General features: G+C 34.0%; 1 protein-coding gene across 1 annotated transcript; it reads left to right on the top strand.

Moving 5' to 3' along the window:
• Nucleotides 1–882: 882 nt before the first annotated feature.
• LOC149532857 (uncharacterized) lies at nucleotides 883–48,045 on the top strand. The gene is made up of 5 exons (XM_089805775.1): nucleotides 883–1,331; nucleotides 1,437–1,623; nucleotides 1,707–1,840; nucleotides 1,917–1,986; nucleotides 47,867–48,045. Exons 1-5 carry the CDS (start codon nucleotides 912–914, stop codon nucleotides 48,043–48,045), a joined length of 990 nt encoding a protein of 329 aa, XP_089661901.1. The 5' UTR covers nucleotides 883–911.
• The last annotated feature ends 12,903 nt before the right edge of the window (nucleotides 48,046–60,948 follow it).

Raw genomic sequence — 60,948 nt, 5'->3', positions numbered from 1 at the left:
TAAATACAGTCAAAACTACATGGGTCAATGAGCTTGACTGAAAATCACACAGTTAAATCCTAATAGCAATATCTCTATATAAATACATAAATATAGTCAAAACTACATGGGTTGTCAACGGGCCCTTGGTCTATTGGTGAAGTTGAATGGCTCACAAAGAGCCCACTAGGGATCAAGTCTTGTTGAGTGCAAGGCCCATAGACATCATAAGGGATGAGGCCGGGATCGTGCCCCGGGCGAATTTGGCAGCATGGATGCTCCTCAGTCCTTGGCTCTTAGCCAAAGAGGTGTTCAGTATTCAGGCACGTGTGGGCCCGTATCAAGTACCTAAAACTATTAATGGTGGCCTTCGCTGGTTGGTAGCTCGCAGACTTGTACCTCGCTGGGCTGCCTCACAGGTCTGAACCCTCCATCAAAAAAAAAAAAAAACTACATGGATCAATAAGTTCAACTCAAAATCACAGAATTAAATCCTGATAACAATATCTCTATATAAATACATAAATATAGTCAAAACTACATTCTAGATGCTGCATAGATGTAACCGTCGGTAGGACCACGAATTTTCAAGGCCGCCCATGAATGGCCGAGAGGGACAACCACTAAAGCACAAGTTCATGATAGCCCTTCCATTTGACAATTCATGGCAGAAAACTCCTTCTCGATTCCGTGCCAAAAGAGGAGTCAATTTTGTTGACATCAATAAGGCCAAAGAATAGAGTGCCACTCACTATATGAGGTTCAAACCGGCCCTATGACTATCAACAGTCAGGTAGTTTGATCTATTCCAATATTGAATTCGCTATACATTCGAGCGAATTGCTGAGGAATAAATAGTCAGTATGAATTAGTGAGAAATAAATATAACTTTCCAACCAAACTTGGAAATCTTGGCACAGAATAGTGTCGAAATGGAATTCCATCCATTGAGTTTGAGATTGCTGTGTACAATTCTTGTAGCGATCTCTTCCTTTCTGGAAGGAGGCTGCGCTTTGGGAGTTCGTGGGCACGCGGCAAATAGACTGCGCGGTGGTTTTCTGGAGAAGTTAAAGAGCTCTACAACAACAACTAAATATTATGTTTCAAGCCTGGGCAAAACTTCCTTCGCTTCCTACAATTATACCCAAGTTCTAGACCACTTTGCTTTCACCTCACAGAGCTACCAAACCTTTCCCCAACGTTATTTCATTGACAATTCGAGTTGGGGTGGCGCTCAAAACAATTCTCCCATATTTGTATTGTTGAGAGCCGAAGAAGACGTCACAAATGAGATCGGGGGCTTCATGATGGAACAGCTTGCTGACTTCAAAGCGCTTGCGGTGTACATAGAGGTAGTTTTACAATTCATGTTGTGTTACAAGACTTGTTTAATAAGTTCAGTTGAGTTTCTCTGGCCTCCTGTTATTAGCGCTAGTTATGGCAAGGTATGTATGTAGCACCGTTATTACGGGAAGTCAATGCCATTCGGGGGAGAAAATGAAGCCTATGCAAATACGAGCACGATGGGTTACTTCACATCCACGCAGGCCTTGGCTGATTATGCCACCGTTATTGTCGATTTGAAGAAATTATTAAACGCTGACAATTGTCCAGTCGTTGCATTTGGTGCATCCTATGGTGGAAGTAAGTGAGATTTCTTATATTATCTATAGAAACTCATGTGAGTAACGTTGTAGGATTTCATGATTGAAATTGTATTGTTGCAGTGCTGCCTGCGTGGTTTCGGCTCAAGTATCCGCACATAACAATCGGCGCTCTCGCATCATCCGCGCCTATTCTTTACCTTGACGGCATTGCTCCAACTCTTGGCTACGACAGTGTTGTAACAAAAGATTTCAGAGTATGTTCATTCAATCTCATTCCCCTTTATCACAACCTTAAAAGAATTAAACTTGACTTTTGAAAGTATTGCACAGAATGTAAGCGAGAGCTGCTACAAAAGAATAAATGAATCGTGGGATTTGATGGACCAAATGGCTTTCATTTGTTATTATAAAAATATAAAATGGAAAAAAACTGAAAACAATTTAAAACTAAGTTTATTCATAACAATCGCACTATTTTATTTTTATTTTTTAACATATCACCCAAACTTTTTATTGAATTTTTGAAGCCACAAGTTTGTAATCATAACAACCTAATAGGTGTTTGAACCTTGGTGGGCACAACAAGAAAGAGATGGACTATCTAACATAGTTTAGAATCAACATATATGTTCAACACTCTTATTGGTGCACAAGTACCTACGAGTTATATGTCTTAAACCCTCAAATTTTGGTTTGCGAGATCCTATATGGATCATGGGGTGAATACATACTAGATGAGAGTCCAATATGTGTGTTTTGAAGACTTCCAAAGATGTTTCTATGTTCTTGCCAAGATTGGGAAAATTCTATCAAGTTGCCAAAAAGGTACCATGTAGGCCAAATTTGAGCACATTGTGGAAAATGGCACAAAGTTGTACACAAAGTCATGTATTGGTGTTAGACATGTGTAAGGGATCTAAAGATACTATTTTTCACCATTAGATTTTATATATACAGTGTATATGGAAATGTGGCACAAGTTGCAAAAAGTTGTCATGACAACTTTTGGAACTTTTTAATGTTGCACTAACAATATGTGAATAAGTTTTGGATACCATGTCCAAACACTTAGGGAATGCCCAATATTAATTGGAATAGGAAGTTTGAACATATTTAAGGCCTCTCAAGACATTTTAAAATTGTTTCACGAGGAATACATGTTAGATGGATTGAATCTGCAAATTTTAATTCTACATCAATTTAATAGTTCATTTCCTTTCATTGAGAATTTTTGCATTGGATTTTGTATAATTTTGTTTGCCTATTTCAAAATACAACTCCTATTCACAAATCACTAGTCAGTTTAAGATTTGATCCAAAAGAATGACACTGTCTTGAAACTTTATCATGGGGATTTCACAATCATTAGAGGTCTTCAAGTAGGACCAATGTATATTACTTTTCCTTTCGTTGCAAACTATAAGATGATGTTTGTGATTTTTAAATTCATGCCCTAAGTGAGATTCGTTATAGTCTGGTTAGGAAAATGGAGTAGCAAAGGATGAAATCTTGTAGGAGTATAATGGAAAATCAAATCCAATGGTTCAAGGAAGATATGGATGTTTAAGACAAGCCCTAGGACAAAGATCATTGTTGGGTAAATCCATTTGAGAAGGATCAAAGTTATCTATTTACTGCTAAGACTGGTTTAGTTTAAAATGGCCTATCTTAGGGTTTAACCTTGTATGGATAGATTCAGACTTCGGCCCTCAAGAATATATGAGTACATTCAAAAGGGTGTCTTGACTGGAGATTTAATCATAGGATCCTTTGCAGAAATTTTAATTAGAGAACAAAAAACCTAATTTGGAGGGCTAATTGACACCTAAAAGAGATAAAGATTGAGATTGGTAGAAAATTTCTTAGAAGATCAAGAAAAATGGAGTGTTTAATAATTTTCTTAGTACATTTTGAAGCCCTAGAGTTCTTCAAGATGAATTTTGAAGGGATTTTTTGTTGGCTAGAAATCTTTCCCTAACAAGCTTGTGAATTAGTTGATTAGCCTTGAATACAAGGGAAGCTTTATTGAAGAAGAAAGGGAATGAGTTTGAATCCCTTAAGTTGGTAGGGTTGTTTCTTGAAGAAATCCCTATATGAGTCCTTAAATTAATCAAGTCTAAACATTGGTGAAGTTGGGCTAGAGCATCCCTATCAAATTGGTAGTAAAACCCTTAAATATTTGGGCAAGTTCTTATTTTATGTCAAGTTAAGAATAAATGGGAGGGACAATCATGGTGACAAATGCAAAATTGGCCAAGAAGGTACAAGAACATGAAGAGAAAAGTAGGCACTATAGGAAGAACTTGCAGAAGTTTTATATTAAATTAGGTGAAGTGCAAATAAATAATCAACAAGTGACTAAAAAAGTGATGAAAAAGAGAAAAAGGAAAAGAAATAGAAAATTAGGATGAATCCCAAATACTTGACCCAAAACTAAAAGAAGAACCCTTACTTGAAGCCTTAAAATCTATGGGTGTAAAAGAATTAGAGATAACACCACTCTTTATAGGAAATATGGAACTATACCTAGCAATGAAATGGATAGAGGGGCTAAAAATAACTTTGAATGTGAGGGCATAAGTGAAGCAATAAAGGTCAAGGTGCTCAAGTCAAGATTAAGAGGAGTTGATTTAACATGATTTAATTTCTATTTGGAAATACATGATGTCTAAAATCAAAGGGACTTACATACCTAATGGCTATGAGATTCAACTTCATCAAAAGACAGGAATTTTAAGGCAGAGAGATCTTGATGCTAACATATATACTAATGAGTTTCAAATGTTGTGTTTGTAATACCCCACCTGAAGATCCTTGGAACAAGGATTCAATACAAGAAAAGTTAAATTTTTTTTACGAGTATGAATGCACATGACAACATCATCTAGGAATCACAAAGATCACAACAGAAGACTTTACCAACAAACCTAGCAACCAATAGATCTCGAAACACCTCTAAATAACTAACACACACATATAGAGAAATAAAACAAAAGATGACCGCATAACAAAGAATCATATATCTATCAAAGCATGGGGAATTAGGTATACCCAAAGAGTACTTGAAACACCAAATTGTGTTCCCAAAAACTAGTGAAGATGCCCCCTATTTTTCATTTGAGGAAACACAACTGGCATATGTTTGTGCAAGGATGTACAACAAGCCACACGAGGATCTACCCAATTGAGTGAGGACATGCTTGGCCCAACAGCCAAAAGACCCCAAATTGGTATTGGGTTTTGCATGAGGATGCTCAATAGGCAACATAAGGAAACCTAACACACTATGTAAGCTTTTGCATTCTCCCATGAGAAAGAGCAATTCTGTGCAAGGATACAAAACAACAAGCTAAAAATCAAAAAGATAAAAAAGTTAGGAAATAAATTTTCTCCACACCGGGGAGTACCAGATCCATAATCAAGGTGAAGACACTCAAACAAAATATCTAAAATATGGAAATTGTATCTAGCCATCTAACATATTAGTGAATAGAAATAACTAAAGAAAACTTCCCAATATACATAAGAAAAATTGCAATGAATAAAAGTAACAAACTAAGTGCCTGATTCCTCCCAACCATAATAGCATCATGAGACCTCAAAGGCCCTATTCATCCTGCACATGTAACATCCCAAACTACCAACTAGATAGTCAAATTTGTCTTCTAAGGACATCACTACTAAGTGTACAAATATCATAAGAACAAGAAATCTAACATGCTAAACCAAAAGCAATATATACTCAAACTAAGTAGATAACATCATCTATCATATGCTAAACATTGTAATATAGGAATGTATCAATAAAATAAGATCATCTAAATATGATATACAAGCATTCCAATGAAAGCATAAATCACAACAAAGCATACTCTAGAACCTAAAGTACCAAGTGAAAACTTCTAGCAATGGTCACAATGGGATAATAAAATGTCTTTGTACACACGTCCCCAACATTGGTATGGGTAGCTACACATCCCAACCATGTGAAACCCATGTTGGAAATCTGATTGAAAATCTCATTATTGAAGATCAAAGAGGGAGATTGTTGGAAAGAAAGAAGATTGTTGTTTTCAATCATTGTTTTGTCATTGATGTCAAACCTGCTACCTATAGGAATGACATTTTCTTATAAGATCCAAGTACTATCACTTAGTTGATTGATGAAGAGGATTTGATCAGTAAGATGTAACAAGAGTACCCAAGGGAAAGGTTGAGTTGTGATGTTGTAATGAAGTGCAAGGATCAGTTAAGACAATGGTTAAATTATGTATTGATAACATACTCAAAGATACAGAGGAAGGTCACACTTAGAAATATTGGAGGAAGAAGTTGTAACAAGGTTGATTGCAAAGCTTAAACTAAGATCTTTAGTGGCTATCGAGCAAGTTAGTTGAAGCTGAGCAAATTCTTAGTTGGAGTCGAGTAATAGGAAATTCTAGTGTGTGCCGAGTGATCTTCAAGTGCCGAGAGAAGATCAGGTGCCAAGCATAAAAAAAATATTAGTTAGAGCCAAGTGATCTTTAGGTGTCGAGCATTAGGAAAAACACAATTGATGCCAAGTGACATAGTATATGTTGAGCACCAATATTTCAATAGTACCAAGTTGTTGCATTATTTCAAATGATGAAGATTCACCAAATCTAAGTTGACAAAGTGGTTACCTTGAATTTTGTGAACAAGTTGGAAGATAAAGATGATGATATGGTGGCACATAATTCTATGTAAACCATTTTGGGGCAAATTCTAAAGGATTATTCAAGAATTTTCTAGAGGAAACAAAATATGGGTTAGATGAAATGAATCCTACCTAATCCATATGAATTTAAATTAAAAAATAGAAGAATCTAGCGGGAAAAGGAACTCCAAGACTTCTATTTAAGGAGTCATAGACCAAGAAGCAAAGAGTTGCTAATACTATAGCTACTAAAGAGCCAAATCTATGAAGTAGGGTGTCAAGGAGAAGACATCTAGGAGAAGGAAGAGCACAGAGGCTCTACTTCTACAAGTGGTCATGAAAAGATGATTGCAATGGTACATTGAGTATGGAGACTCAGGAGACTAAGCTTGAAAGGATGGAAAGTTGTTTGAGTTGCAAAGATTGAAGGCCAAGCAAGAGTATGAGCTGAGAAGTGATCTGAGATCTACAAGATAAGTTGTATTTTGTAGTTAGGTTAGGATTTTCTAATACTCTCTAGCAATGGTATTAGATTTGGAAAATACTATGGACTTAGGTTGGTTTGATAGCCATTTGTAAATCCTTTAATAGAGTGGCATTCCAAGTGAATGTTCTAAAGTCCTCTAACTAGGCCCACTTCTAACAGGGTGGTTAAATCCTCTAACAAGGTCATATTTAACAATGTGTTGTAAGCCTTTAACAGGGTAGGCCTTTCATAGGGCATCACTTCAGAAGAGTAAGAATTGAGTAGCATGTTACTAAGTGTTTCTTTCAAATTGGGTTTCCACATAAATCATTGTGTTATGTGTTCATTTCTTATGTGTTATGCTTGCATGTTGATTTATAGTAACTTGTTAGTAAGAAAAGTTAAAGCTTGGATATATGAATTGTTGAATGAGCTCATGAAAAGTTTGAATAGGACATTTGGACCTTGAATAATTGATTCACCCCCACTCTTAGTTATTCTAAAGCATTTCTAACAACCTATAGGTCCACTCCTTCCATGTGGATGGAGATAATGATCCAACCACAAACACATTCAAAGAAAACATCTATGGCTAACACTCATGCCAAACAATAATGATGGCTGAAACCAAGATCATGAAATAATGCAAGTATAATAGGTCCTTGTTAGACATGCAGTGGGCTACTAAGTAGGGGTTCACATTATGTAGAGTCACATGGCATAGACAAGCCCAAGCTAGTATTGGCAGTTGAGCTCCTCAATGAGAAACATACACTTTGAGTGGCAACTCATCCCAATATAAGGTACTCTTCCTAACTTTTTAGTTATATTAAATTTATTACCACCTATTATTTTAATTTAGTTATCACTTTTATAAAACTTCCTTTCTAAACCAATAGGAAATAGTCACCAAGTTGTGAGATAGAAGCCCCTCCATGTGCTACCCTACCCTACCAATGCTCATCTAATGATGAGTTCCCATAGGCATACAAATTCCCCAACCCAACCCCAATGATCATAACTTTTGGAAGTACCATGAAAGATTTGGCCTTGCAAGTCACCTGATAGATGCACACACATGTGCTTGTGTTTCTGGATGAAAACACAAGAAAAATATAACTCAACTGAAAACAAACTTAGGAGGATAGATTCTACAATAATTCCAATAAACAATAAAACCATACATCATGAACTCACTCAACCGACCTCAATCTAGGAGTATGGATTCTACACGAATCCTAATGATGCAACAAGACCAAACATCATGAACTCACTCAACCGGCCTCAATCTAGGAGTATGGATTCTACATGAATCCTAGTGTCCACAAAACAATAACAAGGGTCCAAAAGAAATAATAACACTAGGCATAAAATCACTTAATCAATAATAAATTTGATAGTATGGATGTAGCATGCATCCCAATGCAAAAATAAAAGTGTAATAATGGATTGACTAACATCCTATGGATAATCCAAGTCTATGACCAACATCATGCCAAGAAAACTTGAGAAAACTGGGTGGCAGACAAACTAAGGTGAAAAACCTTAAAACTAAAAAACTTTGAAATTAAAACCAATTTGGTCTTAGGGTAAAAAATTCTCAAATATTAAATAAAATTTGGGTTTGGAGTCTATATGTAAAATTGGCTAGCATAATGGTGCAAAACCCCAAACCCTCATCCTAGAAAGTTGGGAAATGCTCATACTTGCCCAACTGAGTAGAGCTACCATACAAAAACAAAGAAGAACACTAGTTCTCATCCTCCTAACAAATCACTACCAAAAATAGAAGTAGAAATGGAGCTGAAACAATAAAATGGGAGAGCCTTACCTTACAACCAAAAGGGAAAAACAAGAATTTGAACTATAAAATAAAAATCTTGCAAAAGGAGTTGAGAATCATGACAATCAAAGGTCTCCTCAAGCTAGATCCAACAAGACCAATCTCATGATGATCCCATGCCTGTAGCTCCCACAATGAACAAAATAATAATTCCTAATGAAGAGAATTGTGGGTTTTACTCTCAAACTTTCTAATTCAAAATTGAGAAGTGAGGAATTAAATTCCTTTTTAAATACTTATTCACTTTTTGAGTGAATAATCGATTACGGTAAACAACCAAACAACCTAGTTAAACCCCAAATCGACCCAAGTGAAAACATGCTATTCTTAGTAATAGGAATTGATCTATGACAAAGCTGCTAGAAATTAAAATAAAATAAAATAAAGCTCGAATACCCTAAAAAATCTTAGAATTTTCCTTAACAACCTTCACAATAATGCGAACCTATAAATGCATAGACATGTTCACTAGTCTAATCACATAATGTAGATGAGTCCATATTTATAAAATTACTAGAAGGTTTAATTTAAACATTTAAAAAGATAAATCGACCATACAATGATGACATTGGTAACTATGAATAGCTGAAACACTAACTCCATATGCAACTATTGTGGACATAAATCCTACACACTAAAACAAGTGATCAAATGAAATTGTATATAATAACATAGTTGAAGCAATAAATGCATTAAATTTCCTAATTTAACCATTTATTTAATTATACTGACATAATATGTTTACATCAGTCACGTTCACATATAGCATAATGAAGCAAGAATGAAGTAAATAACCATAGCCTTAAATCCATCATGTAACATAATTAGATATATGTCCTAATACTAGATAACTAGATATCATCATAAAACATATTGTCATCTCAAAATGGCATCATCATGTAAATATGATCAACTAAACAACATAGTAATCTAATATCTATGATACAGAAATCAAAGTAGAACGAGGTAAATATCCTCAACACATAACCAATGCATCCAACATGGACAATCCATTTCTAATTATTTAAGCATTTAATAATGGTTGATTACATAACATGAAAAGCACTAAAAAAACATAAGAAAACACAATCATATACATGACTAACCACTACTACAAGAACCTAGTACAGTGTAGTAGGGTGATAGTACACAATGCAATCTCTGCATACATCTCTTGATAATCTTGAAACAACATCATGATACCGCATCAATCCTAGTAACCATTGGAACAAACTTCTGTAAACCATAAATCACATCATAATCTCAAAAATCAGCCATAAGCATAATTAAAGAAACCGATACAGTAACATAAATCCAATCATCTCAAGGGTGCAGACCACTCACGGTCCTAATCATAATCCCTTCTCAAGGAGAGATCAACAAGGTTACATCCATCAGGATGACTTATAGAAGTCAAATGGGAGAGGCACTACATCCTCCTCCTTAAAGTCTAGCCTTATTCCTAAAAGCCTACAATCCAAGAATAGAAACCAAAATACACCAAGTGAAAAATCAAAACTCAGCAATAGGGATGACTCATTGACTCCTTCACAAGTCCAACCAAATCATTCCCACATTCTCAAACCATCTTGACAACTCCCAAATAGGTCAGCCACAAGAGAATAGGTGTCACATAGATATGAGGTCCTCCAACAAGCAACTATGTACTAGGAAAACCCATCTAGCCATAAAGTCAACAATACAAGGTAAGGAAAAATCTACTCTATGTCATCAACAAGTGCCAAACTATGACATGGACCTACCACGTGATCAAAAAACTAGGTCAAAACACTACGCACTTCCAAAAATTATTGGAATCATGGGGAATAACCATCCCAAATTCCCAAGAATACTATCATGCTACACATGAGCATCCTTTAAACCATGTAAACTCACCCTTTGAGCATAGAGGATGATGGTTTACTGACAAAATTACACACTCCAAAAGGATTCTCACTACTACTAGCCACCAAGTGTAGGAGCACATAGTATCTATGATTCAAATATCAACTAACACTAGGAAATTGAGTTACATAACCCAAACAAACAAGATAACATTACCTTTCCAAAAAGTTGCAAATAATTTCATTAGTGGAAAAAATCATGTAGTATCTTCATGCCAACTCATAAGATGGTAATATGCATCCCATGGTACCATGTCCCTCCAACAACATGCTAGGAATACCACACCCCACCTACAACAAAACTCAATCTTTAGCCTCATGTCAAGGTCAATGTGCAACTTGACTGAGACAATCCTTGAAGATATAAGGTTAGAGAGAAGGAAACTACAAAGTATTAGGACTGAGAGGGAGTCTCTCTCAACCTATGCACAAAATCATCTTGAAGGTACATTACAAAAACTCAAAATTCTACCAACCATCAACATTCTCATCCAATAGTAAATAAGCTAGTGGCATAACCACACTAGCCTACTTTCTCAAGAGAGAAAAGGATTCATAGATGTGCCAAAGCCAATGTCCAAAAGGTGGATCTAGACTCATCAAAAGACAAAGTCACTCTCAAACAACAAAGACACATCCACCTAGAGGAATGTTCACAATCCGCACTTCCCTCACAAAGGTAGGTTAGTGTTATAGGGAACACACAACCAAAGCACAAATCCCAACAAGTACTTAACAGATTATGAAGGCTTGTTAACTCCTCATTTAAGAAATAACATGAAGAGTTAAGCTTCTCCAATTACCATAAATATGATATGTAATGATTGAATTGACCTCTAGTAGATAAAGGGTACTCGAAACATCAATCAACATCTTATGAAGTGCGAAAGAGATGCTTGTTATTCCCCAAGAATTTTCTTGCATTAGCATAGTTTCATGTGAAGTTTCTCATCAAACCAAGTGAGATAATTCAATAAACTAGGGGAGAAAGTGGATGATCACTTGTTTCTTGAGTGAAATTTCAAATCAACCCAAAAATTGCCTTCATTCTGGAGGCCATATCTTTCATGTCCAGACTTTGATTGACTCCATTCAAAAAGCATTAGAAAGATATTGACAAGGCCTAAAACATGATGGAGCTTAGAGAGTCTTAAGTCCTAAGATTTTGAATCTGCACTCAAGATAAATCATTAAAGGAAACTCAAACCGTCCTAGTTACCAAGATAAGCAATGGACAAAATGTCCAAAACAACACAAGAGCACACATGCCCAAAATGACATAAGAAATGAAATGAAGGGTAATTCATACATGGAATAAAATATTAATTCTCTATTATATTTGTATTTGTTAAACATAATGCAAGCACTAATGCACAATGAAACTGAAGGTTTTTGAAGAAAGGGTTCAAAAGTCACTTACCATAAAACATGTACATATCTTTTCAATTTTTTTTTGCAGAAATAACATTACATTGAATCATAATTTAAACCATCCAATCATAATATCAACTTTACATCTATCAAAAATACACTAGTATGTTCTCTATGATATTATCCCTTGTACGTACTACCAGAGGCTCGACATGAATGTGATAGAGTCACAACACATGTAATAGGGTAATAGTAAAACACATTCAGAATAGTCATCATGAACTAAAGAAAAAGCCCAAATGGGGAATTGTCAATTCTAACAATAAGTCACAAAATATATAAGCTCAACAATAAGTTTGTTAGCATGAATGCTGATGCTATGGGGGAGCATTACCGAACATTATTATGATGTATTTATAACTATGTTTTCCATTGATGACAACATAGTAATAAGTTTGCAAAAGGCTAACAGAGTATGTGATTTCTATATTGAGAACATTATATTACTTATTTGATGATGTGTAGTTACCAGTGCATACTAAATTGTGTATCTGTTACATGAGAAAGTGTACAAAACTTGAATTGAGACAGACCACATGGGACCCCACATGGGATTCCACATTTTTTGATGAACTAGACAATACACAAGTAAAGACAATAATAAAATCTCCAAGTAAATTAGTAAAATTCTAGAAAGCATAAGAATAAGAAATTTTTGTAAAAAATCAAATCATTTAGAAAACCATTATAAAAAATTACAATCACTCATAGACATGCTGTAGACACCTAAAATCCTTTAGAAAATAATATTTTTATTTTCTAAAAAAAAAGTCCCTAATGACATCATCATTAATTAATTAATTAATTATTTAATTTATTTATTTATTTTTATGTCATTAAATCCCTTTATCTTAATTAAAAATATTTAATTAAGGAATCCCTCCCAAAAATGTTTAAATCTTATTTAAACATTATTTCCTTATTTATTAATTATTTAATTAATAAATTGACCAAAAATTCCAAAATAAATAAAAAATTTATTTTTTGCCCAAAACTTGGCCAATTTCCTTAAGACCACTAACCTCTTCCAAAATCTTCTAATCCTTCTTTAATTTTGATTAAAGGCTAATCTCATCATTTTCTACCCTTAATCCCAACTCAAAATATTTAATTAAGATTAAATATTAACCCTCATATTTATTAATTATGTTTTAATAAATATCTCCTCAACCCAAACCCTTGAGATAAATAAACTTTATTTATCCTCAAAACCTTATGAAGTTCTAGACTCTTCTAGAAGGACTTTATCCTCTTCCTAAGCCTATCTCTAAACCCCCTTTTTAGCTTAATCCACCCCATCCACCCATACTAACCAAGCTTAGCTACTAACTCACCCACCCTCATTGAATGCCATCCACTTGCATATCTCTAACATCCCTAATCTAATCATAAACCCAAGCCTAATCTCCCTCCTAACCTTGTCACATTCTCTAAGCAAGCTTAAGACTTTCCTAAACCAAGCAAAGTCAACAATCTCAACTCCCTCCAAAATATCTCAACCACCCAACCATGAATGCTCTTACAAAACCATAAAGACTCTTACAAGCCCATTCGTTGCTCTTACAAGCCATTTATGAAGGGTCTTTATGAAGATATTATACTTTGAGCCTCCTTTGTTGACTCATCCTTGCCCTTTCCTCCATCCACTGACCTTGTGACATGTGCCACTCCCTGATTGGTGCTAAACAAGCACAATCCATGTGCTCCCCTTTGAGTGCATCCTAGCCCTTCTTAAGATTTCATCTCTCCTTGCATCCTAGCCCTCCATCCCTCAAGCCCTTAGCCTATACATTGAATCCCCTCCCAAGCCATTTCATCACAACTTTTAAGCCAAAGTTATAATGCTAGTTTGAGAAACAAAGCCTTTTACCATACCCTTATAATGCCAAATTGAGAGCTCAAAAAGCTACTAATTTCCCATTTTCCATCTCCATTGAAGCATAGTTTGAGAAGTCTTGAGCATACATCCTATCTATTTAGACAAAGCCACTCAACAAAAGAGCTTCTTATTGAGAGAGCCCATTAATGGCTCATATTCTTAATTGAGAGCTCATCTTAGTCTATCTTGAAGTTTATGAATTTTGTTTAGTTTGTAGAAGCTTTATTTAAATTTGGTTTCTATTAGCATACTAACATTTCTCATATACACATGCATATCCTTTTTTGAGTTTCAAAGCACCCACATGTTGTAATCATGTTGCAAGGGAGGTGAATAGAAACATTTTACTTAATGCATCAATTTATTGTGATGTATTGTGAATGCAAAAAACTTGAAAAAAGGAATCAACTATTATTAAATTAAATAGATTAACAACTAATTTTCATGTACAAGGATATCACATTTCATAGGAGCTCTAAGATTATAAATGGAACATTAAGTTGGAATTTGAAGTTAACCCATTATACAAACTTATGTTTGAAAATCTATGATAGAGCCCTTCATGCAAGAAAAGCTCTCTAAATGTACAATAAAAGTGGATATTGATATTCCTAATCAAAAATTTTCTAGGTATCTAACCTAAATTGAGTTAGGAAGAAGAATTGTGACCAACCATTGTTGTTTTCTAGGACCTTAGCAAAGAATAAATGAAAGATCATTACTCATTCCTACCAATGAACAAAAGACTTCAAATAATAATTAGACATGAAGATTTTTTCCATGCTTAGTAGATAATTTTTACTTAATAAGACTTGGTTGAGAGAGGATGATCAATATAAGATAGTATGCACAACAAAATAGAGTATATATTCTCATTAGAGAATGCCCTTTGTTCTACCTAATGCTAGTGCTACCTTCTGAGAGTCATGAACACTATTTTGAAGGCTTATAAATGATTATGTCATTATGAGTTTGGATAATACAATTTAGTTTTGTAAATGCAAGATGACCACATTGTATCCATGTTTTCTAATAGATGTAGACTCAGATTTAAGATAATTTTGGCTTCTCTAAATTCGAAGAAATCTAATTTTGTCATTCTTTATGTCAAATTGCTTGAACATGTTTTTGAAGATTGTTTTGCTAGTGAGGTTGAATGACTTGATGCTACTCTATACCTAACTTTAGCAAGTAACAAAAATAGCTTGATTTTGACATTACTAGTCATTTGGAAAATGGTAAAAACATGCACAATCTATAAGACCCCTTCCCGCAGTATGGTATTATAAACCCTTAATATAATGAATATGGTTAGAAATAGGAAGCGTAAGGAGGTGAAATGTCATGACTTTGTCTCTCATGCATGGTATGTGAATTATAGTCTATTACCATACACATTATGATAGAGTGAGGATAAGTAGTATTAGGTGGATAGGCTACAATAAATGATGGTTAAGATGTAGATATAATATATTGACTAACAGGTATAATGGGTGTACCTAATGATGGATTTTGAACCTATGTAGACATGATTATGAAAACATCTTGATTTGCTGACATTAGTGATTTTAGAGACATATGCCTTATCATATAAGATCTCACAATGATAATGAGATAGTGTTGGTAATCAAACTATATTTAATTGAATCAAGTATACTAGTTTTGATGATTACATTTTGGTGGTTTTGATCTAAGGTATGTAATCGGATCTAATTTTCATTTTAGCTGATTTAGCAATATAGATTCAATATTTAGTCATCATTATAGGAAATGAATTATGATGTGATGTGAGATGTTGAATTGATTATGGTGATTAGTGATGTGCTAGTTTTGATATTTTGACTTTTTATTTGAATATTTGAAATGATTAAGAAAAGAAAATTCTATTCAATTATGTTAGTATGGATTATGTAACATTTAAATTCATATGCATTTATGATAAGTATTTTATATTATCTCCTTGGACTACTGATACTCAAGTTTAGTGTGTAGAAAGTGGAACCATGGAAAATCTTTGGGCAAAACAAGGTCCAAACCTATGTGAACATGGTTTAGCCAAGGAAAATCTTTGGAAGATTCAAAAAGCCTAATTGTAATGTATCTTGTTTTGTAAATTTAAGCTTGGTTGTGTTGGAAATTTTTAATCTCAAAGATTCATTAGAGACATGCCATGATGATGTGGAATGTTCTTTTATATGTCACTTGACACTTGTGGACTTTTGTGTGCTAATGACATGTCACCTTGGGTCCTTGTCATTGTAGCATTTTACCCTAAAACTAATAATCTTGTTTATGACTAGGTAAAACCACTTGACAATGGTTATGCTCGATCACAATCAAAGGAAATTCGAATTTAGAGTTGACTAGGGGTTTGAGTGGTCATTAGGTGGTCCCAAAGTGTCTTTTATGTGAAAATGAGCTACCCATATGATACTATAACATATTAGGGACCTAATTTTTACCATGATAGTGCCTAGATAGCCTAGGGGGGCCCTTTACCAATGCCTTATTCCATTAATTCGAAAATGGAGTTGTCACATGAGCTCTTTTCCATGCTTCCACTAAGTCAAATATAGAAAACTTAGGGGGAGACAAGTTTATAAGAAGAAGTGGCTTGGATTTTTGGCCAAAAATAGTTAGTGGGAAATCCTTTTAGAGAGCCTTGGCCAAACTAGTGGGATGTTCACCCATTCTCTAGGTTTAGAGACAGTTAGGGTTTTGGAGGGAGGATAAGGGAGCTCTTTATCAACTAGCATTTCCATTAGCTTTGTCTTGGTGCTGAAACCATGACCATTTTGTTTTAGTATTGCATAATGAATCTACAAGTACAGAGTGTTGATATTGGATTATATATTGTCATTGCAATCTTGGTGTTGTGTTGTTATTGTGTATATTATTTCATGAATTTTCTTGAGGTTTCTTCTTTGATCTCCTTGTTTTGGTTGAATGTTTAAATTTTTTCATGGGTTTGAAGGCTTCACTTACCCTTGGGAGGGAAGAGAACCCTTAGGTGAAGGGGTTAGTTTGGCTTGAAATATAGTTGATAACCTTGGAGTATGGGCTCCATTGTATGTCATATTCATTCATATCTTGCTTTGGGGATAATAAGGAAAATGATGGAATAGAAAGAAAGTTTATGGAGTATGGGTTTCAAGGGATGCTATAGTTGATGGTAGTATGTTTGGAGGATTTTTGTGAAAGCCCCGAAAGAGCATGAAATTTGTTGATTTCTGAAAGCCCCAAAATGGGCATGGAAATTGTTTTTTGCAGATATGGTATGATATGGAAAATCTCCTATTTGAAAGCATACCTTCACCCTATTTTCATGGTTCCATTGGTGAACCATTGTGAAATACCCTTGGGATAGGATTTTTCAAGTTTTGAAATGTGATGTTCATGCATTTGTAAGATTGGGATGAAACCCAGTTTGAACCTTGTTTCCCCTACTCAATGGGTGGCTTCATAGAAGCCTAGGATGGGAGGTAAGCCTCCATGGTTCCAATTTTTGTGTTTTTTTTTAGGGTAGAGAAATTGGTTCCTATGAAGAGATTGGAGCTTCACTCTTGACAATTTTGACAATCAAATGTGTGGAGAGACAAATCTTCCCATGTCATCTCATAATCTATTGTGATGCCAAGTCTCCATTGTTGTTTCAATGTGATGTAAAAAGAGTTCTCCTTATTATTGTATTTTGTTGAAGTTGTGTAAGATGAAGTTTAAGAAATTGTATAAAGTTTTTTTTGTAAGGAAATACACATAGTGAATAAAAGCATGCTAAAGTTAGATGATCAAACTTTTTCATATATGAAGATTGGTGCATTTAGTTGAAAACTAATTCTCATGGAGTTCTCATATGGGGTAATTCTTGTAACAAATATTCATGGTAAAATGAGTAGAATCATTGTAAGCTTTGCATTTGGTGATTGATGAAGTATGAATTAAAGTTCTAATAATTTATTTGTACATAAGGTTGTATTGGGAGGATTCATGTGTTTCTATGGGTAATCGCTTCCATATATGATTCCAATCATCCTTAAATCTAATGGTCATATGTATAGTTGTTTCTTTCAGTAGTGTTAATTACCTTTTTTTTTTCTTTTTAACATTTAAAATAGAACTTGTTCATTGAAGTGTCCAATCTTGAAATGTGTTGCATATTATAAATCCTTAAGATGAGGTAGAACAAGTGATATCACCAACTTTACCACCAAAATAAGACCTTGTCTTCATAGTTGGAATAGAATAAAATAAATCCAAGTAAACAACATAGTTAAAAGAAATCCATAAGGGAAATGTTGTTGTAGGTGCACTTTTCCTTTTTGGAAAATGTATGGGAGAAGACATAAATCCCCCTCTATTATAGTCCAATAAAATAATGCCAAAGGATATTCTCTAGGATCCATCACCTAAATAAAAATCATAAAAATAACATAATATACTATAATATCATCTAAAACTTCACCTCAAAAAGGTCATGTGACCATAACATAGGCAATCACTTGGGAAAAAGAAATAATAGTCAATTTCACACTCATACCTAAGTACACCGTACTAGTGCATAAATCATAACAAGACACCCCTTCTTCCCCTCTAGTCATCAACCTACAAGCATGAGCAAGGTTGTTAAAAAAATAATTAAAAATTAAAAGGAAAATAATGATAATAATATAGAAAGGCATTCCATAGTACCAACTATGTCACGCTAGAGGCCCAAGGGGATTAGGGGCCACACTTCCATGATTCAAAGTGGACTAGGGGTCTCACCTCACTAACTATCCTCTCCCTCCTTGTCTTGCATGTCCTCTCCACTTGTCTTTCACTAACCAAAATCAAGGTGTCATTATGACATGTGGTTTAAGATGGATTTCTATTAAATGGGGATGAAGTGCACTTGGGCTTTGGGTAAGGAAAAAGATAGTGTAAAGTGTAAGCTATAGAAAGTAGTAAATAGTTAGTATTAGTGAGTAGTTTAGAGGTAGAAAAATATTTAAGTAGTTAGAAAGTAGAATAGTTGTTAGCATCAAAATATGCTTAGATGTGTAAGTGGCTAGAAGTAAATTAGGTAGTAATTTAGGGAGTAGTGCTATATATTATGAAGCATAAAATTAATGTAGTTAGTACTAAAATTTAATATCAGTGTTAAAATAAGTAAGGATTGTTGATGATATAAATCATGACATGATTAGATAAATTAATTACTAGCTAGTATAATTAGAGTTGAACCAATTAGAAAATTATGTAATTAGTGTAGTGGAACCATTGAATAATAATTTAAGTGTTATACTTTTTAATTTTCATAAAGGTTTAAGTGTGAAGATTTAAGTACTACATTTTATCATTACCACACATTTTTATTCATGTGATATATATATATATAAAGCATGATGAAGATACAATGCTATATAGTATAAAAGGTGGAATAAATGGATAGGAACCATTCATTTGGGAGTCATAATCTTGATGTACTTAAAGTCATATGATGTTTGACAGTAAGTATGAATAAGAACTTATTATGTAAGTTCATTTCTAATACCATTCAAATGGGAATCTATGTGCTTCAGAGAGGTCTTCTATGATACTTTATAAATAATCATCCTCAAGGATAGTTTGCTAGATTAAACTGATGCTATATAATAATATTTTTAGGACAAGGTATTGTAGACATTTGTTTCCTTTTGATTATCCATCTCATGCATTATAAATGAATCCTTATGAACATAAAAGGATCCTCCTCAAATTATTTATATTGTACTTCTAGAATATCGAATGGAATGAGCCATCTAACCTTGTCACCAACTAGATGGTACACTCAATCTAACCTCATCCTATAGGTACATGTAGCATAAGTATATGGCCTTGAGATATCTAAGGTCTATTTGGAAAATGTTATTACATTATGAAATTGATAGGTATATCACCCTACAAATTTAACCTATTTAAGAGAGTACATTCAAGTAGAGGGAACAATATGTGTCAATGCATATCATACCTCCTAATCCTAACATTGATGCAAGGACTTTGAGTAGATGTATCTCAAACACATAGCTAACTGATAACCAACTTGAAAGCATGATAATATTGAAGTGTAAGTAATCTAAGCATACCTCAAAGAAAAAAATTGTGTTTTTGCCCTACAAATCTGGGAATGACACAACCTTTATGCTACTAAGAAAATAATATTAATGTTGTAGATAGTTTAATACTATTCATTAATAGTTTCCTCTTCCAACTTTTGTTTGATAGAAATCTACTAAGACATTTTGATCCATATAGACCCATTGACCTACTTTGAGATTCCATGCAAGGACTAGTAACTCTATTTCAGTTACACCTATAATTAATTTGAATATCAAAAGACCTGAAGATGGATAAAATGAGATAGCTTTGATACTAACAAGAACAAATAGAATATAGAATTCATATAGGGAGAGTGAACAATGTGGAAAGATCAAAATTTTGGTAAGACATTTAGACCTACCTACCTATTATAGTCCTAAAGTATATACACTAGATATAAATGCTTTGTTTGTTGATCTAAGAAATCCATATATATACTTTGAAAATTCAAGTGATAACATAATCAAAACACAAAAAATTACATAGGTCTAATTAAAGGACAAACACTTAATGAAATCATTTCTCCATGTATGATATCTAAGTGTATACACTTGTAAAAATATGATCTAAGGTATGAATCCCCAACCTTTCACTTAGAAACATTTATTTATCATAGTTAGTCATGGGACTACCATCATTCACCAAAAAGTTTCATATCATTGTTAGGACAATCATATTCAAACCTTACATTAAAGAAAAAAGTAACCTTACCTTAGGTATTAAATACATCTTCTGGTTTCTATTAAAATACACTTGAAATTTGATTTGAAAAGTTTAGAAATATCATCTTAATCTATGATAGGTAATGACTTACTAGTTAGGATATGGATCTAATTATTGGAGTACTTTGTAAAGATCTTGTGATCTTAATAGTTTTTATGGAGAATCCTTAAGATTGTTCCAAAGGATGGAAGGAAAATGATTTACCAAATTAGGGATGTTATGGTGACTGGTCAGAATTAGTTGTAGTGACTCTCATAATTGGCCAAAAAGAAGGGATAACAATAAGAAAATGCAAATGAGAGCATCCACATGAAAGAACACCATTATATCTAGTTTATCATTCCATCAATATAGGAAAAAGGAGATATCCAAAGCCCATGTCACTTGCATTGCTACAGTCACTACAACTAGCATGACAAGTTCTTGTAGAAAGTTTGGTTTATACTAGATAAGATTATACAAAACAAAGAAATTAATGAAGGAAATGTATGGGATAGCCTTATAGGTTTAAGTCTAGAATAGATGAAAGACACTTTCTTGTAGAAAACATAAAAGAGCATGGTTACTTATGTGTGGCACAGTTGTCACCTTCATATCCAAGAAAACAATCACACTTTTCATCAATACAGACCATGCAATGGAATCTAAGATATAACATAATTGATAATATCATTGAAGCTAGGAAACTGGATTGGTCCACCATTTTCAAGACAACCTCTCCATTCTCCACTAGAAAAAAATTATAGATAGTGTAAAAACACTTTAGACTTAAAACATAATTATCATTAAAATTTTAATTTAATCTTGAGGGCAACATAATCCTTCCTTGGCACAAAAATTTATTGTCTAAAATCAACGTATGCTTTATATTATCAATGTAGAGAAGCATAAGCTCTTTATAAAGGATCGACGGGAATGGTTTAACAAATCATTAATGCTAATTCCAAAAGGCTTCCATGTATATTTTCTTTTCATAATATTAGTTGCATTTGGTAAGTCCAAAATCTATAGGTGCAGTTGGGATTACTCAATACTAATAATTGCTACCAGTAAAGGTTACCATGTTTTGAGGTTGAGAAAAACCATGTTAAAAAAAAGGATGGAGTCACAATTACTATTGGTATAGTTGTGATGGTGACAAATTCTCCTCTTTATCACAACTTGGTAGTTCATGCTCACTAATCTCCAAACATGACCTAAGTTATTGGATTGAAAATTCCTAAGGGACTAGTTAAGTAAGTTGGAAGAAAAACATTATTCTAGTACATATTACATTCTATAAATAGGTACTAAAAAATTTATTAAGATTTAATCCTTGAATGAAATTTTAAAACTCTCTTTTTTTAATGGTGGAATGATGAATTTGAGTGTAACAAAAGAGATAATTAGTGGGACACATGTGATCTGTATTACTATGTTAAACTAGAAGAAAAATAAGATCATGATGTCCTAATTGTGGGACCAATTTATCCACCAAGGCATGAAATCAAGAAGACTAAAAAATTTAATGGAGTTCCTAATTGGATGAATAGCTTTGTGTTCTCTTCAAGACCATCTAATTATAGTTTGAACCAAAACTCCAAGGCTAGTTACACATGTTATGGAAATGATGGTGCTCAAGCTATTCTTCAGGGGAGTGCTAGTGTTATTACAAGGGATCCACTACTAGAAAACTCAGAGAATATTTGTGATGAAACGAGCCATATTGAAGGGTGTATTGGTATTTTCAATAAACAAGAGTCCATTTCAACATGTGAGGCTATTAAGGTAAAGAAGGAAAGCATTCAAAGTAAATATGATAGAAGTCATGAAGGCTAAAAAAGAATGAAGAAAGATGAAAGAGACTATAAGAATTGAATTATTGGGTTCATTTCAAGGATATGCAAATTGATATCTAGCCTCAAAATTAAGATAGAAATTATTAAATGTTGCCAAAGCTAACTGCACCATTTACAAATAAAACAAAAATATAGAATACTTTCTATTTCAATTTTGGATAAGTGTACAATTAGTCACTTCTTACATTAATACCATGCATTGGGTTCTAAATCCTTTTTCATGTCTTTCAAAAGATCGCTTTACCCTCCTTAAGATATGTGTTAATTGGTTTATTAACATTGCATGCTCATGTTTGAATTGATCAATAATTATTGCAAAGATTTGGAATCTCTATAAAGATTATTACCTTACCCATTAGGCAATAAATGCAAGGTGAATCAACAAAATAGTTCAATTGGAGAAAATAGAGACAAGCCAAAAATAGAATGCAAAATCCAAGGAAACAAAGAGAAAAAACTTCTACCTCAAATATGCACATGGTAATAGACATACCTTAGGTTGCTACAAGTGATCATAAAAATCCATCAACAAGATAAGAGAAATAGGTACCTATGCAAAAAAATGATGTATTTCTGTAGCACCTACAAACTTAGTAGACTGACTAAACTAACATATGTGAGATGAGAAGGATTTCTAGATAATAGATCACACAACATACCTCATCCTAAATCTCTGAGATCTCTTGGATCACATCAATACCACCTTGAACATTAGTGATCTTAACTTCTATAATCTTTTCAAGCATACCAATATCCTCGATTTCAACATTATTTTCATTGTTTGGATGGGAAGAAATCAAACCAAAAATTAGTCATTCCTCATATAACTCATGATATGGAGAATCTTGTACTAATACAAATAATGAATCTAGTTTCTAAGTATTATCTTCCGAGAACATAGGACCAATTCTTTGTTCTAATATTTTTTTCTTCTTTTATTAATAAAAATTTAGACTTATTTCTCAATTCGAAATCAAATTGAAGAATAAAGAATATTTGTAACCTTAGAATTCTTTCTATTTTTTAGAAATGTATTGTATAAAAAAAGAGTTGAGGTAGACACCTTTTCCATAGAGGGGATAAACATCTAAATGGAATGCAATAGATGAAAATAACTATGGTTTGTGTTTGGGGTTTGAGCTATATTTGTTTTGATTCATGCTAGTCTTTATGTATTCGTATCCTAGTTTTTCATTGGGTTAGATAATTATAAAGTTAAAATTTATTTTCATGACTACTATTTTAGTAGTTGGTGGGGCACATTGCATGCTAAAAGATAATATATACATGGAAGGTTTTTTCTACCTAAACTATTTAATTCATGTGAATGCACTTTAAAGATGCCAATTTCTGCAGTAACAGGTCTTATTTTTATAAACATTGCATTCAATTAAAATATCACAGATTCACCATGGGTGAATTTATTAATCTTGTGTTGGAGTTATCTTTCACTACTTTCTTTCAATATTCAAGTTCCAATGATTGTCATATATTTGAACTTAGACACTTTGCATGCATGGATTTCGAGTCAAATTGCAGCTAAGTACATCAGGACTTGTGATCTACATTCATAGATAAGACGCTTTGCTAATTGCTCATGATTTAATCTACAAAGTAAGTGTTAAATTCTCTTTAAGGATATGTAGAAATGACATTTGAATCTATAATTATTTGTATGACAGTTTATTTTTCAACTCATGTAGATATTTTTATCTCATGAACAACTGCTTAGACATTTCTCTCATAAGCTTCCACAAGAACCATATAAAAGTTACTTCAAGAATGTAGCCATCAAAAATGTAATTTATGAGATCTAGATGTACCAAATGTCTGTGATGATGATGCACCTAAGTATGCTTTTCTTATCACATTTTATAACAATAGTTTATTGGAGGAAAATCCTTTATGTGAAGCAAGTACATCAATAGAGTTAGATTAACTTTAGGATTATGTTCATATTATGGATAGACTGACACAATGCAATAAAATAAATATTTGATATATTGAATTTTCCCAACTTAACAGGCTTGACTAGTTAGTAACATCAAATAGATGGTGGAAACAGAGATGCAACTCCACTACACTAATTGATTTCCATGTCAGACTTAATGAAACATGAATGCATATTGATTCATCTTAAGTTTGATGAGGATTTTAGTATGGTAGTGACTTGGCAAGTAATGATCCTTAACTTAGTTTCCTTTAGTAAATTAGGAATCCCATCCTTTCTAGCTAGGATGGAGTTTTTGATAGTTTGATATTTTTGGTTGTTAACATGTGAGCTCTATTAGAATTGAGTGATTTTTTTGTGATAGAGTAAAGAATAGAATTATACCAGGTCTTGCACTTTACAAATATTGATACTAGTATTATTCCTACAATAGATCTTGATAGATAACTTGACTCAGCTCCTAAAAGTACATCCCTACAATATTATTCCCATCGATCAAGTCTTCATTCAATTCCTAAAAGTTATTCAGACTAAAAGTTTAGTTACATTAGTTCATTCAAAGATTTGATAAAGTATTATGGCCTCATATAAATGTAGTTTTAGGAACAACATTAGTAAAAAACAAATCAACCAATTATGGGTAAATATGCTCATTGTTCAAATTAAAAGCAATTTAAAATGTTATCAAATGAGGGCTTACTTTAAACATCACATACTCACACATGGTTTTCTCTATTACTGTCTTTGAATAGAAATACCAATTCTAAGCACCAAAAGAGAAAGAGAAAAAAATAGTTTAATGAATTTGGAATATGGATATCAGTTTACAAGTCTTTCCATTGTATGCAAATAAAAATTAAATGGGTTACCTAGTTTGGATGCAGTAATGAAGGTTCCTCCAATAATCCTCATTGACTATGGTTTGTGGATTTTTTTTTGGGGTTGAGGTAAATGGGGCTGATGGAGAATGTGAGGTGTTTAGAGAAACTATCAAATGACTACTAGAAACTAGAACACTAAGGAGGGCTATAATTACCTAATTAGAAAATAGCTAAGACCAAAGACTAACATCTAATTATGACTATATTGGGATAAAAAGTTCTTACCTAAGGAAGGATTGTTCTCATGGCTAGCACTACAAAATAAAATCTTTATGGTTGATACATTCAGAGAAAAAGGATATACAAGTCCAAGAAGGTGCATATAATGAACCTGCAAATACTCTCACCAATGTTGGAGCTAGTTACATAACAAACATGGATGGAACTCAGAAATACCAAGGTCAATCCTAAGCATGTCTCAAGCTTGGCCCATTTGAAATAAGGATTTTTTGTATGGTGACTTTGGAATATGAAACAATCTATTGTCATATGTGAGTTATGGTAAGAGAGAAATAGATGCATTTTAAGAATAAAAGGATAGGATAGGAATAACTTATCGAAATGATGGAGGATGTCATTATCAAGATTAAAAATAATAGAATATTGAATTTGCAAAATGTGGTGAAAATTATTGGGATGAGAAGATGAGAGGTAGATGGATTGGGTTTAAGATTCCTTGGTATGTTAGTTATAGCTTCACTTGGTTTTGAGGATACTTTAATATTCTCTACTTAACAAGGCCAACCACATGAAGGTGAAAGCTCATCTAGCCTCCTCCCACTCCCCCTAACATCAATCTAAATTACCCATCATCATCTAATTACATACTTCATTCATTCATTCATCCATCCATTTATGAACTATAAAATACAATCACATAACATCCAATAATATGATATATAATTTATTAATACACAATTCTAATCAAGACTTCATTAACACATAAACAATATTCATTAAAATTAAATAAAAATCAATATTAATATGAAACATTCATAGATAATTAATTAAAACAAAGCTCTTTCATTATCCAACAAAGTTTATCAAACAAGTTTGATCAACAAGCATTTTAAAAAAATCATTTCTTCTTTTTGTTTTTCTTAGCTCTATTAAGAAAAAGGTTGGTAGGAGCATCAATATCTTCCTCATTCTCCTCCTCTTGTGGAACATGTAATGTCAAATTATTATGCCTCCTCTTGTTTGGAGGAGTAGGAGGCTACTGCACTAAAGGGGGCTCTTTTATAAGAATAAGTAAATAGGTTAAATTGGCATACTCTTTTTCTTTTTTTAACAATTTCAAGTATTTAATTAAGTAGTACAACATAACATACATTTTCCTTACGTGACAGTGCAACTTCATGTACATAAACATTTTGATCCACCACCATGTCAACATGTTGAACACTTGTAACATGCTCTAATCATTTAGCATGATTTTCAACATGCTCTAAAATATTCAAGAAAGAGTTACATGTCAAATTGCAATTGAAGGTGTTAAATTGTATTCATAATTGCATAATTGATTTCCAATAGAAAATTAATATGTCCACCACTATAATGCACATCATGGCCTTCATCACAAGCAAGTTTTGTGATAGAATATGAAGGATGCAATTAAATGTTATGCACATTGTTTTGTAGTCAACTTATGTTCAAAAATAACACTAAAAAGGAAAATTCTCAACTATTAAATTTTATTTACTTTTCATCTAACTAATTTTTCTATGTCTGATTTGGTGCACTAGTTTCTTAGGAAAGGCTTTTAGATTCTTGGTGTAGGTGTGTAGCCACGACTTTATAGCCTTCCTTCAAGGCAATTTTTTAATCTTCATCTGTGAGCTATTAGATACAATTATTTAATTGTGTGTTGTCTTTGATGTTATACAAATGTCATATCATATGACAGTTAGTGCATATCAAGCTCACTTGGTTAGCAAGATAGTTTTCCTTCTCTACTGAGCATTCTAAGTTTACTCTGTGAAAAGGTAGTGTCTACCAAGATCACTTGAGCATTGAAGGAATTATTGAAAAAAGAGTGTTAAGTAATCTCACATGGTTAATGAAGGAAAGTTGAATGAAGTTAGTACTAATCAAGTTCCCTCAGTTACCAAAGGATTTTCACAAGTTTGCAGTGTTAACTGAGCCTCTGTTGGTTAACACAAGAAATTGTCTTAGAACTAGTTTTTGCCAAGTAGGGTCAGCCAATGAAAGATTTTATTATTTTGGCATAAGAAGCTTAATTATTTTAAGTATTGGTTCTAGATGACTATGGTAATGAATATTGATCATTCTAATTTGTATTTGAGCCAACTTGACAATCTAGATGATATAAGTATAAGGTCAAGTTGAGATTTCAAGTGTGTGCAAGTATGTTGACTGAATTGAAAGAGAAAAGTGAGGAAGCGGACTTGAAGGATAAGAAAATATCCTTGTGGAGTAGAAAAGTAATATTTGATCAAGAAAGATCAAGTTTAAGAAGAATAGAGATTTGGATTTAGCAATTTAATTGCCTCACAATCAAGTCATTTCATTGTTACTTTCTAACCATTGTAGCAATGATATAAAATCTCTTAACCAAGTTGGTTTAACAACTAGTTTTAAATCCTCTAACAAAGTGGCAATTCTATTGAATTGTTTTAAGACCTCTTACAAGGCCACTCATAATAGGGTAATTAAATAATCTAACAAGGTCACACCTAACAGTGAGTTTTGTAACCTTTAACTAGGTTGGCTCCTAATAGGGCTCACTTTAGAAAAGTGAAAAATAAAAAACTAGTTACATTGGTGGTTTTTCCCATATTGGGTTTCCACATTAAATTTTAGTGTCTCATGTGTTCATTTATTTTCTCTCATTCATACATATTAAAGTTAAGTAATCATTGATAACATCTTAAGGATAGTTAATTACCGAGTTATAACAATTTATGTTTGTTTACCAAGCATCAATAGTAATCAGTTTTTTTAGTCTAAATTTTAAGTTGACATCTAAGGGTTTTGGGATTTATTTTAGTGGTAATTGATTCACACCCACCCCCCCCCCCCCCCCCCCAAAAAAAAATTTACTCCTATTATATTTAAAAAAATTGGTATCAGAGCTTTTGGTGCTTGCAGGAAGGTTTCAAGGACCTAAGCTAAAGATCAAGATGTCTTACAAGAGAGAGATTCCAAAGCTAAATAGATACAACTTTTCAGCATGGCAGTGACTCAAGAGACTTCATTGTAGCAACCATTAGTGATTTAGGTTGCAAATAGCTTGATGAAGAATACAAAACTCCTATTGGTACATTATCTATTGGAGATCTTGCTGAGAAAAATAATCATAACATCATGATGATTGATATTGCATCTGCTCTTACCTATGATGAATTTGATAAGATCAAAGATTGTAAAAATTCTTTTGATATGTGGAATATGCTAAAGGATATTTATGGTGGTGATGAAAATGTAAGGAGAGCCAAAGTAGAAAGCATTAGAAGATAGTTTGATTAGATGAGAATAAGAGAAGATGAAAATGTTGCTAAATATGTGGAAAGAATCAAAGCCAGTGTTAGTGTGATCAGAGCATCTGAAGGAGAAATCAAAGAAGAAAATATTGTAAGTAAAATTCTTAGAACTTTTCTTTCTATATATGTAATTAGAATATCTACTATTTAACAAAAGAGATGTGATTCAAATAGCAAGTTAGGCTTGGATGCCCTAGTAGGAAGATTGATAGCTTTTGAGCTAGACAACTTTGACAATTATGTTCTAGCTTCCAAAAATATTGAGTTTGCATTTGAAGCCAAACTTTCACTGAAAGAAAAAGGAAAGAAAGTAAAGGAAAATTAGTCAAAAAGTGAAGAGGAAACAAAGGAAAGTTCTGATAGTGACCTTGAAGTTGTCAAAGCATTACTTGTAAAGAAGCATTAAAAGAGTAGAGGAAAGTACAAAGGTAAAGTCCCTCTAATCTATTTTTCATGTGAAGAGATTGGTCATATTGCTGCTAGGTGTCCAAATAGAGATAGAAAGGATGAGAAGAAGAGCCACAAGTACAAAGGCAGAAAGGAATTTAAACATCACAAATACCACAAAGATAAAGGTAAGAAAACTTGTTTTATGGCTAAGGATTCAAATAATAGTGAGGATGAAATAGTGTACATTGTTGTAAAAGATGAATCAAATGATGAAGGAGATAAGTTGGAACTTATCTCTAATGTTAGTAAAAATGATACATGGATCATAGATAGTAGATGTTCACACCATATGACCAGAGAAAAAATAAAATTTGAATATTTTGAACACTATGACGTAGGTATGGTAAGGTTTGGAAATAATGAACCTTATTGCATAAAAGAAAAAGGCCATATCTCATTAACCAATGAACTTGTATGTGACAATTTTGTTTGGGTTGAAGGACTAAAACATAATCTACTAAGTGTGGCACAACTAATAACCTTTGGATTCAAGGCAGTTTCATGCATGGCAAGGCAAGTCTACTAGATGATAAAGGAAATCTAATTAGACCATGCAAACAGACAAAAGGTAATTTATTTTATCTTGAACTTGGTGATTATTCATGTCTTATTATTCAAGTTGAAGAAAGTTGGTTATGGCACAAAATACTATGTCATGTAAACTTTGATAATATGGTCAAAATAAGAAAAATTCAAGAAAGTAAGAGGTATCCCTAGTTTGAAGAAACCAAATGTTGGTTTATGCAAAAATTGTCAAATTGGCAAAATAGAAAAGGCTAGTTTTAAGAGCAAAAACTATCAATCTGCAGATATCTTGGAAATTGTGCATACTGACTTATGTGGACTTATTGGAAAAGAAAGTTATAGTGGAGAAAAAAAATAATTCTTTTTGTTGATGAATACTCTAGAATGATGACTATTATGTATATAAGGAAAAAGTTAGAAGCATTTGAGAAATTCAAATGGTATCCATTAAGAGTAGAGAAGGAAATAGGAAAATGATTGAAATGCTTAAGATCAAACAGAGGTGGTGAATTCATCTCCAATGAATTCAATAATTTCTACATTGGAAGAGGAATCAAAAGATAGGTATCAGCCCCTGGTACTCTTGAGAAGAATAGTATAGTTCAAAGAAGAAATAGATCCATCATGGATTGTGCAAGGACACTTATGATTGAAAATAATGTTGCTATCAAATATTAGAAGAAAGCTATTAGCACTACAGTTCATACTTTGAACTGAATATAGTTGAAGAAGGACTTAGATAAAACTCCCTATGAACTATGGTATGGCTACAAACCCAATGTAAGTTACTTGAAAGTATTTGGTAGTAAATGTTATATCTTGAAAGAATCTAGAAACAAAGCATGATTTGTATGTAAAGTGTTGGAAATCTGATCGAAAAGATCATTGATGAAGAAGATTGATTGAAAGAGGGAGATTGTTGTTAAAATAATATTTTCAATCATTGTTTTGTCATTGATGTCAAGCATACTATTTGTAGGAATGAAAATTGCTTATAAGATCCAAGTACTATCACTTATTTGATTGATGAAGAGGATTTAATCAAAAAGATGTAACAAGAGCACCTAATGGAAAGCTTGAGTTATGATTTTGTAATGAAGTGCAAGGATCAGCTATGAAAATGGTTAAATGATGTATTGATAACATACTTGAAGATACAGAGGTTGGCCACACTAAGAAACAATGGAAGTATGAGTTGAAACAAGGTTGACTAAAAGCTTAAACTAAGTTCATCAATGGACTCCAAACAAGCTTGTTGGAGTCGAGCAAATTTTTAGTTGGAGCTGAGCAAATGGAAATCTAGTGTGTGCCAAGTGAACTTCAGGTATTAAGTGAACTTGCTGAGTGAAGTTCAAGTGCCAAGAAAAATAACAAGTGTCGAGCATCAAAAAATCTTAGTTAATACCAAGTAAACTTCAAGTGCCAAGCATCAGTAAAACATAGTTGATGCTGAGTAACATAGTATGTGCCAAGCACTAGAATTTCAATAGTACCAAACTGTTGCATCATTGGAAATGAAAAAGATTCACTAAATCTAACCTAACAAAATTGTTACCTTGAATTTTGTGTACCAGTTGGAGGATAAGGATGATGAACTAGTGGCACAAAATTTTATGTAAACCATTTTTGAGTGAATTCAAGAGGATTCTTCATGATTTTTGTAGAAGAAACATAATATGGGTTAGATTCAATGAATCCTACCTAATCCATGTGAATTGAAATTAGAGGGAAGAATTGAGTGGAAAAAGAAGTTCCATATTTTTATTTAAGGAGTCATAGACCAAGAAGAAAGAGTTGTTGGGGTGCCAAATTGTGAAGTGGTTGAAAGGGTGTCAAGGAGAAGACATTTAGGAGAAAGAAGAATAGAGTACAGAGACTCTACTTTGATAAATGGTTAGAGAGAGATAATTGCACTAGTACATTGAGCATAGAGAGTCAAGGAGACTAATCTTGAAAGGAAGGTAAGCTATCAAGAGTTGCCAAGACTAAAAGTCAGGCAATGATATGAGATGAGAAGTGATCTAAAATCTACAAGTTGAGGTGTATGTTGTAATCAGGTCAAAACCCCTTATTGTTACTCTCTGGAAATTGTGTCAGTTAGCGTAGAAGAAAATCCTATGGACTTAGGTTTGTTTAATAGCCATTTGTAAATCCTTTAATAGGGTGGCATTCCAAGTGAATGTTCTAGAGTCCTCTAACTAGGACCACTTCTAACAAGGTGGTTAAATCCTTTAACTAGGTCACATTTAATAGTGTGTTGTAGCCTTTAATAGGGTAGGCCTTTCATAGGGCATCACTTTAGAAGAGTGAGAATTGAGTAGCATGTTATTGGTGATTTTTCCCAAATTGGGTTTCCACATAAATCATTATGTTATGTGTTAATCTTTTGATGTGTTATGCTTGCATGTTGATTTACAGTAACTTTTTGATTAGGGATGTCTAAGCATGGATGAATGAATAGTTTAATGGGCTTACTTTACTTGAGAAAAAGGTTGAATTGGACATTTGGACATTGAATAAATAATTCACCCCCTCATCTATTCTAAAGTATTTCTAATAATTGGTATCAAAACCATCTACTAATTCAGTTTCATGGTATTAGAAGTAGGAATATCAAGATGTCCAAGAGAGAAGTTCCCAAACTCAACAAAGACAACTTCATTGTGTGCAAAAGTCTGATGAAATTTTACCTTGGATCAATAGATGATTATGCAAAAACATCAATTGGAATATAACATGTAGACCTAGATGGACCTCTTACTACAGATGATTTGGACAAAAGGAAGGAGTACAATCAAGCAATGTTGGAGATTACATCTACACTTAGTTATGCTAAATGTGATGACATCAAAGGATTTGACATTGCATTCAAGATGTGGAAAGGCTTGTTAGATCTATGGAGGATATTAGAATATTTAGAGAGAAAAGAGATAAAACCTTAAAGGAAAGTTTGATGACATGAAAATGGAGGAAGGTGAAAATGCTGCTCAATATAGATCCAGAATGAAAGAAGTGGCTAGTGCAATAAGAAGTTTGGGTGGTCAACTAGAAGAAGAGACTATTAATAGAAAATACTTGAGAACCCTACTCCCCATCTATGCTATTAGAGTTTTAGCCATTCAAGAGCTAAGGTGTGTACAAGGAAACACACTAACCTTTGAAGGAATAGTGAGAAGAATTACTGCATTTGAGTTATCCAATTTTAACAACTATAGACCTAAGAACCTTGAATCTACTTTCAAGGCCAAACTGACATTGAAAGAAGCTAAGGAGGTGACATCAAGGAAGAAGAGTAGAAAATAAAAACATGCATCCAATGATAGCACCATAGATGAGGAAGATGTGGAATAGTTGGTGGCACTACTAGCTAGAAGATTCCATAGAGGAAAAGGTAAGTTCAAACGTAAGTTGCCTATAATTTGTTTTAATTGTATTGAAGTAGGTCATATTGCTGAAAAGTGTACACAAAAGAAGAATTACAAAGAAGGAAACAAGTACACAAACAAAAGAGAAGATGATAGTAGAGATTACAAGGAGAAAGGGAAAAGATGCTACATTGTTGAAGAAGATTATGATCAGAATGATGATGAAGTAGTCAATGTAGCCATGAAGGATGAATTAGATGAAGATGAAGCAACAACATTGGTAACCTATGTAAACAAGAATGATGAGTAGATAATAGATAGTGGTTGTTCACATCACATGATATGAGATAAAAGTATGTTTATTACCTTTACTCAGTATGATGGAAATAGTGTTAGATTTGGTAATGATGCTCCATGTCAAATCAAAGGAAAAAGCTCAACTAAAGTTACAGAGAAATTTTCATCTAATAATGCATACTATGTTGAAGGACTGAACTACAATCTATTGAGTGCATCACAATTAGACAATGTAGGTTGCAAAGTAGAATTTGGAAACAAAACTACCAAAATCTATGACATTGATGGAAATATGATAGGAAAGGGTGGACAAACCAAAAGTAATCTATTTTACGTAAATATGGAAGATGCAACTTGTCTTGTTGTCAGACTTGATGATGTGTGGTTATGGCATAAAAGATTATGTCATGTTAATTTTGACAATCTGATTAGCATCAGTAAAGAGAAGGTCAGAGGTTTTCCTAAATTAAAGAAACATAAAAATACAATGAGAAAAAAATGTAAACTAGGGAAGATGACTAAGTCTAGTTTCAAAAGAAAAACATGAACTTGCAAAAAAGTACTAGAGTTAGTCCATAATTCTATTTGTAGATGACTATTCTAGAATGATGACTGGTATGTTTTTAAAGAAAACATCTTATGCATTTGAAATGTTTAAGTGATATTTGGCCAAAGTTGAGAAGGAAATAGGTAAGAGTCTGAAATGCCTAAGATCAGATAGAGGAGGAGAGTTTACATCAAAAGAATTTGAAATATTCTGTAATAACAAAGGTATCAAAAGGCAAACATGAGCACCAAGAACTCCACCACAGAATGGTATTTTTGAAAGAAGAAATAGATTAGTAATAGACTTTTCTAGAACCTTGATGATGGAGAAAAATGCTTCTCCAAGGTACTAGAGAGGAGCAATAAGAACTATTGTTTACACCTTGAATAGAGTCCAAGTCAAGAAAGGAACAAATGCAACACTTTTTGAATTGTGGTATGGTCACTCACCTAACGTAAAACATTTCAAAGTCTTTGGTTGTAAATGCTATATTCTAAAGATATTAGAAATGGAAAGTTTGATGCAAAAAGTGATAAAGGCATATTCCTTGGATACTCCACTAGAAGCAAAGCATATAAGTGTTTGAATACTAACACTAACAAGATTGTGGAGAGCACAAATGTAAATTTTGATGAGCATGCAGAAGTCCAAGTTGATGAGTCCAAGAAATTAGAAGATTATCGATCTTTTGTATACTTATATGAAGGAATGACTATTGAAGATGAAGCTACCAATCAAGTTGGGAATCAACAACAAATCTCAATATCAGTCAAGTCACAGCTAGTGATTGCTGAGTTTTGTTCAAAAGCCAAGTTGTAGAATGAAGAAAATGCACATTTTGATTCTAAAAATAGTACACATGAAAGAGATGGTGAAGTAACAGATGGAGAAGATTAGAATGACTCTAAAGTTGAAGGATCAAACATAGAAATATGGACAAAATAAAGGTTAACCAAGTATGGAAGAAGACATCACCCTGTAGATCAAATCATTGGTGACAAGGATGTAAGACCAATGAAAAGGAATAGACTAAGGAATGAATCATGCTTATTAAGTTAGGTTGAGCCCAAAATAGTGAAAGATGCACTAAAAGATGATGAATGGTATAAAGCTACGAAAGAAGAGATAGACCAGATTGAAAAAAACAAAACCTGAACCCTAGTTCCCAAACCAACTGATAAGAATGTAATTGGTAACAAATGGGTTTTTAGAAACAAACTTGATGAGAATGGTGAGGTAACTAGAAATAAAGCTAGACTAGTTTGAAAAGGCTATGCACAAGAAGAAGTACTAGATTATGGGGAAACATTTACCCCTATTGCAAGAATGGAAGGAGTAAGAGCATTGCTTGAATACGCTGCTTACAAAGGTTTCAAAGGCTACCAAATGGATGTAAAATCTAGTTTTCTAAATGGTATACTAGAAGAGGAAGTCTATGAAGAACAACTAGAGGGATTTTTTGATGACAACAACAAGGATATGGTTTTAAAACTACATAAAACACTTTATGGTTTGAAGCAAGCACCTAGAGCATGGTATGAGAGATTGTAATTTTATCTTGTGAAGATAGGATTTGAGAGAACAAATGACAACAACAACCTATATATCAAAGCTGAAAAAGGTAAAGACATTTTGATATCTAAAATATTTGTTGATGATATAATATTTGGAAGAAATGATATTGTATGGAAAGATTTTGCTGATCAAATGAAATATGAGTTTGAAATGTCAATGTTTGGAGAAATAAAATTCTTTGTTGGATTACAAGTATATTAATTAAATCATGGCATATTTGTGACCCAATCCAAATATATCAAGGAAAAAATCAAGACATTTGAATTAGAAGGCTCAAAACTAGTTAGCACACTAATGGTGATAGGACACAAGTTATCCAAGAATGATGAATTTGCTGAAGTGAATCAGATAATGTATAGATCAATGATTGGAAAGTTGTAGTATGTTGTACATAGTAGATCATACATTGCATTAGTTATTGGAATAGTGGCAAGATTTTTTGCAAATCCAAGAGAAAATCATCTAATGGAAGTAAAAAGTGTTGGCATTAAGTTATTATTTCCATTAGTGACAACACTTATTTGTATCAATATAGCTACTGAGCTCAACACTTAGTTTCCTACACTAACCAAGCTTCATAATTCACATCGAGCATTCTAGTGTTAACCAAGCTTCACAGTTCACATTTTGCATTCTAGTGTTAACTGAGATTTGTAGTTCACACTAAGAATTCTAGTGATTACTGAGTGATGAAAGTATAGTGATTACCAAGTGATGGAAGTGAAGTGTTTACTGAGTGATGGGAGCGCAGTGATTACCAAGTAATGAAAGTGTAGTGTTTACCGAGTGAAAGCAAGGTAAACAAAGGATTCAATTTTTACTGAGTGATACTATATCTATCGAGTCTCCAATGGTTATAGAGTTTAGAACTACGTCAAGTGATTAGTATTGACCTAGCCTTCACTTCTACTGAGTGCATGATGATGCCGAGTAACACAGTGGACGCCGAGTATCAGAAGGTCACCGAGTCAGTTCAGTGAACTCGAGTTATTTACCATTTGGCCGACTCAGTAATATTTTGTTCACTTGTGTTTTAGCCAACTTTGCAATTATAATTATTGGAATGGTATATATGTAATGTATTATATCATTTACAAAAAAATCAAGTAAGGATAAAAATATAGACATGTAATGTTTTGAGAAGAATGAAAGCGAATTAGAAAAAGAGCAGAGTATTTAGAAAGGTCTACAAGGAGCAGTAAAGATTCATCAGTCACAAGAGGTGATCTATACTTCAAGGATCTAATCAGAAAATCAAGTTTGTAAGTAGATCCACTATTTCATCCTAATAGGTAAATCAATTTTGTAAATCCTTTAACAAGGTAGACTTAACATTCTTTGTATAAATCTCCTAATAGAGTGCATACTTCAATGTATGTTTGTAAATCCTCTAACAAGGTGGACCTAGCAGTCCTTTGTGCTCCTAATAGGGTAGGTCACTAGAAGTGGTCAATGTAAGCCTTAACAGGCCAACTTCATATTCTAGTAATGAAGTTTTGTGGGTATCATCCCTACCCCAGTTTTACTTTCTATTTGAAAGGTTTCTAGGTTACCAAATCACTGTGTACATGTGTTATGGATGTTTGATTTCTCATATATGAAGTAGATTAGATAAGTGAATGGTGAATGATTAAAGTGTTGAATTGTTTAAAATTTTTGAAGTTACTGATTCACCCATCCCCTCTCAGTAACCTATCATATCTTGAATATTTCCAACAAAAATAATACTAAGGTATCTAAAAGGAACTGATGACTTTGGTTTGTACTATAAGAGGAGTGAAAAGTTTGAGCTAAGAGCCTATGGTGATGTAGACTATGGAGGTAATATTGATGACATAAAAAACACCAGTGGAGGAGCACTTTTCTTGGGAAGAATATTGATTACATGGACTAGGAAAAAGACAAGTTGTACCTCATAGTCCACTGCAGAAGCTGAATATGTTGCGGCTGCTATCAATTGCACAAATATTGTATGGATCAAACATCTGTTGCAAGGTATGAATGAAGAAGTAAATGAGCTTTTGATATTTTATTTTGATAATACAATTGTTATCAACATATCAAAGTATCCTATAATGCATGCCAAAACCAAGCATATTGCAATCAAGTATCACTATATAAGAGAATTGGTGGAAGATATGCAAGTGAAGATGGAATATGTTAGCTCAAAAGAATAGATTGCTAACATTTTCAAAAAATCACTACCTAAAGATTCTTTTGAGTATCTTAGAGGTAAGCTAGGGGTGATACCCCTAGCCAAGGCTACTTAAGAGAAAACAAGATTGTCCTGTATCAAATGAATTGATTGTTGAAATACTACACATTAATGTAGAGGACATTTACTTTAGGATTCCTGTCTAAAGTAATTAAAGTGATGAAGTTCCAAATCAGTCACAAGCAAGGTGTCAAAGGGAAAAATTGAGAGATGCTGAGATGTTAATATATCTTTGGCACTGTTGTCAAAGAGGGAGAAGTGAGAAATTGATCAACTAATCAATAGTGCAGGGAGAAGAATGAAAGAGAATGAAGATTGAGGGAGAAATAGGAAAAATTATCAACAGATGTACTAGAAGCTAAATAATAGAATATGAGCAATGCATATAGTGGGAGAGAATGTAAGAAGGGTAGAAAGGAAAGAAAAAGAATACAACAGTTAAGAGGGAGAAGCTTAAGATGTGAAAACTGATGTGACAAAATTTCTTTTTGGTATAAGACTTACTGTTCTAGCCTAGTTAGCAAGATGGTTGAATAGTTTGGTCTGAAGGTTAATCAGTTTGGTTTGCCATCAATGCTAGAGAGGGAGATTGTTGGAAATCTGATTGAAAAGATCATTGATAAACAAGATTGATTGAAAGAGGGAGATTTTTGTTAAAAGAATGTTTTCAATCATTGTTTTATCATTGATGTAAAATTTGCTATTTGTAGGAATGACAATTGCTTATAAGATCCAAGTACTATCACTTAGTTGATTGATGAAGAGGATTTAATCAAAAAGATGTAACAAGAGCACCTAACGGAAAGGTTGAGTTATGATTTTGTATGAAGTGCAAGGATTAGCTAAGACAATAGTAAAATGATGTATTGATAACACACTTGAAGATATAGAGGTTGGCCACACTAAGAAACATTAGAAGTATGGGTTGAAACAAGGTTGACTACAAAGTTTAAACCAAATTCATTAGTGGATGCCAAGCAAGCTAGTTGGAGCTAAGCAAATTTTTAGTTGGAGTTGAGCAAATATAAATCTAGTGTGTGCCAAGTGAACTTAAGATGCCAAATGAAGTTCAAGTGCCAAGAAAAGTAACAAGTGTTGAGCATTAGAAAATTTTACTTGATGTTAAGTAAACTTCAGGTGTTAAACATCAATAAAATATAGTTGATGTTGAGTAACACAGTATGTGTTGAGCACCAAAATTTCAATAGTGTCGAGCTATTGCATTATTGGAAATGAAAAATATTTTTTGAATTTAAGCTGACAAATTTGTTACCTTGAATATTGTGAACTAGTGGCATAGAATTTTATGTAAACCATTTTTGAGTGAATTCAAGAGGATTCTTCATGATGTTTCTAGAAGAAGCATAATATGGGTTACATTCAATAAATCCTACCTAATCCATGTCAATTAAAATTAAAGGAGGGAAGAATTGAGCAGGAAAAGAAGTTCTAGATTTTTATATAAGGAGTCATAGACCAAGAAGAAAGAGTTGTTGGGGTGCCAAATTGCAAAGTAGTTGAAAGGGTGTCAAGGAGAAGACATCTAGGAGAAAGAAGAATAGAGTACAAAGACTCTACTTTGATAAGTTGTTAGAGAGAGATGATTGCACTAGTACATTAAGCATGGAGACTCAAGGAAACTAAGCTTGAAAGGAGGGCAAGCTATCAAGAGTTGCAGAGACTAAAAGCCAAGCAATGATATAAGCTAAGAAATGATCTAAAATCTGCAAGTTGAGTTGTATGTTGTAATCAGGTCAAAACCCCTTATTGTTACTCTCTAGAAATTTTATTAGCTAGGGTAGAAGAAAATCCTATGGACTTAGGTTGGTTTAATAGCCATTTATAAATCCTTTGATAGGGTGGCATTCCATGTGAGTGTTCTAAAGTCCTCTAACTAGACCCACTTCTAATAGGGTGGTTAAATCCTTTAACCGTGTCACATTTAACAATGTATTGTAGCCTTTAACAGGGAAGACCTTTCACAGGGCATCACTTCAAAAGAGTGAGAATTGAGTAGCATGTTATTGGTGGTTTTTCTCAAATTGGGTTTCCACGTAAATCACTGTGTTATGTGTTGATCTTTTCATGTGTTATGCTTGCATGTAGATTTATAGTAACTTGCTAATTAGGGATGTCTAAGCATAGATGAATGAATAGTTTAATGGGTATAGTATACTTGAGGAAAAGGTTGAATTGGACATTTGGACCTTGAATAACTGATTCACCCTCCTCCCCCACTCTCAATTATTCTAAAGCATTTCTAACATAAAGGTTATTTTCAAAGAGGAGGTGTTGATTATGGTGAACCTTTCACTCTTGTTGCAAGACTAGAAGGTGTTAGGACTTTACTTACATATGCAGCACACAAAGGATTTAAAGTATATTAGATGGATGTTAAATCTACATTCTCGAATGAAATTCTTGATGAAGAAGTTTACATTGAACAACCATAAGGTTTTGTTGATCTTGACAAAAGGGACATGGTCTACAAATTACACAAAGCACTATATGGTCTTAAACAAGCTCCTAAAGCATGGTATGAAAAATTACATAAATATATGAGATGGATTGGTTTTCAAGGAACAAATGATAATAGTAGTCTATATATCAAGGAAGCCCCAGATAAGAAGATTGTGTTGGCAGAAATATTTGTAGATGATACTCTATTTAGAGGGAATGATGACCTATGCAAAGCATTTTCAGAAAAAATGAACAAAAAGTTTGAGATGTCAATATTTGGAGAAATAAAATTCTTTGTTGGATTATAGATACAACAGAACAAAAATGGTATCTATATCACTCAATCTAAGTATATCAAAGAGATATTCAAAAAGTTTGGAATGAAATATTCAAAACTAGTTGGCACCCCCATGTGTACTGTACTAAAGTTTACCAAAGATGATGACTCCAAAGAAGTAGATCAAACTTTATACAAATCAATGATTGGAAAAATATAGTTTGTAGTTCACACAAGGCATAATATTGCCTTGGTAGTTGGAATAGTGGCAAGATTCTTGGCAAAACCTAGAAAAAACCAAATGATGGCAATCAAAAGAATCTTGAGATATCTGAAAGGTACTAAAGACTATGGGTTATGGTAAAAACTTGGAGAAAATATTGACCTAAAAGTGTACTAATGTTGATTGGGCAGAAAATCTTGATGATAGAAAAAGTACTAATGGTGGAGCTTTCTTTCTTGGTTGAAGGTTGGTATCCTAGAATAGCAAGAAGCAAAACTACATATCCCAATCTATAGTAGAAGAAAAATATGTGGCAACAGCAATAAATTGTTGTAAAATTGTTTGGTTCAAAAAATTGCTAGAAGGAATGAAGGTTGAAATCAAAGAGCCACTAGTCATGTATTGTGATAACACTGGCACAATTAACATATCAAGGATCCTAGTAATGCATTCCAAAACAAAGCACATTGCTATAAAATATCACTTTGTCAAAGAAATGGTGTAGGACAAAGAAATCATATTGGAATATGTCCATACAAAAGGATAGAGTCTAGACATATTCACCAAGCCATTACCTAAGGATGCATTCTTGTATATAAGAGGTAAGCTAGGGGTCATTCCCCTATCTAAATCTCACTAAATGAAGTTTAGTGATGCATCAATAGGAACCAAGTTGAAGATTAATCAGTTGATATAGCTTAGTCAAAAGAATATTGCATATGAATCAGTACTCAAGATACATTGATACTAATTTGTCATGTGTTGTCTTTGACATGTGTTGTCAAAGAGGGAGAAGTTTATTGTCATATCTTTCTAAAAAAAAAAATTATCATTTTAAGAAGGAGAAAGTGATGCAATTCCTTCACAGAGGGAGATGAGTGCAATAAAGAAGAAACTTTCTAACATAAAATCAAAGAGGGAGAAACTTTCTATTAGAGGAAGTCTTTTTCTGAAACTTCATTATGTTATGACATGTTGTATTTCCATCAATGCCAAAGAGGGAGATTGTTGGATACAATTGTTTAATTATGTATTGTCTTTGATGTTACACAAATGTCATATCAAATGACAATCAATACATACCAAGTTCACTTGGTCAACAAGATAGTTTTTTTCTCTACCAAGCATTCTAAGTTTACTTTGTGCAAAGGCAATGTCTACCGAGCTCACTCGGGCATCAAAGGAATTATGCAGAAAAGAGTGTTAACTAAGCTCACTCAGTTAATGAAGGAAAGTTGAATGAAGTTAGTTCTAATTGAGTTCCTTTAGTTAGCAAAGGATTTTCACAAGTTCATAGTGTTAACCAAGCCTCTATTGGTTAACACAAGAAATCATCTCATAATTATTTTTTATCAAGAAGGGTTGGCCAATGAAGGATTTTATTTTTGTGGCATAAGAAGCTTAATTATTTTAAGTATTGGTTCTAGCCAGCTATGGTAATGAATATTGATCATTCTAATTTGTATTTGAGCCAACTTGACAATTTGGATGATATAAGTATAAGGTCAAGTTGAGATTTCAAGTGTGTGCAAGTGTGTTTATTGAATTGAAAGAGAGTGAGAAAGAATACTTGAAGGATAAGCAGGTACCTTGTGGAGAAGAAAAGTAATATTCAATTAGGAAGGAACATGTTTAAGTAGAATAGAGATTTGGATTTAGCAATTCAATCACCTCACAATTAGGTCATTTCATTTTTACTTTCTAACCATTGTATTAGTAGTCTAAGATCTCTTAAATGAGTTGGTTTAACAACTAGTTGTAAATCCTCTAACAAGGTGGCAATTCCATTGAATTTTTTTAAGACCTCTTACAAGGCCATTCCTAATAAGGTGATTAAATCCTATAACAAGGTCACACCTAACAGTTTCTTTTGTAACCTTTAAGTAGGTTAGCTCCTAATAGGGCTCACTTCAAAAGAGTGAAAAACATTAACTAGTTACATTGGTGGGTTTTCCTATATTAGGTTTCCATGTTAAATTTTGGTGTCTCATTTGTTCATTTATTTTCTCTCATGCATGCATATTAAGGTTAAGTAATCACTAATAACATCTTAAGGATAATTGATTACTAAGTTATAACAATTTATGTTTGTTTACCAATCATCAATAGTAATCATTTTTATGAGTCTGAATGTTAAGTTGACTTCTAAGGGATCTAAGATTTATTTTTGTGGTAACTGATTCACCTCCCCCTCTCAGTTACTACTCTTATATTTCTAGCAAAGCTCCAGATTGAATTTTGTGCCCTATTATTTTTTCTTGATATCATCAATTTTGCATGTATAGTTTGATTTAAAAAAATTGTTTGCATAATTATATATATAATTTCATTGTTTCTACTTAAAAGTCAAGACTAAAGAGTCATATAGCCACCAATGCCAAGTTTGTGTTGACCAAACTTTTCTAGTCTTGTTTTTGTAATCATTGATGTGTTCTATAGTCTATGAAAAATTTGGAAGATGTTAGATCATATATTTACAAAAATCACTAATTAGTGCATGATTACATTGTACTTAATACTATCATAAAATGTCCTTCTTTGCCCTATGATAGTTCATTTCCTTTACTATCACATTGTCTTTTTTCTTTTGCATCTTCTATTGTTTCATTCCACTCCTGTAGTGGAACCATAGGAGGATAATCATAAATTGGGTCCTCCTTTAGATCCCTTTGTTGAAATTAAGTCAAGTTTGTTATTAGTCACAACACTTATTTAGATTTTGTATGCCTGCCATGCTCATTAAATAGTCTACAGTGTTTTCCATGTAATTCAGTAGCCACCAAGCTTTATAGTTCTTATTGAGTATTCTAGTGGTTTAAAAGTAAATTCAGGTAGTATGAAGTCCTACAGTTCTTACTAAGCGGTTTAGTGGTTACCAAGCTTTGCAGTTACTACTAAGTCATCAATTCATGTGAAATGAATTTAGTGTTAACCAAGTGATGAGATGATTAGTGTTTACCAAGTTCAGGTATGGTAAATGTGGAATTCAACTTCTACCAAGTTACATAGTATCTACCAAGTTGCTAGTGTAGACCAAGTTTGAGACTACTTTGAGATTATTAGTATGGACCTAGCTTCCACTTCTACCAAATGCATGATGATGCTAAGTAATGATAGTGGACATCATGTATTAGAACTTCACCAAGTTAGTCTTTAGAACCCAATTTTCTTCATTCAAGCCAACTTTGTCATATTGATGTTAACTTATAGATTGGTCAACTTTGTAATTTTGTAAATTGGATTGATATATTTATATATGTAATGTATTGTATCATTCCAAAAGAGTGATATAGAAGTAGAAATAGATGTGTATGCATGAATGAAAAGAAAGAATGAACAATCTATAAGAGACATACAAATGTGAATCAGTAGCAAGTATATTGTAAGTCCATATCAGCAAAGGAGTAGTAGAGTCATATTTATCACACAAAGGTGATCAATACTTCAAAGAATCTCTATTAGCAAATCAGTTGTAAATCAAAGATCTACTATTTCATCCTAATATCTGAATCAACTCCAAAATCCTCTAACAAGATAGACTTAACAATTTTTTATCAAATCTCTTTACTAAGTGCATAATTCACTATATGTTTGTAAATCCTCTAAGAAGGTAGACATAGTAGTCCTAATTTCTCCTAATAGGGCCAATCATTAGAAGTGATTAATGTAAGCCTTAATAGGAAAACTTTATGCTATAGTATTAAATTTTTGTGGGTATCATCCCTACCCTAGTTTTACTTTCTATTTGAAAGGTTTCTGGGTCACCATTTTATTGTGTTCATGTGCCATGAATGTTTACATTTTAGTTTCTCATGCATGTAGTTAGATCTGATTTAAATGAATTAAATGATTATTAGATTATTGCAATTAAGGTCTAAAGTTGATAAAAATTTTAAGGTTAGTGATTCACCCCTCCCCTCTTAGTAACCTAGCATAGTCTTGAATTTTTTCAACAATTGGTATCAAAGCATTGTGGTTCTTAGGATAAAACTTGACAGCTTGAGTAAAGATCAAGGATAATGGAGATTTTCAAACTTGATAAATCAATTTAAAATGAAAATCTAGATCTAGAAATGGCCATTACACAACTCAAGAAAGCTAAGGAGAAACTTTCCCAATCCTTGAAAAGAAGGAAGGAACTTGCAAATTGGATGAATGATCACCAGTACATTAAAGAAAAGATTGACAATTTTCCCCTTCAAGTAGTTTAGATGAAGCTAGCAATTCAATCAAAGAACTCTTAGAGAAGAATGGTTCCCTTTAAGAAGAAGTAAAAAAGCTCAAATGAGAACAAGAAATTCAATCAATAAGGCTATGTGAAATCTTGGAGCAAAGGAACAAGATGAAAGAAGAAATGGATAAAAGAAACAATGAGATCTAGAACCAATCCCTTCAGCATGAAGATTGTGTAGATCAAATCTCCAATGAAAATGAAGAAATCATGTGTCTGAGATCTAAAAATGAAAGATTAAGAAGTGAGCTATGATCTAAAAAGAAAATTAGTGAAAGATTGAAAAATGACCTGAACACTAAAAAGTAAGTCAATGAGAGAATGATGACATCCCAAGAAAACATGAATAAATTGAATCAACTAAATGAGAAAAATATCAATAGGCAAAAGGGTAAAGCAAGAATTGGATATAAAGAAGAAGGTGAATCCTCCAAACAAGTTTCTCAAAGGAATCAAAGACCTACTTGCAATCACTGTGGTAAGATAGGTCATACATCAAACAAATGTTGGAGTAATGGAAAAGAAAAATTCACTGGTAAATGTTACAATTGCAATCAACATGGTCACAAGGCCAATGAATGCAAAGAGAAAACAAAATTTGAAGGAAAATGTCACAAATGCAAGAAACAAGGTCACAAGGCATCAAACTATAGAACCAAGTCATTCAATCTAGCAGAGAAAATTGTGAAAGCATTATTTGAATGGGACTATAACACCTAGTATAGATGTCATTATTGTGGAGAGTATGAACACATTGGCATGAACTATGTTAAACATCATACAAGGAAGAGAGATACACCATAAGATGTTTCACTTGTACAGAACTTGGTCATCTAGCCAAGAATTGCATGAATATAGGTAGAATTGAAGATGAGAAGAAAGAAAAAGGAGATAACATTAGAAAGTAAATAAGGAAGCAATGGATTCCTAAATCCACCAAGGAAGCTAGTCCAAGAAATGATGACCATGTCACTCAAGAAGTGGGTGACTCCACCATTTCCAACTAAGTTCTTAAGTAAGAATTGGAACTGCATTATTATGGTCACATCTAAACAGTTCCAAAATTGAAAAGGAAGTGAAGATCCAAATCAGTATTTAAAATACAAGGGGATCATAGAAGATTACTATCAGTTATCACTGAGTAAGGTTGGGTCATGGACTCCACCAAGCAAGGTTGGGAGTAACTAGTCACACATGTTTGGTTACTGAGTTATGAAGTATTCACCGAGTGATCTGAATAGATAATGGATGACAGCTTGTCACACATAATGATGTCATCACAACTATTTTTGTACCAAGAATTAATGGAAAAATGTTATCAAAAGGTATGAAATTGAAATCATTTTTCACCAAAATGTTGAAGTGTTATTGCGATCAAGTGAATTCCATAGTGATTAATCAATTTTGAGCAAAATTTGTAGTTAAATATCTTGAAGTTTTCCATAACCTGAAAAGTAGCCATGGTAGCATCAAGAAATAGTAGCAAGGAAAAGAAAGGGTCAAAAATGTTGGTCTAAGGAGTCAAATATAAACCACCAAATTTTAAACTTGTACTAACAATTTTGGAAACCATCAATCCAAATGGAGCACAATCGCAAATCCCTTCTAAGGTACTTCTCATTAATTATATTTGAACTCATTTTAAGTGTGCAATTTAAGAAATTAGAACCCTAGACATGGATGATGCCCTAGGTGAATTATGTGTGAATGGTGTTCTTAAACTTGAGCATAAGCACTTGGAAGATAAGGGTTTAACCTGTAATACCCCAAAATTGGCTCATTGCCATCATACCAGTTCTGGTCTATTCTAACCGAATCTTATTCTAATTATCGCTACTTGACTTAATTGTTAGATGTAGAAAACCCTAATATGCATTCATCATGCTTATTATTTAATTCCTATAGTATTTACTCATATTAGTTGCATTGAAACCTATTGATTAATATTTAATTTAATTATTAAGTATTTATACTTTAATTAAATTAAATTATACCCTAAGGCTAATGTACTAAGGAATTAAATTTATTTAATTTAATAAATGTGCTTATTTTAATTAATTAAATGAAATTATTTAATTAAATAGAAAAGGTATTTATGAGAGCATATCTCATTTTATTGAATTAAATATTCTTCCTAAAATCTCCTCTTTAGTTCAATATAGAAACTCAGAAGTGAACTCTCTCTCAAATTGGAATCAATCCAATTAACTTACTCTCTCACTCATGGAAAGTTCAATTGACTGCCCATCACACTCAGATCAAAAATAGTTCTCTTCACCTACACAAGGATGTTTCCATCTTAACTGAATCTTTGGTTCAATCCTAACCGTCGATCAATGTTGATCTCACCTGTTGATGGATTCCAAGAATTTTATTTAAGGGACTCACAATTTCTCATCAAGAAGGTTGAATTGAATTGTTATCAAATCACTGTTGGATTGTGCATTCATTTGATCTCACTACTTTCATAAGACTTTCATTTTCTTGTTTAATCTCATTTATTATAATATGCATATGATTAATCTAATTTCCTTTACTTTTTCTTAGATTAAATGCATATCTCATCATAGACTACATTGCATTCTCACATAGATTAAGTGCATTTAAATCCTTTGTTCTTAGAGGGTCTGGTTTCTTACACCTCGAATCTGAGGATATCTAATAAGAAAAATCCTTTTAGATAGAAGGCAACAGGTCACCTTGTTGGACTATTTTTGGGCAAACAATCTCATGTTCATTCTAGGATGAATTCACAAATAAGGACCATGTTGAAGTGTGTGTGTTAAATAGAGGTTGCATATTCATGCATACATTTCTAACACCCACCGTGGGGCCAAGAAAATCAAGTTCTTAGGCCTTCTCTACATTTTTATTTAATTTTTAAGCTCTCTTTCTATACAGATTTTGGAATCTTCGTGCAAGATAATTCATTTTCGCGCAAGGATTTTGGATTCTCATGCGAAGACTCTTTTCGATTTGTGCGAGAAAGTGCCCCAGCGCATGAATCTTCACACAACACCTTGTTTCTTCACATGGGCCATAAAAGGATTTTGCATGGCTCTGGTAGAGATTTTGTGTGAGATCTTGAAACAAAAACTTTAATTTCTATACTTTTAATAGGCTATTTATCTCATTTCATTACTGTGTTTTTTCTCAGAATATGTATTGTTTGTTTCTCTAATTTTTTGTAGCTTAACTATTGTCCATAGGATGATTTGTCGAAGATTATTTATACAACCCACTCAAACATGGACTAACTATTTTCTTACAAAATGATTATTGAAGACACGTTTGACGAAGACTATACTTAAAACTCACAAAACAATGTCTTCTTTTCTTGCTTTCCAAACTAGATTAATTAGGGGCTTGTGAACTTCCTAGGGTGCAAGACAGAAGAATAGGGGATTATGCTCTTCACCACTTGGAGGTCATGACCAAGGGTGAATCAGAAACCTAGACACTTCTAAAAGATGGCATTCTGAAGAAGGCAAACAGCTTAGTGGTTCTCTAGTATGGGTCATTTTCTATGAAGAGATGATGGTTTCCTTTTATGGAATTAGAACTTGAGGAGGGACAAGTCAGGATTGATTAAGCTAAGTTAGTAAATTAACTTATTTTTCATGTTTGGGAAAGAAAGTAAGGTAGAGGAGTATGCTCTTTCCTCTTGGGGGAAATCAAAAACTTAGACCCTTGCGATCAAACCACTAGTTCGAGTCAATCCTTTAGAGGGCCTACCAGAGGGATCCAACCTCCGAGAATGACCCAAGTGAGAACACTCCTTTTTTCAGAGATTCCAACTCACTATAATCAAGATTCTTTGTAGAGAGAAAGACTCCAAAGCCAAATTAATTTCTTTCCCTTGATTCTTGATATTGCATATCAAGGGGAAGCTCTATTTGTTGCACTGACCAGCACCTATCAGGAAACTCAGGTGCAGAAATAGCTTCCTACACTAATCTCATAAGGAAAGTATGATACAAATCCTATTAAAATCTTCTACACTTACAGATTCAATATCATGTAAACAACACTATTGCAGCCAACCATGCATATAGAAAATAGACAGAGAAAGGAACACATAACACAAGGATTTTTCAGTGGGGAAAAACCTTTTGGTAAAACAACCCCACCCCTTTAGAACTTGCACGATGTATTATCTTCAACACAAGGTTACAATACACTTGCAATGCAAGTTCAACATCAACAACAGAAGACTCCAGTAGCTACTCGCAGTAACAACAATACACTTTTTTTGCATCGCATCTCTTCACAACGCTCATAACATGCACTTCACTTTAGGGCTATTCCCAGAGGTAAACCGTATTAGGGTTTTACCATTCTCCAAGAAAATAGGAACCTCAAACCCCACTATTGGGGTAGAGTGTACAGTACTCAAATATCTTAGTTTCCACATGTCTTCACCTTCTATTGAATCTTCCTAACATTGCTCTTAAGTGTCATAGGAATCCGTCATAACCGTTTTAGTCATGATCTCCTTACACACAATTCAAGATTTTGACACATCAACATTATTTGCAAGAAATACATTTTACAAAACAAATAATAAGAATAGGAATTATAAAAGGTTGAGACACCTTATTCCTAACATTCTCCCACTTGTCGAACACCTTGTAAGAGCAACAGGAACATAACAAGAACTAACCACTATAGACCAAAAGGCCCATAGACTCCGAACACCATCTGAACTTCTCAATGCCCACTGGTTTCGTTAATGCATCTGCAACATTCTTCACAGTATCTACCTTTTCCAAATTTACCTTTCCATCTTCCACCATATCTCTCACAAAGTGATACTGCACATCAATGTGCTTCGTTCTGGCATGGAAAGTTGGATTCTTTGCAAGGCAAATAGCACTCTGACTGTCACACCAAATAGTAATATGTTCTGCATCAACACCAATATCAGAACACAATATCTTAAGACAAATGGCTTCCTTATAAGCATGAGTAGTAGCCATGTACTCAGCTTCTGTAGTGGACAAAGTAACCACAGGTTGTTGCTTGCTCATCCAACTAATGGCACCACCAAACATAGTGAACACATAAGCACTGGTGGATCTCCTATGGTCAATATCACCTACCCAATCTAAATCCACAAACCCATGAATAAAAACTGAATGTTGAGATCCAGAAGAGTTACCATGATAACATATGGAGTAATCTGATGTAACCCTCAAATATCTGAATACTCACTTAACTGCATCCCAATGTATTCGTCCAGGATTAGCCATAAATTGACTTAGGACTCCCACTACTTGGGCAATGTTTGGTCTAGTATAGACCATAGCATACATAAGACTGCCAACTACACTAGCATAAGGTACTCTACTCATGTCCTCCACCTCACTAGCAGATTTTGGACAATCATCTACAGATAACTTTGTTCCCATCGGAATAGGAACACATAGTGGTCTACAATCTGCCATGCTAAACCTATCCAACATAGACTTCACATACTTACTCTAACTCAACCAAAGTTTTCTGTTAGACCTGTCTCTACTGATTTCCATACCCAAGATGTACCTAGCTACCCCAAGATCTTTCATCTCAAACTGTGCTGACAACTGAGATTTAAAATCAGAAATCATACCCTTACCCTTCCCAAACAGCAACATATCATCAACATATAATGCAACAATAAGAAGGCAATCATTTTCAATTCTGAAATAAACACAATGATATGATTTCGATCTTACAAATCCAATTGACAACACAAAGGCATCAAACTTAAGGTACCACATCCTAGAAGATTGCTTCAAACCATATAGAGATTTCTTTAATCTGCAAACTAAGGATTCTTTACCTTTAACAATGTAGTGCTTAGGCTGTGACATATAAATCTCTTCCTCCAAATCACCATGAAGGAAAGTTGTCTTCACATCAATCTATTCTATCTCTAAAACATATGATGCAGCAAGAGATAATAGAAATCTAATGGATGTCAACTTTGCAACAGGAAAGAATATTTCACCATAATCTATTCCCTCTACCTGTGAATACCCAAAGAATATTTCACCATAATCTATTCCCTCTACCTGTGAATACCCCTTTGCAACCAATCTAGCTTTGTACCTTTCAACACTGCCATCTGCATAGAATTTCTTCTTGAACACCCATTTACATCCAATAGATTTTCTCCCTTTAGGGGTACAAGGTAGCATGTTTTTTTTTTCTCTAATGAAGCCATCTCATCATCCATAGCCTCAAGCCAGGAACCTACATCTTCCAATCCCAAAGCCTCTTTCACAGATCTAGGCTCATCAGTGTTAGTAATCAAAGCAAAACCACAGCTGGAATCTAACATAGAATAACCAAACCTTTCTGGTTGCTTTCTTTCTCTTTTGGATCTCCTCAAGGGCTGAGGTTGAGGTTGTTCTTCCTCTTCTTGTGAACTATCAGAGTTGCTAGAGCTCTCCTCATCATTAGACCCAACATGGTCTCTCTGTTCAGTCTTCTCAGGGGTAGGAGGCAACTGAACAACATCTTTTTCCTTTTCTTTTTCATCTGGTTGTAGCACAATAGGAGAAGATGTTAGCTCTCTAAAAATAACATTTCTACTATACAACACCTTACTAGTCACAGGATCCCAAAGCTTGTATCCTTTCACACCAGCATTGTACCCAATGAAAATACATTTAACATCTTTTTTTTCCAACTTAGATCTTTTCTCCATTGGAACATGTGCATAAGCTTCACAACTAAAAACATGAAGATGTCTAATTGAAGGCTTCTTACCAGACCACACCTCCATGGGTGTCTTACCAACAAGGGCTGATGTAGGAGATCTATTAACCACATAACAAGTAGTGGCCACAGCTTCAGCCCAAAACCTTTGTTCTAAACCAACTCCACTAAGCATACTCGTAGCCTTCTCCATAAGTGTCCTGTTCATTCTCTCTACAACTCCATTTTTTTGTGGCATATACAGAGTTTTCTTATGCCTCTTGATACCTTGTTCTTTACAGAACTGTTCAAACTCTGCTAAGCAAAACTCACCACCATTGTCAATTCTCACACACTTAATCTTCTTACTAGTCTGATTCTCTACAAGGGCTTTAAATTCCTTGAATTGACTAAAGACTTGTGTCTTACTTTTAAGGAAATAAATCCATATCCTTCTACTGTAATCATCTATGAAACATACAAAAAATACAGACTTGGAGATTGAAGGAACTTTTACAGGACCAAATACATTAGAATGAATAAGATCCAAAACATCAAAAGATTTGTGATAACTAGAGTAAAACTGAACACGATTTTGTTTACGATATACACAGTGTTCACAAAAGTCAAACTCAAGATTGCAATCATTTAACCCCTCAACGAGATTTTTATTTTTTAGGGTTCTGAGACCCTTCTCACCAATGTGACCAAATCTCAAATGCCATAACATTGTCTTTTCTATAGGAAGCTTACCTTCCAAAGTGTTTGCACCCTTAGGTACACTTGTTGTACTACCATCAGAACCACTAACCACAGTCTTCTTTACATCTCATTTAGATGGTGGGGATGAAGTGATAGCTGCTCTCTTCTTTGAAATAGAAGAACTATTACACTGAGAAATGTCTGCATCAAGCTAAAACAAAGTACCTCTCCTAGTACCCTTAGCAAGCACCATAGCTCCTCTCATCATCTTACATCCATCTTTAGAAGAAACAACTTGCACACCTACATCATTCAGCATACTTATAGATAATAGGTTTTGTGCCAAACTTGGAATGTGCATAACTCCATTGATTCCCTTTACTCGTCCATCAGGAAATTTGATAGTGACCCTTCCATGTCCAACTATCTTTAGGTGAGAATCATCACCCAAGTACACCTTTCCACCATCGAACTCTTCATATCTTGAGAACCAATTTCGATGAGAGGTCATGTGAAAAGATGCACCTGAGTCAACCAACCACACATCATCATATGCATGGGCTGCCAAAGCTACGATGAATGCATCGCCATCTTCTTGAGATTTTTCAGAACCAGAATTTGAGGCTTTCTTCTTCTTCTTAGGCTCTTTACAGTCTTTACGGAAGTGCCCAGTCTTATCATAGTTCTAACATTTTTCCTTGGACTTATTAGAAGTCTTTAACTTCCCACAGGATTTGGATCTACCCTTATTGTTAGGCTTATTGTCATTTTTCTTTCCTCTTTCCATGGATCTCCCACGAACAACAAGGGCTTCTTTTTCTGAAATAGAAGCCTTTCTCCACATCTCCTCTGATAGCAGTGAAGACACCACATCATCCATTTTGAAGGTGACTAATGTGCTTCTAAGAGCCATCACAAGATGGTCCCATGAATCCGGTAAAGAACACAACAGTGTGTAGAAATGATCCTCCTCCTCTAACTTGACACCAGCTGATGTCAACTATGCAACCAGCAGATTAAATGCATTTAAATGATCTGTTAAGGATCCACCTTCCTCCATTCATACAGAATACAACTTCTTCCTCAGAACCTGCATAATGTATTATCTTCAACACGAGGTTACAATACACTTGCAATGTAAGTTCAACATCAACAACAGAAGACTCCAGTAGCTACTTGTAGTACCAATAATACACCTTTTTCACATCGCATCTCTTCGCAATGCTTATAACATGCACTTCACTTTAGGGCTATTCCCAAAAGGTAAACCATATTAGGGTTTTACCATTCTCTGAGAAAATAGGAACCCCGAACCCCACTATTGGGGTAGAGTGTATAGTACTCAAATATCTTAGTTGCCACATGTCTTCACCTATCATTGAATCTTCCTAACATAGCTCTTACATGTCATAGGAATCTGTCATAACCATTTTAGTCATGATCTCCTTACACACAATTCAAGATGTCAACACATCAACATTATTTGCAAGAAATACATTTTACAAAACAAATAATAAGAATAGGAATTATACAAGGTTGAGACACCTTATTCCTAATAGCACCGACCCCAGTCTTGCTAAGTAAGTGTGTGCACTTTTAGATGCTGGTGTGGGCTATTGGTCTCAAATCTGCTTCCATAGCCACTAGTAATTAATACAAAAAAAAAGCCAAGTAAAAACCTCTTAGTTAGAAGCCACCCAGTTCACCTCTGAAAGGAGGCATAATCTTTGTACAAAGAGGGGGGAGAATCTCTCTTGTAGAACTCACCATAGGCATGCTACTGGAAATTTGAAGGTGGTATACATGCCCATCCCTTGCCGCAAAGGTGCTCATTCAATATATACTATTGAGTCCTTTGAATATACCAATAACATGGGCACCCTCTAGGGGGTGACATGGTTGTGTGAGGTACACGCATGCACATAAAATGTGGGACAAAGGTTTTTCCTTCTCTACAAATTTTTGTTTTTAGGGATAAAAGTGTGTTGTTTCTCGAGTCATAAATGAGTCCAAAATTGTCTACAACAAACAAAGGTCAAGACTCCCCTATCTTGTCGAGTTGCTTTACCCTTGGCATGATTTTTTTCAACTACTGCTTGCTTCCCACTATCTTGTTCAAACACATTGCCTTGATTGAATCTTGAAACATTATCCAATTGTCTTACTGAGTTAACCTCACTATTTGTCCATTCAAATTTATCTGACAAATCTATCTAATCTATCCAAACAATCTAAAAATCTCTTTGAAATCCAACACTGTTGTTAATCTAGTCTTGATTTTTGTGCATATACTTGTACTTTCTTGTGCGAGAATTCATCTTTTTGCACAAATCGATTTAGGTCTTTGCACGAACTGGTTTAGGTCTTCATGCAAGATCTTGCATATACCCCCGTGAGATCTTTCCATTATCTTAGTTGTCCTATCACTTCTTTGCACGAGCCATAGAAAGTCTTCATGCAAGCCATAGAAAGTCTCTTTGTGAAATTAAACAACTGTCATGAGTCTTCGTGTGACTTGGTGAACTTTCTCACATGGCTTACAAAGTATCTTTGCATAAGATCCTATTCCAAAATTATTAAATCAGCTTATTCAACCAATCTATGATCTACATCCAATTAGCTTCTTGCACTGAGTTGTCTCTTCTCTGTCTGTACATAGTTCTAATTAGTAGCATTTAGCTTATCTAAAGATTTGTGGTTAGCATTTTGACTAGTCTTATCTTTTGCTTCTCTAGATTCTTGTTCCTTAGTTCTTGTCATACTTTGTGTTATGATAGTCATAACCTTTGGCTATTTTAGCCTTCAAATTAGACTAGTTAGACCTTAGTATACAATACTCTTACCTTGTCCTATTGAGACTAAGTTTTAGTGTGGCCCTTGTCTAGGTTCTTGCTTCTTCTCCTTGTATATGACTGTCGCAACAAGAAGCAACAACATATTTTATCCTCTTAGACTTAGGCAAGGTCATACTAAGGGTTGTAATCATGGTAGAGGCCACCTTCCTTTTTTTCCATAGTCTACATCTAGTTCATCTAGTGAGACATCTTCAAAGTCTCCCTCACTTGTCAAATCATCTTGAGTTCAACAAACATTTTCTATAAATCTGCAACAAACCATGAACTCTCTATACCAAGAGGATCCTGAGACCAATGAAGGGGCCAAACCCTTGAAGAAAACATTTGACTTCCTTTTCAAAGGACCTTTCCAATCACAATGCACTAAAATTGAACACATTCCCATAATGGCTAATTATGAACTTGAACATGGTAGTCATAGCAGACATCAAGAACCACCTAGGAATTACAAACAGAAAGACCATGACACTGATGAAGAACAAGAAGAGGTGGAAATACTTCCTAAAAATATAGCCAAATGTTGGAAAGACAAAAACTTTCAAAATTTCATGGGAATACTACTCAATGAAGAAAAAGAAAAGTACTTTCTTGAACTTGCCCAAGAGGGAGCTAAGTTGCCCTCTCATTTCAATGTGGAAACCATTATCACACCTGAAGAAGAAATTGACACTTCTAAACTCCAAAAAAATTGAAAATAATGCAAGACCAACTGGCTTAGATGATGAATGAGAAAGAGAAACCCATGAAAACATACACATTGGATGCTCTTTGTCCATTTCCATTTGACAAAAGCATAAACATGCTTCCTTTCCCACGAGGTATAGAGCTACCCAAGTACGAAAAGTACTTTGGTACTACTGATCCCCAAAATCACTTGCAAGAATTTTTTGCTTTGTCTATGGATTTTATACATGATCAAACATATCTCATGCATTTATTCTCTAGAAGCCTAGGTGGTCAAGCTTTGGAGTGGTTCTCACATTTACCTCCTGTATCAAGACATTTCATGAAATTGCCTTTCTATTTGTCTAGTAGTACTCTCATAACATAAAACACCCTATTAATATTTGAGATCTATGCAACCTTAAGCAAAAAGTTGGAGAACCTTTTCTCACATTTCTCCAATGGTGGAGACAACTATACACTAAGTATTCCTATAAAATTCTAGAAATGGAGAAGCTTGACATTTTCACTAACAACCTCCTGCCTGATTTTGGATATAGAGTCCAAATTCAAGGTCCACATACCTTTGAATACATGATCACATAGGTTATCTACATCAAGGAATTTATGGTCAAGAAAGGTGAACTTACTCTTCAGAAGGACACAAAAAAAGGTTCTACTTCCAACAAGGATAAAACCAAATATGTCAACAACAATTGAGAAATTGTACACAATAAAGTCATTGACAATGTCACTCCCAAACCTACTAAAGTGGCATTTATTCTCACAGATAACATCAAAATGGCCAAAAACACTAAGAAACCTCCTCCTAACAACAAGACATCCAGGAACAAAATGAGAAATTCCTAGGCCACACGCCCTAAGTGAGAATACACACCCTTGGGTGAACCTCTGTATGTGATTTACAAAACATTGCTACAACAAAAGCTTATTTCTCCAATGGACAATCCTCATCCCTATGATCCACAACCACAACCACCATGGTGGAATGAAACCTCATTTTGTGAGTATCACCAAAATAAGGGACACAAAACTAGCAACTACATAAACTTGCACCATAAAGTCTAGGACATGATTGATGCTGGTGATCTTGTGGTAGATGGGCATAACAAAAACTCAGACCAAAAGGCATTCAAAGAGCCTTTCCTAGCTTATGAAAAAGGAGAGACTTTGAAACCACAATCCAACAAGGTCAACTATGAATATTCCAATAATGACAATGTCATCAACATGGTTGAACCTATGGATTCTAAATATTGTGATGTTATTACCATTAAGAGAAAACAAGATAACAACAAGCCTAATAAATCATTTTTCTTGAGGGGCCCTACTCTCAACATAATGGATAATAAACCATCACAACACTATGCTAATGCTATCAGTCACTCTCATGTCAAGTTGGTGCTTAAAGGCCCTGCGCCTTCTACTTCTTATCTTGTAAAACACACAGACAAAGCCCTTGCTGGTCCATCTAGTAAAGGTGCAAAACTCACAACAAACTCAACAACAACTAGTTATAGTGTTCTTGATCAATTGAAATGAACTAATGCTCAGATTTCCATCTTTGAGCTACTCAAAATTCCAACTGCTCATAGGTAGATTCTGGACAAAGCCCTTACTAAGGTAAATGTTCCTCAAGATCTTGATCTTAAGTGATTCCAATACATGGTATGTCACCTAACCTTGCCTTATCTTATGACCTTCTCCAAGGAGGATGATAACTTGTTGAGTCACCCACACAATCAACCTTTACACATTGAGGTTATGATCCATCAGACACATGTTCGTTGGGTACTCATTGATAATGGCACCGGCCTAAATATTGTCTCTGTTGTTCTCCTTAGTAAATTGAATTATTCTGAAGACTCTATTAATTCTTGACATAGGATCACCATCAAGGCATATGACAAAGTGGAATGATAGTCTCTAGGTCTATTGGTTTTACCCATTCTCATTGGTCTTGTAGAAAGGGATGTCACCTATTAGGTGCTGGACATTCCCTTGGCATACAACATTCTGTTAGGAGAGCCATGGATACATGAGATTCATGCTATTCCATCCACATACTACCAATGCATCAAGTTCCCATTTCATGGCTCTAAAATTACTATTCCTATCACTACTAGCTATACGTACAATATGCTCAAAGCTAGTGAAAATTTCATCCCTACTAACCATGAGTCCACTGATTATCATGACAATAAGCTGAAACAAATTGAGCAGTCATTCAAATTGAAAGAAACTAGCATGGGAGAGTACCACATTGAACCAGTGCTATCATTAACATCTCTCCCAGAGTCTCCTGAGCATTATGGGAGACCCTTAGAGGCAAAGAAGTCATTTGTGTTGATACCCTAGACCAAGTATAATGACACTTTTGTCAAGGTTATAGTTCCCTTAGAAGATGAAAGTGAAAATAGAACCATTGTTGCATGGCTTTACAGAGAAGAGGCTCCAATAGACTTAACAAAGAAAGCTTGAGAAATAACTCCTAAGAAATATGGGCCTGGTCTAGGCTTATCAAGCATTTTGGTTACAAGGGAACTGGTCCTATTGGATGCAATAATAATGGCCTAATTTATCCCATCAAAGAAATAGCTTGAAGCAATAGTGATACAACTGGCCTAGGACTTAAGGTTCCTTTCCATTTGGGACCAAATAAATTCATACCAGAACGTGAGAGTTCATCTGGAAACAAGTCACAAGTTGAGTTAGATACTTGAGATGAAGAATATGATGAGGAGGATTCCTATCCTCATCCTATTCCTCATGATCTTGCTAAACTCTTCACTGAGCCAGATGATTTTGTGTCACGTGTTAGCACTATGGATGATACTAGTGATTCTTTTGAGGACAATAATAAGAAACTCAAATATCATTCAAAAAAGGGAGAATCTAGTCAGTCATTACATATTGAGTATTTGTGTAAGAACCCAGAGGATGAAGGCAAGTATGTCCCTATCACTATTGGGGAGTTCTATAATCTCTCACCATGTAGCACTGATTCTAAGGAATATGAGGCCGACTCTCTTTTAGAAGCAACTATTGATAAAGACATTGATCAAGTGCATGTCTATGAAAACCAAATCAAAGTGGGTGAAATGTATAGGGTGAGGTCACATGGGTCTGATCCAAATAGTGTCCTAGAGTTGCCAATTGCTGATGTTCATATTCAAAGGTGTTCGAACACATATGTGGATGAAGTCACCGTAGGTCTCGAATTGCTGGTCCAAGAACTTAATGACTATACTATGAACACAATTGAACTAGCCACCACTCTCTCACTCACACATCTTGAGCTTATAAACTAGAACCCTAATGCATCTAGTGAAGTCCCCATGTTCCAGAATGACTATGCTCCCACCTGTTACCTAAACACTATCAAACCTATAACATCTTGCACCAATGAGCAGAGTGTTAGCATGACTAAGGCTGACATCAAATATCTTAGTCATACAATTAAAAAGAAAAAATGCAAAAGTTCCAATGGTGAAAACCACATTGTGGCAGTGTCAGAACCCAAAAAAGTAAAAACAAAAGACGTATGCAAGGGTGAAAACCTCTCTGAGGCACCCGCAGATGAGATATTTGATGCACTTCTCAGTCACTTTCAAGAGAGATCATTAGTGTTGATAGAGCCAATGTATCCAATTAAATTGGGCATAGAAGAACATCCTCATATGATACATCTGGCATAGTTGCTTTCACCTAAAGATAAGGAAGAATTCATTGCCTTTTTCAAAGAAAAGAAAATATTTTTTTCTTGGACATACTCTTACATGCTAGGATTGGATCCTGATCTTATCATGCATCACTTGTCCATAGCACCAAGCATCAAACCAGTTAAATAGAAGCTTCAAAAAATGCATCCTCAAGTTGCATTGCTCGTGAAAGTAGAATTAGAGAAAATTCTAAAAGTTGGTTTCAACTGTGCAATTGATTATGCTAAATGGAGTTCCAATTTCCAAGCACAATAGATCTATCAAGGTTTGTACCGACTTTTGTGATCTCAACTTGGCATGTCCTAAAGATAATTTTTTGCTTCCTAATATTCATATGATAGTGGACATGATGGCTAGCTATTAGATATAAACACTTATGGATGGTATTTCTAGATACAATCAGATAAAAATTGCTCTAGAAGACTAGGAGAAAATGGCTTTCACATGTGCATGGGGAACCTTTTGTTGGAATGTCATGCCATTTGGCTTGAAGAATGCTCATGCTACATATCAAAGGGTTGTTACTACAATTTTCCATGATATGATGCATAAGACCATGGAGGATTATGTCAATGATACCTTGGTCAAAAGTGCTAAATGCAATACTCATCTACAAGATTTGGGACCCATCCTAGATCGTATGGAAAAATTCAGTCTTCAGCTCAATCCTAAGAAATGTGCATTTGGCGTCACATCAAGAAATTTTTTGGGATACATCATCTCTATAAAAGGAATTGAGGTAGATTCAAAGAAAGTACAAGCAATCATGGACATGCCACCACCTTGAAACATTAGTCAGATGAGAGGACTATAGGGAAGGCTCCAATCTATTCATAAGTTTATCTCAGAATTGGCAGATAGATCACAACCCTTCAAAAAGACCTTACATAAGGGTGTAAAATTAAATTGGATCCAAGATTGTGAGAAAATCCTAACATAGATCAAACAATATCTTGTCAATCCACCAATCCTGATGCCTTCTATCCAAGGGAAACCTTTTCTTTTATACATTTCAGCAACTAAAATGTCTCTGGGAATCCTATTGGCTTAGGAAGATAATGAGAACAAAGAAAGAGCTATTTACTACTTGAGCTAGACACTAATCTCTTATGAGAAGAACTATAGCATTATTGAGAAAGCCTGCTTGGCAGTTATCTTTGCTTCCCAGAAGTTGAGACAATACATGCTTTCCCACTCTATGCAGCTCGTGGCTAAACTAGACCCACTAAAGTACTTGCTTAGTAAGGTGGCTCTCACTGGAAGATTGGATAAATGGGTTATGATACTCAGTGAGTTTGACATCCAATACATTGAATGCAAGGCTATCAAGGGATAG

This window comes from Cupressus sempervirens, chromosome 10 (assembly GCF_028749045.1).
Source record: "Cupressus sempervirens isolate cs-2001-9-10 chromosome 10, ASM2874904v1, whole genome shotgun sequence".
NCBI lineage: Eukaryota > Viridiplantae > Streptophyta > Pinopsida > Cupressales > Cupressaceae > Cupressus > Cupressus sempervirens.
The sequence above is the reverse complement of the archived record's forward strand: the minus strand, read 5'-3'. Positions and strand labels throughout refer to the sequence as shown.

Bases quoted from the DNA above. Each gene is read 5' to 3' on its own strand.
- LOC149532857 (XM_089805775.1), top strand. From the start codon at position 912: ATGGAATTCCATCCATTGAGTTTGAGATTGCTGTGTACAATTCTTGTA. The intron at 1,624-1,706 runs GTAAGTGAGATT...GTATTGTTGCAG, and splicing joins TGGTGCATCCTATGGTGGAA to TGCTGCCTGCGTGGTTTCGG. The intron at 1,841-1,916 runs GTATGTTCATTC...AGTATTGCACAG, and splicing joins TTGTAACAAAAGATTTCAGA to AATGTAAGCGAGAGCTGCTA.